This window comes from Thermobia domestica, chromosome 2, assembly GCF_964235325.1.
Source record: "Thermobia domestica chromosome 2, izTheDome1.hap1.1, whole genome shotgun sequence".
In the NCBI taxonomy this organism is placed as follows: domain Eukaryota; kingdom Metazoa; phylum Arthropoda; class Insecta; order Zygentoma; family Lepismatidae; genus Thermobia; species Thermobia domestica.
The window spans coordinates 55,633,476-55,705,564 of record NC_137455.1 but is presented as its reverse complement, the minus strand read 5'-3'; the positions used below and the strand labels follow the sequence as shown (position 1 = coordinate 55,705,564).

At 35.8% G+C, this 72,089-nt stretch overlaps 3 protein-coding genes across 4 annotated transcripts; 1 reads left to right on the top strand and 2 right to left on the bottom strand.

Annotated features, from left to right (window-relative positions):
- Positions 1 to 11,501: 11,501 nt before the first annotated feature.
- RpL35 (Ribosomal protein L35) lies at positions 11,502 to 24,804 on the bottom strand. Of its 2 annotated transcripts, none has more exons than XM_081741577.1 (4): positions 24,658 to 24,804; positions 19,434 to 19,570; positions 16,815 to 16,896; positions 11,502 to 11,703 (listed from the first exon to the last, which is right to left on the bottom strand). In XM_081741577.1, the coding sequence occupies exons 1-4, from the start codon at positions 24,658 to 24,660 to the stop codon at positions 11,554 to 11,556; spliced, it is 372 nt and encodes a 123-aa protein (XP_081597703.1). In that variant the 5' UTR covers positions 24,661 to 24,804; the 3' UTR covers positions 11,502 to 11,553. The 2 variants fall into 2 exon arrangements, with proteins under 2 accessions (XP_081597703.1, XP_081597705.1); XM_081741579.1 differs by lacking the exon at positions 24,658 to 24,804 and adding an exon at positions 24,510 to 24,643.
- Positions 24,805 to 25,791: 987 nt separating this feature from the next.
- On the top strand, positions 25,792 to 40,708 carry Arpc5 (Actin-related protein 2/3 complex, subunit 5). Its single transcript, XM_081741571.1, has 3 exons — positions 25,792 to 26,067; positions 38,076 to 38,148; positions 40,162 to 40,708. The coding sequence occupies exons 1-3, from the start codon at positions 25,925 to 25,927 to the stop codon at positions 40,399 to 40,401; spliced, it is 456 nt and encodes a 151-aa protein (XP_081597697.1). The 5' UTR covers positions 25,792 to 25,924; the 3' UTR covers positions 40,402 to 40,708.
- A 10,877-nt stretch (positions 40,709 to 51,585) lies between these two features.
- LOC145672413 (carnitine O-acetyltransferase-like) lies at positions 51,586 to 69,138 on the bottom strand. The gene is made up of 5 exons (XM_081741569.1): positions 68,984 to 69,138; positions 64,792 to 64,914; positions 62,027 to 62,225; positions 60,458 to 60,595; positions 51,586 to 54,189 (listed from the first exon to the last, which is right to left on the bottom strand). The coding sequence occupies exons 1-5, from the start codon at positions 69,013 to 69,015 to the stop codon at positions 53,974 to 53,976; spliced, it is 708 nt and encodes a 235-aa protein (XP_081597695.1). The 5' UTR covers positions 69,016 to 69,138; the 3' UTR covers positions 51,586 to 53,973.
- Positions 69,139 to 72,089: the final 2,951 nt, after the last annotated feature.

Genomic DNA, 72,089 nt, shown 5'->3' with positions numbered 1-72,089 from the left:
GCTGAAATGAGTCAACGGGACGCAGCAGGAAGTATCACAGGCGTCATCCAAATCAGGTAGCATAATCCCATCAAAAGATTCTGAAACTCCTGGCATGATTCAAAGCCATAGGCAGCGTGGTGGACAGACCCCGTAATGGACGACCACGGAGTGCAACTTCCTGTACCACGAATATTAATGTAGTTGCGAAGGTTCCAATGAAATCTGTCAGTTTAACGTCCTACGATTATACCCTTTAGGCTGAGAGAGACAAATAATTAAGGCAAGTGAATGATGGAAGAATTGGTGGAATGAAAATGTGGGGGGTAAACTGGGGTACCTTGAGAAAACCCACGGACACTATGTTGTCCACCACAAACTTACGTGACCGGGGATCGAACCAGAGATCCCGCGCACCAGAGGTAAGCGCTCTGCCACTGAGTTACTGTGCCCCCTTCCCCCATTCTTGGTTTCCTGTTAATTGATGTTGCATATTGAGACTATTATGTGGGTCAATGTGAAGTAAATTTATTGTTGTACTATACTTCATCCAAGCGTTTAAATGTTCGCAGTTTTTACAAAACCTGCTATCTATTTTAAACTTTCTACTCTGTTTTTTGATACTTTTTTTTTTTTTTTTTTTTTTTTTTTTTGTGATCTATGGTGATTTATCATCAAGGCATTAGTTTTATTTGTTATATACATATTTACAAATTATTACTATGTTATTGTAACAAGTACTCAGGATTACTTTTATAAAAGTTGACAACATATAAAACACTATGCAACACTTTATTGCTATTGTTGATTCCTTAGTCATATTCATTGAACATTTACGAAAATGTGCATAATTCTCATGAAACTTCGCTTTTGTAAGTTTAACATCGATTTGTTTGCAAAAACAAATAACGCTATGAAATGTATTAGACTTTGCATTTAGATTAATTAAAGAAGTTTGGTAGTAAGTTCCTCAACCTCCCTATTATAACATCAAAAGAGTAGGCTGCTTAAATACATAACTTGGATACATAGATATCAGGGGCGCCCGAAGAAATTTTTTTAGGGGGCCATCTCTATGGTTGCTATATTACGTACACATTAACTACCGGGCCCCTCTCTGCCCCCTTCGTGCGACCATGACAGATATCCATGTGCACCTGTGTATACCCCTTCAAATGTGTCCTTTTCCTACATTTTCGTTGATGCGTATAATCATTTTCATGAATTAGCCTCCAGATGTAATTCCTCATCATGTTCGTTATACTGTCCTCGATAACCGCGTTTGAAAGTCATAATGTCTTGGTGAAAGCGCTCACCGTGCTCCTCTATACCCATATTTTCTTTAAAACTGTCCAGATGAGAGGCAAGAACATGTAACTTAAGTGACATCCTACAACCCGTTTCGCCATGGTTTGTCACCATGTTCGTAAGTTCCACATAATTTTCAGCTCTGTAATATCCTAAGAAACACTGAACAACTGCCACACAACTGCTCCATGCTTCTTTTTCAATCTCAGTTAGCAACGTGGAGAACTCAGTAGACTGGATTATTATCATCACTTGTAAACTCCAGCATCCATCTTAACACGAGATAGCTGCGGAAACATGTCTTGTAAAAACTTGAATGTGTCAGAATCTCTATGCAAAGCTCACAGATTGTTTGATAATGCCAAGTTTAAGTGTAGAGATGGTAACAATACAATTTTAGTGTCAATAAGTGGCTCGTATTTTATGTTATGTATCCTAACAGTGTACTCCTCCCGTTGTAGCCAGTATTTCCTCCGGTAGTGGGCCTCGGTGTCAGTACTATCTCACAAACACAGATAACACGAGAATTTGGTGAAACCACCCTGCAAACCCATGAGTGAGGCAAAAATTTTGAAGTTCCCTATTTTTTGCAATCCATATTTTGTATATTCTAAATTGTCTAATAAGGTCTTCCTTCATAGAGACAGAATGAGTCATAGGAATGGAGAGGTGTTTATTCCGATTGTGCAGATGCATAGCCTTGAGACTTCTAGACGAGCTGTCTATAAACAAACGCCACTCTTTCAGAATGCAGGGTATCTGTAAAGCATGAACACTTATAAGCACAATCCAGCCTTCATTTAAAAAAAAAAAAAAAAAAAAAAAAAGTTTGTGCCGTCTCCTTTGAGCTGTTGCGTTTACTGATTTATCAACTATGTTCTACTATTTTACTATTTTTTTTTTTTTTTTTTTTTTTACTCAGACTTCGAATAAGATCATTAAAATATGTTTGGTTAGGATAGTAGGATTGTCAATTAGTAGTTCATATCTGCAATGTTTAATAAGAAAGGAATGCTGTGACACAATTTCAGTATAACATCATATTCCAGGGTTATAAATATATAAGGTGACTCAAAAGTAGATATATAGTACTGTACTGATCAGATCATTGCAGTTTATATCATTTCTTATTGTTATCCATCAGCTAGACTTATTTGTTCTTAATGTTACAACATAAGCTCGGAAGAGTCGAAGCAAATACACCCATAAACTAGAATGTTATACTTGATCAATGCAGGAGGGTATACCTACTTTTGGGCCACCCTGTATATACACATACCGTTAAATTCTTACAAATAGCCTTAAAACACTCTGCCCGATGCATGTTGATTCTATTGCGAATCTCTCAGTGTTGTCAGATTCTTCAATCAAATTTAAATGCAACTTAACGCATCAAACGTTTTAATATGCGCATATAAATTCATTAATATAGGACAAATTCCACATTTTTGATGGAAGAAGCGAAGTTTCATGGAAAAAATACATCTTTTCTAGTTACTTTCAAGGTAACAATACAGGAAATCACTATTATAAAACAAGGACAAAATGAGTATTGCATAGTGTAATCAATACGAAAACTTGCCATAGACATAATATGAATGCTCAGGTCTCTCGTAACCACTGTGAATAATTTTGTTAAAAAAGTTAATAAATCAGGGCAACCACAGTTCCTTCAGCAATAGTATTTATGTTTTTGTGGATGTCCTTCACTCAATTTCACTATCAAGAGTCTTCGACAGTAACATAGGCATTGTTGGTATCTCTGTTCTCGGTACCTCTCAGCACATCTTCATAGAATTTTCTGGCGTTCTCTGAAACATCAAAGTATTGCATCAGCTTTCCCTGGCTTCAGTACTTCAACCTCCCTTATCGGTCCTGAGAATGTTTCCGAAAGTGTCACAGTACCTGTCTTGTTCGCTTTGTTGTAAAATGCATAACTCGAGTGTTCAACAGTTTGAATGGTAGTCTTATTTTGAAACCGAATTCGGTTTCTCCTTCGGATCATATACATTCCAATCCTGTCCTAATATTTTCACAGTTCCATGACTGCTCATCATGTCATAATATTCACATGAAGAAAGAATTTCTTGCTTTTGTTTACATTTTTTCCAAATTACCAAACACTCTTATTTGGAGGCATAAACTATGCCCTCGAATGAGGAAATAGTGCTGCACTTTAGAAAGTACTCTGGATCTTTCCAAATATTTTACTATAGCTGGCACAATATGCTATTTTTATTCAACAAAACATATTTTATGTAGAAAACAAGTTTTGATAAAACTATTGTGTAGTAGAAAGCTAATTTTGAAAATACACTTCGACTTTTGCGAACTACAGAAACGAGAAAAATCAGATTTTGTTCAAACAAACCACATCACCATGTAGCTGTCTTTATTAAGTAAATTCTGTCTTTGAATTTGTTTCCACATACCGAAGTCAACCACCGAGGTCATGCACTTGCACAAGTCATCGTGTAAGTTCATGCATTGACAAACATGATAAAAAGTATATTCCTGTAGGTACACGTACCTACTATTTCACCACGAGTACAGTAAGTGCACGTCCTCAGTATTAGTCGAATAGAACGACTTGGATTCCCTAAGTGATGGCATTGCAACGTTCACTACAGTGAGACAATGACTCCGTATCCACCCTTGATCCGACCTTACGGGCAATCCAAATTAAATCGACCAATTTCCAGCTCAAAGGTTACTGAAAAAATTTAGTTTTTTATTAATTTTTTACCTAAGATTGTACCACATTCAGGGAGTTGAAAACGGGTATTCATTTTCTAACCGCGCAGGTTTGTTTGTGACGGCCATTTTGTATTGACGCCTGAGCGTTTTTTGCAGTTTTCAGAGGATTCCGTTGAACGCTGTAACTTTTTAGGTTTTAAGGATAATGAGTTCAAACCAAAACCATATGAAAAATAATGGAATGGACAACATTCTGTGTCCTGTGCACATTGAGACGTACTTTAGAACGTCGAAAAAAGAAACTCTGAACATTGAGGTTGGAAGCCTAGAAATTGCTATTTTGGAATGTACATTTTGAAACGAAATAAATAAGACACCTTCAATTCTTTGTCTACATATAGACTAGATAGCAAACAACGTCCAAAATAAGATTCAGATCTGAGAAACCGTATCAGATGATAAACACAATTGGATGATGAATTTACTGATTGCAGTACTTCCAGAACATAGCATGTTGTCATTTGCACCTAACGATATCGTAGCCTGTATTTGACAGAAATGGTGGATTGGGGAATTGAAGACATCAGTCAGGAAAATAACGATCTTTTTGATCACTTTTTCCATCCCAATTGCCCAAGAACCTCTTTTAAACTATGTACGAATGACAAAGTGTGGGTGCCAATCACTAAGGTTCGCCAGAAACTCTCACCTACAGAGTTCACAACTCCTACAGGTGTCGAACTCTGTACACAAATTAGTCAACTATTTACCTCACTGATGTCTTAACAGCAGCGCTATAGGCAGGAAAGAAATAAGACGACTTTCGTTTTTTGTACAAGGTATGATTCATAAATTATGCATGCTTTACCTATTTAATATTACTCTCGTGTTATTTTGACTTTTTCTACAAAGTTTATATTCACTCCAATGGCGTCAGACACTACTCGAGTCTCAGTGATGCCATTTTACCTACTTGTTTCTGCACAACTATCGTCTATTTTGTGCAAAATTGGGATTTTTTACTTCTATCCTCCCTGAGATATTTCATGGTGAAAATACATGATTTTCGAAAATTCTCAATGTTTAAAAGTTTCCAGAAAATCAAGAATATAGTTCTCAAATCTAAAATTTGTTTAGGACGTTGTCTATTATCTAGTCCTTATGTGGACAAAGAATTGAAGGTGAGTCTCATTTCTTTCGTTTCAAAATGTACACTCATGTCCAAAATGACTGTCGCATATCTATAACTGTCTTCTTTTAAGAATATAATTTGATAATGATTTTCCAGGGTACTTTTAATACTGATACTATGTGCATAATCGGGAAATGTATATTTGTGGTTAATTTTATAGGAAAAGAATTATAGTGAGTAAAACAAAATGTTGCTAAATGGGCAAGATAGTTTTATTTTCGTTTAATTGTTCTTATTTACTGCTCTTTTGACATGAAATTTGCCACATACATGTCTTTTGCCGATTCTATACACACTAACATTATAAAAAATACCGGGTGAATTCGTTATCAAATTATATTCCTACAACAACATATTTATAGACATGCAACAATAATTTTGGACATGAGTGTACATTTCAAAATTGCAATTTCTAGGTTTGCAACCTCAATGTTCAGAGCTTTTCTTCTCGACGTTCTGAAACACATCTCAATGTGCACAGAACATAGAATATTGTCCATTCCATTATCTTTCATATGGTTTTGGTTTGAACTCGTTATCCTTAAAACCTAAAAAGTTACAGCGTTTAACCCTTAAGAGATCCGGGGTTTTTAGGCTATTTTTAAGACTTTCAGTCAAGCAGCTACTGCATCGTCACTATTTATCCTAGGATCATGGTTCATACCTCATTCTCTTCAGAATGGAGCTGGCTTTCAAATGATACCACTTGCATGCTCATACCATATACCAGGAGCGGGGAAAATGATGTCAAAGGGAAAATTTCGGAGGGAAAATTTTTTTCTCGCACTTTGGGCCCCCCCTGGAGCGACCCTGTGTGAACGTAGCCATCTAAAAAAATCTGATAAATAGTACTTGGTATACTGAATGTGTGTGCCAAATTTCAAGTTTCTATCTTGAATACCAAGGGCGGGAGAAATATTATCAGGAATTCCCACAATGCCCCAAATTACCGTAAAACACCATGATCTCAGGTAAAAAATTTCCTGAGACATCCCTAATTACCCTAGGGTCACGTTTCGCCCATCATTCTCTTCAGATTAGAACTGCCTTTCAGGCGGTATGACTCACGTGTCTCCATCATGTATCTAAGGCGGGAAAATGATGAAAAACGGGATTTTTTGGGTCTAAATATCCTTTTTTCAACTTTTGGTCCCCCTGGACTCCCCCTGTTTTAACGCAGAGATTTGAAAAAATCTGGTAAATACTACTCGGTGGGCTGAATGTTTATGTACAATTCAAATTTTCCAGGTGCAAAAGTAAGCCCACCAAAAAAAAATATACCGACAATGTCCCATATTCCCGTATACAGAGGGAAATTTTTAAACATTCCCTGAGACATCCCTAATTACCCTAGGGTCATGTTTCGCCCATCATTCTCTTCAGAATAGAACTGCCTTTCAGGCGGTACCATTCACTTGTCCCCATTATGTCTCTAAGGCTGGAAAATCCCGTGAAAGGGATTTTCTGGTAAAAATTTCCCTTTTTAAACGTTTAGTCCCTCTGTACCCCCCCTGTTTCAACGCAGAAATCTGAAAAAAAAATCTGGTAAATACTACTCGGTGGACTGAATGTTTGTGCACAATTTCAATCTTCTAGGTGCAAAAATAAGCCAGCACAAAAATAGTACCGAAAATGTCCAAAATTCCCCTATACAGAAGTATATTTTGATAAAAATTCCCTGACACTTCCCTAATTACCCTAGGACCATGTGTCGCACATCATTCTCTTCAGAATAGAACTGCCTTTCAGGCGGTACCATTCGCTTGTCTCCATCATGTATCTAAGGCGGGAAAATGAGGAAAAACGGGATTTTTGGGTAAAAATATCCCTTTTTTCAACTTTTTGACCCTCTGGATCCCCCCCTGTTTTAACGCAGAAATCTGAAGAAAAATCTGGTAAATACTACTTGGTGGACTGCATGTTTGTGCAAAATTTCAATCTTCTACCTGCAAAAATAGCCCGCCAAAAATACTTTACATAAACCCCAACAAATGTCCCAACAAAAAGTATTACACGAAAATTATGACGTCATCACCTCCTATGTCTCGACACAGGAAGGTGTGAAACCATCCGTAATGTTTTCTACAATGCCTCTGGACTTGAAAAACAAAAAAAAATCCGGACGAAAAAGCTCAAATAGGAGAGTTATAACGCAATGTACCATGAAACACCCCGTATGGTACAAATTGTACCATAAGATCCCCAAAGGGTTAACGGAATGCACTAAAAGTGCAAAATGCGCTCAGGCGCCTATACAAAATGACCGCTACGACAAAATCTGTGCGGCCAAAAAATAAATGAATACCCGTTTTCAACTTCCTAAATGTGGCACAAACTTTAGGTAAAAAATTAATAAAAAACTAAATTTTGTCAGCAACCATCATTGGTCGATTTAATTTGGATTGACAATTTAGCAAGTGATAATTACAACACTGAAGTGTATCATCTGCAGGATTTAAATTACATAAACATCTATAAGTCTACAATATAAAAATATGTACTCACTTCATATTTATAAATGCCTCGTCATGATACGGTACTGGGAACAATTCTTATAAACACGAATAACTTGATTTATTATTATTATTATTTCTCCACAGAATGTTCATGAATATTGGTGTAGGAATTATAGATGTCTAGATTTCTAAGAAAAAGTTGGTTATTGCTATGACGATACCTCTCGCAAACATCCTTTGATACATTCATCATAAATAACGCATAGCATAATTGCAGTAGGTGATAAGGAATGAAAAATAAAATGTCCAAAATGATCGAGATTAGTGTCGGATCCATAATTTTCGGGATCAGCAAATGACTGGTGACAGTTGTAATGGTATTTGAGCCCACGTTTAATCAAGAACATGCATGTCAGCTTGGCCTGGGGGTTGACTGGCGCAATGCCGCAGGCGTTACTTATTTATTCTACCGAGTTCTTTCTTTTCAAATGTTATACATAAACATCAGGACACTTCAGAATGTGTCAACGACTGCTTTAGGTGATACAAATCGCTCTCTACGCATTTTATTTTTCATATATGGGGACAAAGAGTCATTAGGTGTTAAAACGAACAACTCATTAATTCGAAATTTTTACTCGACAAAAAAAAGTTTGGCGTGCTGAATGGGAACTGGAGGTGTGATGAAGAAAGTGCCGATTTGTTTTACGCAATTCACTCACTGATGACCTCTGGGAAACAAATTCTCTATCACTCGGCATTTACAATCCTTCGATCTAAAACTATAGTTGCCACATGCTATGAAATGCTTGCTTGCCAGCACTCCTCCAACGGACAACTTTTATTGGTTTCGGCTCACTTTGAAGTACTCAAACAATGGACTGCTGCTTAGTTTCGGGTTCATATGAAAAGATCCAAGTTTTGTCCTCTGTAACGACGTAGTACACCAAATTTGACTTACCTCGGTAGAATTAAAACATTTCTTTACATCACTTGACACGAGCCTATTTTTGAGCTTCGATAAGCTGTGTGGGATTCGTACGTTCAGGTTCTCATGCAAAATCATATATAGACTGAATATAAAATCCGTGTTAAGGGCCAAAAATGGGAAAGTTCAGTTTAATGCAAACATGTGGTCTATGTGCCTAACACTGCTCAGTGAAAAACGGGCTATCTAGTATTCACTGTGGTAGCAGTTCAAATAATCCCCAGATGAATGCGCGTGCGATCCATCAGTTTTGAAGTAACATCTGGGCTGTTTACTCAATATTTTCGTTTTGGCACTTAGCACGGATTTTATATTCAGTCTACATATGTATTGCTTTCAGGTCAGTGTGCAAGGATGTCTGAACCTCAATGTATGTCAAATGTCGATCCTTCCTCAATCATTTCACGCACAGTATCAACATTACTGGCAGCAACAAACGGGGATGAACGACCTTCACGAAATTCATCACTGAGAAATGTGCAACCGAGCTGGAATTCGGAAAAACAATTATACACAGCCCAATTGGATGGTGCTTCATACCCAAAAGCCAAATGTAGTCGCTCGATGCTTTCTTTCGGTATTAAACTCATTTGAAATCATAAAAACAACCACTACCCAAAAGTGTTCACAAGAAATTTCAATCTCACAAATTACTTCTTTAAACTGGGTGAAAAAAAAAATAATAATAATAAAAGAATCGGTGTAAACAAGCAAAGATAGTTTAAATATACTATTCTTCCTAATTTTATACTAGCGGAACACTAGAGCCACTAAAGTAGTAGTTTACAGGAACTTTTCCAGCAGCCTTCGTATATTTAAAAATATAACATCGAAAATCAGAGATTATTACTTTTAATAATACATAAGAACGATTTTTTTTTCATGTATTTTCTTCCGGACGTTTGTCACTACTGCTTGAGCCGGTTTTTAAGCATTTCTAAAGCCCCCCGAAGAAAGAATTTTTGTAGCAGAAAATTTGACATATTATATAGTTTGTTGCTACCGAACAAGCTCAGTCTCTTCACCTCAACGGTGCTGATGAAGAGAATGAATGAAATGGGAGGACACAGGATACCCGATAAATCCACACGCACACGCTGTTTGTCCACCATAAAACTTACTTGGGGCAAGCTGGGATCGAACCAGAGATCCCACACACCAGAGGCAAATGCTCTACCGCTCTACTATTGCGGTCTCTAATACGATTCATTTCATAAATAATGCACACTACGGCAACACTGTGGAGTGGATGATGAAATCAAAGTAAATATTTCGACAGCTGAAGCTGAGGTATTGAAGTCAGCAGGACGTAAGCTTGTGCGCTCTCTAATGAACAGTGTGGCTGTGTCAAGTGTTGGAAATGGAGGCGGCAGTGTCTCGAGTAACGTGTCTATTGAAGATCACAGGTTTAGAATGAAACTTTACGTGACAGAAACCTTAGAAATTCATAGTGCCTTACGTGAAGTTTGTGGTGAGACAACAGTGGACCTTAATGCAATTTTTCAGTGGGCTACTCGTTTCCGCAGTGGACGTGTGAGCAAGATGAAGCAAGACCAGGATGGCCGAAATCATCAACCCATAAAAGAAGTGGGCAACTTGTGGCATTGCCGTGTAACATGCCAGACATCACAGAGATTCCACTTGTGTCAGTATACCGAATTCTGACAACTGATTTACAAGATAAAAATTTCTAACAGAAGGGTCTTCCACTTCTTGACTGCTGATCAGAAGCACACACGTCTGGACAATGCAAATGTTATTTCATGCTCCCTACAGTCCGGACATGAGTCCACCTGTTTCCAAAGTTGAAACAACGTATGCGTGGACGTCAGTTTCCATGTCTGCAGTCGTTGCCCGAACTGTTCGACAGCTTCACAACGATGGCATCCTTGATTGAATAGAAAAGTTATCCCGACGTTGGAATCCCGTCATTACCAAGCAGGGAGATTATACTGAAGGTTTGTAAAGATATCCTCTTCAAGCAATATAAGCAAAAAAGTGCATTATTATGGAATGACCCTCTACTTAAAGAAAAAACAAAATGATTGTCTATGCACATTAAGAGTTTTTGCTCAAAATTCTGGCGATATCTATGTGTACACTCATGTCCAAAATGATTGTCGCATATCTATAACTGTCTTCTTGTAAGAATATAATTTGATCATTTTGCAGGGTACTTTTTAATACTGATACTATGTGTATAATCAGGAAATGTACATTTGTGGTAAACTTCATAGGAACAGAATTATAAATACGAAAATTAGAATGAGTAAAACAAAATGTTGCTAATTGGACAAGGAAGTTTTATTTTCGTTCTTTACTGCTCTTTTGACTGAAAACTTGCCACATACATGTCTTTGCCGATTATACACATACTAACATAAGAAATACCGGGCGAATTCATCATCAAATTATATTCCTACAACATATTTATAGATATGTGACAATTTTGGACATGAGTGTACATGAGTTTTCGTGCTAAACATTCTATCAATTATTTAATCATGATACCTTCTCATTTAGTTTCTTTCTCTCCGAACTATCATGAGATGTTACAATAAGTCGAGTATTTTCGTAATTTTAACGAAATATATATCATGATATTTTGATTGCTATGTGAACCTACGTAACATAATTATTAATTTCCAAAAGAGCAAACAGTCAATCTATCTTGGGAAATATGTAATACTTCACCCATCCACGAAAGATTTATTTCATCTTTTGGTTCAAAGTTTCACTAGTAGCAGCAGTAATAGCAATGAGAAGGGGAGTTCTACAATTAAACTGAATATCCTTATTCCTATAATTAATATTGAATATACGTAACCTTAGATAAATGATTCGCTACACTACGTATCTTGATTTGAAATGAAAAGAACTATTTCTGAAGTTATTGAACTTTTTTATTTTTACACCTATACAAAACCATTTTCTCATGCTCTCACAGCATATGTCCTTGGAGGGAATGCTCGCAACTTCCTGATCTCTTTCTTAGTTTTCAAACGCTTCTCGTGCTTTGTCAGTGCACGTCGGAGAGAACGGGTCTTCTTTGGTCTCAAATCCAGAGGCTTATACTTCTTATTCTGAAACAAAAACATACATTGGAGTTTTAATTACAATACACCAAATACAGTATCAATACACTACATATATTAATTATTATCTTGTTGTTTGAGGTTTATAGAGAGGCAGTATGACATGAATAAGTTACGAATCTGAACCCTGAATTTTAAGCCAAGAGAAAACAAATACATACACTCCAATCGAACATTATTTGATTACTTTGTTCTACATATTTAAAAGTTCATCTTTTATACAGTTCGGTTTTCTACAATATCAAGTGCCAAAAGACTATGATAAGAAAAACTAGTTAATCACAATGTTGATTGTATTTTTAAGATTATCGTCAAATCATAAAGGAAAAAAAAAAAACTACTCGCATTATTTTAAATAGTTTATTTTCTTAAGTACTATTTGTTTAATAAGAGTGTAGATATCTTAGTTACAACTCAGGAATACCTTATAAGAGGTTAAGAAAAGAAACAATATCGAAAATGATGGAAATAGATTACATAAAAACTTACTTTTTGTCAGTGTACCTGACTTTGAACACCTCTGTTCACATAAACCTACACTGCCTTCCAGAGACGAAGTCCAAAAAAAAGTTACTCTAGATTCTTACAAATTCCCTTAGATCGGACTCATTTTTCCTGAATTTTTGTCAGAGAAAGGGGTGGAAATTGAACGATAATACTTCTGTATGCATATTGTAATTTCGTTGTAGATTAAAACGTGGCTGTCACTCGGGGAAATTTTAAATCGTAAAATTGGATACATAATTTATATTTTTAATCTAGAGGATTTAAAAAAATGGAAGTAGGAACACATCATTAACTACAAATATTGTATACTACCATGATTAAAAATTTGGTTTACGCGATTTGTTAATTGATTCACTATGAATTCAAGTGTCTCCAAAACATGCCCTTGTCCAGTTACCCTCCATGGAGCCAAAATCGAGAACTACCGAAAAAAGCAGGGCAAAAACAAAGTCACAATTTTCGTTGATGTATAACACTAAACCGACTGCCATTCATCAACAACTGTGTGGATTTAACAGTAAAACTGCGATAAGTGAAAATAAAGTGAGGCATTGGCGCCTCATGTTTAAAGATGGCCGCTCAGACATTCATGATGAAGATCGAAGTGGGCGGGCAACAGAACATTAACAGATGTTTGAACTCAGAATCTGGGAAGCCGGCTTGGCAGGTGACAATCACAATTCTGTCCTATCATTGGCAATTCTGTTTAATGGATGGATGATCTATTGCCATTACGGTAAAGAAAATAAAACACACAAGGTAAGACACTTACTACAACTAAAGAGGAAAACGAATAGACACAAGTTATGATGTGGGCATGTGAAGAATGAACGAAAAGGGATGAATTAGTGATATGTCTATTTTGTCTCTATTTTAGTTTATGTAATAAAACTGGCAATCCTCCCATAAAAGGAGAAATTTCGCTATTAAAAAAAAATGTTAGTGATAAGTTATTCTCACTTATTTTCCAGTTCACAACTTAATCATTGTATAATACGGTGTTCCGCATGCACCTGTTGCCAGGAACAACCATTAATCTGTTTATGATGGTTAGAGGCGCCCCTTGAGGTTAGTGGTGTCACCTTTAGTAACTGATTATTGTCTACTTTTTATCCTTAAAACTAAATCATTTTAAGATAATGAAAACAAGATATCCTCGTGATGGGCTTTTAAAAAGATGGTTCTGCACTGAGAAGAACTGCCAAGTAGAGCAGATTTCGTTCTTTTACATATACGAACATTAAATTACTATTGCAACAGAGACTTATCATGGAACGGAGGAATAGTAATCATACTATAAAAATTGTTACGTGGACAAGTTTCATACTATCGTTAACCCTAGAACTGTTGGGCTGGGTCTGTGAGACACATCTACTTATATTTTAAATAAAATTTTCAACTTAAAGTTAGCTGTTTGAGTTGTAACCTCCTATACCTTCCTAAAACGACCGATAAAACACGCTAATGTTGCAAACCAGTTTGATTTATTGTTAGTTTCCTTTTAATAGAGCTCTGAACCTCGCGTGGGTCTGTCAGACCCAACCCAACCGTTTACGTAACTATTTTTTCTTTCTTTTGCAAATGTCAAGAATCTTGTACGAAGTTCACTTTTTATTGTGACTACCTATTCGACATTTTGTGTGTGTGTATATACGAACAACATTTCAGTTAGTATTTTGAGCAACTTTAGAACATAATCGAGCGTGAAATAGTTTCCGTGAGTGAAATTCATAGAATTGCATATGACATTCAGTACATTTCAACATAGGTGGTGCCTTAGGTTATGTTAAATAAACTTATAAGCTTCCTTTACAATATTACTTATCTGTAACAACCATACAGGTAAGCAAGTATTATTTTTCTATAATTTTCTAGAAAAGCCCATATAATTTAACAAAAATATGTAAACAATTACAATAGGTTTTTGAAAATAAGCGAAATCACCAGTTTTGAGCTGCAATACATTTTCCTGTTTTAGAAATACTTGTAATTACATAAAAGTATGTTTCTATTTAAAACATATCGGTTGCAAATTAATTATGCAGTTTTATTTTGTCAATACCAAATAGTATCGTAACTTTTTCTGCAGTATGTGGAGTTAAATTTCTGGATCTTAAATTTAATTTTTTGAAAAAGAAACACTGGAATATAATACTTGATGCGCCGAGTACAGTAAACTGATAGTTAAGAGAACAGTGTATTACACATTCCTCCCGAAAGAGAAGCAATTTTTAGATATACTCAATGACCTCTTACATTCCTTGATTGGTAATTTTAATACTGAGATTTGCTTCCTTTTCTTTTGGTAAGGCACCCCTATCTTTGTTTAGACAGCAAAAAAAAAAAAAAAAAAAAAAAAAAAAAAAAAAAAAAAAAAACTCACATCTGAAATAAAGATATGGACACCCCACTACAAGAGGAAACAGTTCTATACGAGCGCAGAAAGTGACAGAGTTCATCGAATATGCACCAGAGGACAGTAATATATTCTCTTAATTGCACTAAAATGTTACATTACAACATAATTTACAACAGCAGTTATTGGTTAAATTTAATAAGCTGTACTTCCAATCAATGCGCAGCCAACGTTAAGAGGAAAGCAGTTACGGGAAAAATTACGAATATTGAACAGTATAATAAAATCAGAACTAGATTTGAAATCTGCGAGAAGTCTTACAACACAACATTTGATATTAGCTGAGTTTCTCATTTGCAAGGAGCTATCAACATTGTTGTTACTAAACACATTTAGCTTCATCCTCTACTGACGAACTCGATTTTATATATATAGTTCATCGGAATTATCCAAGTGTAAATGCAGTAATTTATTTTAAAGAATCGTATCGCTATAAAATCATACATTTTTCTTTGCCTCACAGAAAGTTAAACGAATTGGCAATAACTCTCCACTTTGCAGTAAAAAGAAAAAATCGCACAATTATTGGATGTATTCAATCGTAGAAATTTACTGGCGAACTGAAACTAGCAGCAGAAAGAAAGCGAAAATATTTTTAAGCTACAGAAACATAAGGGAAAAAATCGGGTAAATTCGATGCAAAAACAGCAACAGATTCTGAGTATGTCGATGTTAGGAAAGGAGGTTCAGAAGTTAAATATATAAAGAAGGTAAAATATACAGTGTATCATTTGTTGAAACTTTTAAATAAACAAAAATTGCTTAATTTTTGTACCATGCAAATATCGACACAGGGGGATATTGTTTGGGATTCTCCGTGATACCACAAGGTTAATAGCAATGAATGCTCAAGTTTTTTTTTATGGCATAGTGTTTTCGTTGTTGATGTACTGGAATATATAGATTCTTACCATTTATCGTCACTGAAGTGCTATACACGAGTATGTAAACAGCCAAACAATTTCACAACAAAACTCAAAAATCATCCTGAAGAAAGGTAATTGGAATGTGGTTAAAAATAAGATGAGAAATTAAAAGAAAAACTTGATTATCATTACGGGAACACATCCAGATCAGTATTATTTTAAATGAGTGTATCTTGGAACAACTGCCCAAATTATGAGCTTACTCTATGGAATTTTCTTACTTATTAATGGATTCGGATTAGCCCGAAAGAATGTAACTTACGCAGTACGAACAGTAAGTACAATTGCACAGTAAGTTTCAATTACTTACAAGAATTGCAAAAGTGAATGGCTGAACCGGGACTCGAACCCAGTTACAATTACGCAGAAACATGAATGCTAGATTATCCTAGGAATCTCAAGGGGGAGGGGAATCCTCGATATCACAAGGTACTTTGTTTTTAAAAAGCAATCCAACAAAATGTTATTCGTCTCTTACTTTCTTTTAGTATTTGTTAGTTACAGTTACTTAAACAATTTTCTATTCTATTGTAGTGTTAAAAAAAAAAAAAAAAAATCATAAGTAGCTTAGAAAATACATAAATGGTCCACCCCATTTCGGACTACCTGGACCTATTTCATTTGAATATCATAAATTTAATCTACGTACAAAATTATTATCTGGACAGAATATCAAAGGTAATAAAATTACCTTTGATATTCTGGCCAGATAATTTTGTACCAGATAATAATTTTATCTCCCATGTTTCTGAACTAAATGAAGTATGTGTTTGTTTTCATGCACTTTGTCAGCTCGGTATCAATGTAGAATATAGCAGTTTCCTGTAGAGGAAACGAAATAAGTCTCATGTGTTTTATGCAGCTACGAGGGTACATGGATGCTTACACGCTAACAAAATATACGGTAACTCTACCTTTAATTATAAACTAGCTGAACCTGCGCTGTCTACACAACATTACACACATGAGCATGAATCTCCTTGTCATTCCTCAACATTTGCATGTTCCTTTACAGATACAAGTGAAAGACGTCTTGATAAAAATCGGCAAGGGGTACTATAAAGGGGAAATTTTTTCGATTTTTTCCATTATCTCGCAGTTTGCAAGATTTGAGCCTACTTCCGGTTGGAGTTTCTAATTCATATTTGATTAGTGTTTTCTTTCTTCTTGCATGCAGTATGTAATAAGCAAATACATTACATAGAGTAAATATTCTAAACAAAACAAGTCAACAAAGAAATAGCACATACCTTGTAAAATTTCCTAAGGTTCTCTTTTTGCTTCTGATGCATCACAATATATACTCTGGCTATAGCTTTCCGAACAACTCGACTAAAAATAAAAGAAAAAAATATCTTTTAATCCCAAAAATCGTAAGCATATCAAATATATATGAAACAAATTATACCAATTGATATATCGTATTCAAGTTCATAAATATTACACTTTGTTTGAAACGCATATCCTAAGGGAGAAAGGAGTTTAAAGTTTTCGCAAAGAATAACGGCTGGACTATTTGAAATGAAGTGTTTTAAAAACATAACCAGCACTTCAGTCGAGCTGACTTTTCATAATTTCAATTCAAGTACACATCCTACGAGGAAGAAGGGATTCAAATATACATTGCAAACATTTTAAATTGATCTACTCTTCCAGTGTGATAACCGGTCATTTCAGCTACTATTATAAAAAAGAAATCTTTTGAGTTTTACGTCCCACGGTTATGCCGAATAGACTAAAGGAGATGATGATGATGAGAAATGAATGAAATGGTGGAATGAAGTGTGTGAGGAAACGGGAGAACCCCGAGGAAACCCATGCACCAGCGGCGAACGCTCTACCACTGAGCCACCGCAGTCCCCAGCTACTATTATAATAGGAACGAAATATTACTTTTTGTACAATCATGTTTAAAAAACTTGGTGCACCCACCCTTTTATCCATACCAATGGCATGGCAAATATTGTGTAACTTGCAAGCTGCTTCAGAACGTGCCACTAACCCTATGTGTGAAGAGCCCTCAAGAACAATGTTAAATTTTCATTATTCTGTCCATACTTCGTTACATATTTGTCCCAAATTCGTTTCGATATAATAAAGAATTACTTACAGTAAACATAATTAACTATTCAAAATGATATATAACAGCATACGATATATTCGAACTTATGTATTTTCGGAAAATTCTTTAACATTTACCTCTTCAATAGTGTGAACGAGGTAAACCTCACTCAGGATGGCTGAACTGAAAAAGCATTTACACTTTTTCGACCGTGTTGCCACCGACCGGGAATCGAACCCGGGACCGCTCGCACGACTACGCTACGTGGGGCCACTTACTACTGTTTAGTATTCAGGTGTATCTGTAATAAGAAATTGGTAGAGACGGAAATGTAGGTTCACCGCTGAGTATCCTATTGTTATGTATATGGCATCCTAGTATTATGTGCAATATTATGCATAGGAATTTCTGGCACTTCCCATTGTGCTAACTTTGTTGTGGCCTTTAAACGTATTATTTTTCTCATTACCATGGCAGCGAGAGTTCGTCAGTTATCAACGATTTTGTGATACGTTGAAGACTCATCGTTGATTAACTGATGAGAATGCAGATTCGTCTATTATTATGATGCATAGGAATTTCTGGCGCTTTCTATTGTTGGTAACTTTGATTGTGTTGGAGCCTTTAATGTACTGCTTCTATCGTTATTAGGCTAACGAGAATTGGTCAGTTATCAACGATTGTGTTAATGATATAAAATTCAATAGACAATTCCCTCCTTCGATAGCAGTAGTTCTGCTCTCAGGACTTACGATACTTGGTATCTAAGAGACTCATTTATAGATTATCTTTAAAAAAGACGACTCAGGTTAAAATGTTAATCTTCTCTGATGCAATCTCCCCTAAGTATTTGCTGATTATTACGTAATGACACGCAAGGCTACAAGATAGTGGTTGTATTTCTTAAGTATTGTTACGGGAAAGTATCTTCGAAACCTCTAGTTAGTTTTATACTATTTATATGCAGATTAACGGAAAGTGTATGTAATCTCCTCAACCACGAGAATGCTTAAAACAAAAGTACCTTGAGTTTAGACAGTGTTTACCACTTTGTGTTAACGATTCATTCTTTATCATGTTACAAACTGAAAATGTTTATTAACGGTATTGAATACCTGCGCCATTTTCTATATTTTAGCCCACTGGTTTTTATGGGAAATTGTTCTTACGTTTTCTTCTTGAATTGACTGATTTTTCGAATTTAGCGTCCCGTTCAGCAGCGAGGCTATGAGACGTGGACCTACAGATTAACGTGGGATACGAACCACATGAGCCCCCGCCGGCAATTTTCTCTTTTAAACCTACTTAAATGTCCATTACTTTCTGAACATCAACTTCTGTTCTATATAATTTTAATAATCACATTTAGGTATAAAGCAAATTCATACTGAACAAGCCAAGAACGTTTAACTACACTTGAAGAAATCAGCAAAATCACGCCATTCAATGCAGAAATATTACACCATTATAATTTCAATTCATTTCAAAGCAAAAAATCAATGGCCTAAAAAGAAAAAATGGCGTAGGTACTAAATACCGTTACCGTATGTTCACCAGAGAACCAGAGTCGCAGAAAAGAAAGAAAGAAAAAAACGTGGTAGGGCACAGGTTTAACAATTCAATCCCATATGCCTACCATGTTGTACGAAGTCTTTCATACAGAAGTCCTCCAAATTAGTCTTCCCGGTACTTAATGAATGATCGGGATTATTTATTAAGTATCGTTATTCCAATTTTCCTGTTATTAGCTTACGCAGAGCAGTAGAAATTACAAACTAAATAAATAAATAAACAAGTGACAACTTACATCTTAGATAATTTAGAAGCTGCTCCTCCAGTGACTTTGGCCACTCGAAGAGTGGTAAGCTCTGTTTTGAGTTCATCGAGCTGCTTCAGCAACTCTTTTTTGTCCTTCGTACGGAGTTCTGAACACTTTACCTTCCCCTGAAAATAAATTAAAAAAAAAAAATCAGAACTACGAAGCACAAATCACTTAATATGATTTTCGAAATCCACATCTGATGCACAAATTTGACAAGATCTGTAGGAAGATTATGTGGAAATAGGAAAGATATAAAATGCTCCACTCAAGTAACGAAAAAGGTGTTACTGATTGTAGAAACTGTTACCGTGCTGAAAGAGGTATGAAGGTATGCCACTCCCACTTACACAATTGTGCAGACCACTAATGAAGGAACAACATAAGAAAACTTTATTGATCGCTGCAGCAAAATTGTAATGAGGTACCATTAACGGTGTTAGGGAGAGATTTAATACACTACAAGAGTTCCCACCGGGAATATAACTGGAGGCCTACATGCTAAAGTAGCGAATAGCTACTATCAATTTCTCACTATAGAAAAGCCGGTTCAAATTAACAATACGATGGAAACTTTACAGACAAAATCTTGTAATTTAACAAGTGAAGGCACTTATTTATGTAGATATAGAATTTTAAGCAATCTATGAACACAGAAACAGTATTAAAATAAGCGGTTTACTACTATGTAATTGTAATGCAAAGCTAGCTTGTAGTGGAAAAGAGTAATCCCTGGTGGATTTTTCTGGACAATTACAGGGAGCATTCTTTACCTGTAAACATAAAATTACGCTATCTGTCGCACGTCACTTCGAAAATCATATTATTTTTGTGTCTGCGTACAAATACCAATTAGGAGAGAAACATTATACAACGTTCTTACAGAACTTGGAATACCGAGAAAGCTAATTAGATTAATTAAGATATGTTTAAGTGAATCCCAAAGTAAAGTCCGGGTAGGAAAATTTTTGTCCACGAGCTTCCACGTCGAAAATGGCCTGAAACAAGGAGATGCGTTGTCGCCATTATTATTTAACTTTGTGCTGGAATACGCCATAAGGAAAATCAAAGATAGCAACCAGGGCCTAGAGTTGAACGGCATTCACCAGGTTATGGCATATGCTGATGATGTAAATTTAATAGGGGATGATAGGAGAACAGTAGAAATAAATGCAGAGATCTTATTAAACGCTTGCAGGGACATGGGTTTAGAAGTAAATGCAGAGAAAACTAAATACATGGAAGTGCGTCGGGACCGTAATACGGCAAATTGTGGAGGCGTTAAAATATTAAATAATGCTTTTGATAAAGTAGATACTTTCAAATATTTAGGATCAATATTAACAGACGAAAATCATATTCACGAAGAAATTAAATGTCGACTAAAAGCAGGGAATTCGTGTTACTATTCGGTTCAAAATCTCTTGTCGTCGCGAATTCTGTCGAGGAATTTGAAGCTTAAAATATATAAAACGATAATCATGCCTGTTGTTCTGTATGGTTGTGAAACATGGTCGCTTACTCTGAGGGAAGAACATAGACTGAAAGTATTTGAGAACAGGATCCTGAGAAGAATATTCGGACCCAAGAGGAACGAGAATGGGGAATGGCGGAAGCTTCATAACGAGGAACTACATAGTTTATACTGTTTACCCAACATTGTTAGGGTCGTCAAGTCTAGGAGGCTTAGGTGGGCAGGTCATGTAGCTAGAATGGAAGGAAGTAGAAACGCTTTCAAAGTCTTGACTGGTAGACCCATAGGAAAACGACCATTAGGAAGCCTAGGCGCAGATGGGAGGACAATATTAAGATGGATCTCGCAGAGATAGGAATACAAAGTAGAAACTGGATGCAATTAGCTAAGGATAGAAGTCAGTGGAGAGCTTTTGTGAACGCGGCACTGAACCTCCGGGTTCCATAGGCCATAGAGTGAGTGAGTGAGTGAGTACAAATACCAATTGGAGCTTGTACGTAATGAAGTTAACCCCCTCCCTTCCAAAAAAGTTTCTAAATGTATATTGGCAGCATTGATACACGTTATTTTCACTCCTTTGTTTCAGGACTGCTGTTACAGACATTTGGAAGTGCATTATTGAAATAGGACAAAGAATTTATTGACTAATTGTTTGTACTTTAAGTGTGAGAAGTGATTGTGAACACTGCCACAGTGTTTCACATCACAATTGATACAAATATTGTCAAAGGGAGGGAAACATACCCCTCCCTTTCACAATAAGTTCCACATGTTTGTAACAACAATCCTGAAACAAAGGAATAAAAGTAACATGTATCAATGTTGCCAATATAAATTTAGAAACATCCATACTGATTAACAAGAATAATGACCTGTACTGAATACTGATCGGAAACGTAATATCTGTCTAATAACTCGAAACATGGATAACTGTGTAAATTCAAATGAATGCATCAAGAAACAAATGAAGCTGAATATAAATTCCTTTGATGCTGCAGGTAAATAGCTACAGGCAAATGGATATCGATCTGTACCCAGATATTCACATGGTCAGTATCTTGCAATGTTTGGTTTATGTTGAATTTAAAATCGGATTCCACTGAGTGCCCAAAATGGAATTTGTACCGGTAGTGTTTTAGCACATATCTGGACAGTTTTGAACAAATTCACAGAGACATTTCTGTGCGAAATTCAAAATTCAAATTTTACTTTGAATTTTTGAAGTATTATTTTATATTGTACACGTTTTTTTTTTTCAACATACTACAACTTATAGAGCAATCTTTAAGTTTTTCAATACCCAGTGATTATCAAATATTGTCATAAAATGGTTAATATGTGCACTAGAGACATGAAACAAACAGGGTAATAGTATACATGAGAACCCTCTGATCTGCGTTCCCTCTGTGTTCTATTACCACTTCTACATGAAGTACCATAAATTTTCTACGTAGTGCAATAGTAAAAAGTATACATGTGCACAAGACATGCGATATGCGTTAAATTCCCCCTCCCCCCACACATATACTAAACGCAATGTTAACTTGAGAGCCGCATCACAAGCGCATTAATACATGTCAGCGCGCGAACCTTTTCACAGGGAAGCCTTTGTATGTGTGTGTGTGTGTTTTGGTTTGGCTCTTAATCGCCAGGGTTTCAACTGGCGCTGTTCTGAGTTTCAGCTGATATGCGCGGAGCGATGATTTCTCGTCCTTTTCCTGCCGCTTACGAAAAATATGTTTCTTGGTCTATTTGTTTTAATAATTCATGAAGACACGACAATAGTAATAAATGTATTGGAAATTCGCACGTCATGTATTTGCAATCCTCACAATTAAAACCCGAGAGCACGAAAACTATTTTGCTTATTCATTTCAATTGATTAAGGTAAGAAAGGATAAGAAATGAAGTTATTTTCATATATCTACCTGGAAAAGGTCAATCATAAACAGAAACATACGAGCAGCCACCCTCCCACACAATAAATTAAAAATACGATTTTTTTTTTTTTCTAAAAGCACAGCAACTCTACATTGGCACTGAGTAAACCACAGCGAACCGGCAACAATCATATTAACAATTTCTTCAATAGTTTTGTCTGCATATTTTTCTCTTAGTCGAGCGTACAAATTGTTGACAATTTACTTTGCTTGATTTTAAAGAGGTTTTCCTTCCTTGTGTTTGCGATAATACTGAGATGATGATAATTCGGATTCATTCATATTTTCAACTTCGCGCTTAACACTCTTCATGGTTTCAGTTTCAGCACACCCACGTACCCACTCTAACGCACGCGCGAAGACGATATTTGGCAGAGCAGTGTTACTCTCTGCACAAAAATTGTAGAAGTTACATGTGAGTTCCGTTATTTCTTTTGTTTCATTTATCAGCAGGCAATGAAGTTTCTTACGGGGTAGTTACTCTATTTAATTTATATATCATATAAAAATATTAAGCCATTTCCTATCCATTGTGGACGGTTTCTAACATTGACCAATTAAGTAATTTTACTGGTCCTCTGCTTTTGTTATAAGATTTTTCAAGTTTATAATCTTGCAACACTTGCAAGAAACTCGCATCTTAGCTGCCGGCTTTTCACTCCTTTCTTTCCTTCTCTCTTTCCGATTCTGAGTCGTGACGTCATTTTCATAACCCTTTACTAATAAATGTAGTATCATTTATTTTAAGTATTGTTTCTGTATTGACATTTTTATATACTGAACTCAACTAGCTCTTTGAATTGATCTCCTAAGTAATGTTTTACTCGTGTAACGGGAGGAACTATGTAATTTGCGCGGAGTCGCCTGAATTGAAGCTGCGTATCTCGGCTATCAGGATAAGGCCGCGGCAAGTATAGTCATAGATAAAGTACAAGGGCACTACACATGCAGATATAAAGTATAGGTACGTTCTTTATTTTCGTATCAGTCGATAAGTAAATAAAAGTTGCTTTGTAACCCCCTTTGTGTTCGTACATACTCAATGAATAATCCCTAAAAGTATGAGCGTCCTGCTCCTTCGGGAACTGATGCAGCTTCATGTATACTATATCCAATCACTGTACTGGAAAAAATGCCCTTTTGTGAAATCTTGTAGCACACTGTATGGGGACACTTTCAGGAGGAGAGAGGTATTTTTTTTTTTTTTCATCTACCACAGTAATAGAGCTGTGTAACAATTTTTACAAAAATCTAAGATGGCCAGGTCTGATTTTGTCATTTTATTGGTTGACTTCATATTGTATGCTCAATTGTTTTACTTATCAAACCTTCATTTTGTATACTATATTATGGCTAATTCTTCTTGCACTGTACTGTACCATTTTGCTTTACTCATTCAATACAGAGAGAGATTAGTTTGCAACTATCGGTTATGCACGCGCAAATGTCATTATTTTGTCTAAATTATCTTACCGTTTTCATGCAATCTTTCGTTACAAAGTGAAACCTTTGAAAAGTACACGTATATTGAACAGAAACACTACTGGCTTAAATGTTGTTACTTTCATTAGCAATCACACGTTAGTTATCCTATATGGAACTATTCAAAACATGGACATGCATACTATTTAAACGAGTATCTCCACTTACCATCGAAGTTCACCTTGCATAAATACTGCCCTAACTCAATCAGATATTAAACAATGTGCATTTGTTCTAAATTTAGATTATATTCTAGAGCTGTACGAAATACTCTTGGATTCTAAGTTACAACCAAATTTTTACTTTTCACACTTACCATCTTCGTTCCACGCACTGTCCTCAAAGGAAACCACTGTTGCCAACTCGCCAATGTGAAATGTCGCTAGTTCAGTACTCTAAAGTCGCTAGAAGTCGCTAAACGCCTCCTGCCAAGTCGCTAAAAAAGTCGCTATATAATTTTACAAAGGAATTAAAATAATTTAAATAACTTGTAAAATATTTTTCGTGTACAATGGAAGACTCGAGTATTTTTTCTTTTAAAAAAATGACCATCTTGACAAAACCACTGCACTATGCGCTTTGAAGAACACAAGACTAATAAATATAGCATTAAAAGTTTGCAAATACATAAAATTTTGGATCACTTTTTTCCATTCCCTCTTATAGAGTATGATTATCTTTTATTATCTTTTTTGGGGGGGGGAGGAGATTCATGTTGTTTTCGTATTGGAACACTTCGCTGAACTCACCCCACGAAATTTCTGTATAATTTATGTTAAGAACAACAGCAGCTAAATTAATATATAAATCACACGCACTACACTGAACCAGAAAAGCACAATGTTCTCTGACGTCACTGTCATTGTACGCACTGTGCAATGCAAGAGGTTACCAGCTATTACGCAACAAGTTAGATACGGAAAATTCCCGGATTTCCGAACCGCAGTGAAGAAAGGCATAATCCTCATAGCAGCGATGAATCCAACGAAGTAAGTCGCTCATAGCAGTAGTGCAACCGAGTATGTGAAAGTAATTATCAATATCACAAACTGCAAAATTTTGGAAACTTTTAATATAGAACCAAATATGTGAGTTTCTAAATGTCGCTAGATTTGTCGCTAGGCGCTAAATAAAAATTTTTGTCGTTAGAGACTTCCAAAAGTCGTTAGTTCTAGCGACAAAGTCGCTAAATTGGCAACACTGAAGGAAACGGAAGAAAGTGTTGCCAGAGAAATTTAACTATTACATAAATTAACACAATGATAAAACTAATTGAATTCAATCTGCTACTATGGGAAAATTAGATTTATGATAAAATAAGAAATTTTAAAATTATTCTAAATATATCATAAGCGTTTATTCATATGAAATAAGTATAGTAAATTATTACATAAAATTCAGAATGTTTTATTTTCTTAATATTAAATGGCATTTATTGGAAAGAAGTAATAACTTGCAGAACTTGACTGTCATTTGTCAATTCAGGGAGGAGTTGTCGGCCAAAGGAGTACTGCCTTGCGAAAATAAGTTTGAATGCTTTAGTTGTTTTATATATAATCAACAAACCAGTGAAACATAAAGTGATGGCAAAAAACACATCTAGTTCGGCTTTTAGAAAAATTGATGTTGATCAATACAATGAGGATAATTACAGAGAAGATGAAGCGGATCTCCAGTCACCACCTATTGGACCAGATGAGGCAGAAGTGAATGCACTTTTAAATCAGTATCCTTTAAGATAAAAAGTAATATGATAATACACAATTTATATTTTATTTTGCACATAATTCTTGTGTATAGTGTATTTCTGTATTGATAAATGAATAATTCTGGGTGCATCATTATTTAAGTAACGGGTTTCGTTGATGACTCATGCATATCACAAAATGTTTCATGTACGAAAACTATTATGTCTATCAAAATAACGGAGTACAGATTGACAATTTAAGGGCCACGATTTGGAAAGTTTACAGGTGGAATTATACGCGAACAAAGAGTAGGAATGTAGCTTATTGATGTAAACACAATACCTGTGAGTAAGCATCGGTGAAAAAAGCATTTTTGTATCACACTTGTTGCTTTAAATGATTCCATAATACGTTGTGAACTCATTATTTTGGCGCATAAGTAAGTCTTTACTTTGAGCAAGGAGGTGATATCATATCACTGTTAGTATTATTCACAGGTTGTCACTATTTTAATAGCTCCATCAATTTTTGCTAGGTTATAGTTAAGGAGCCGTACTTCCCATTTAGGGAAGGACGAGAAACGCCATGCTTTCAGGAATTATTCATTGACTATCTAGGATGTTAAAAAGTAGGTAATAGACTGAGTTCTTGCCCTTGTACAGTCCACAGCAAAAAACCTGCAACATGAACATGTAAGTTTATTGTGGAACTATGCCTAACAGCCGCAAGCGAATCAAAACAACTTCTAAGTGCCACGAACCACGCCAGCAGAAACTTCTCGTCCTCCCCAGCACACTTATTTGGAGCAAAAGACTTCGTCGTTTGACAATAAACTTGCATGCTCATGTTGCAGGTTTTTTGATGCGGACTGTACATAGGGTGTTTAGGTAGTGCAACAGTGCGATGTATCCTCGTGCACGGGAAATGAGAAGTAGCTGTTCTTAACTATTACCCCTTGCTATTCCTAATTCACACGGATGTATTTTTGTATTTTCTCACCAGATGTTGCTGTTGTTCCTGATTCACATAGTATTGCCGAGCGAGCATTAGCGAGTGAAGGCGGGTTAGAGCTCCGCAGGTCACATTATTTTCTGTCTTTCGTTCTTGGAAACTGGAACTGCAAGAACCGGTTCAGATGAATCGATTCCTGCCACCGCCTTGCCTAAAGTAAAGACTTGACGGCGCATGCCCCAATAATTGGCAAAAATTTATTATAGCCATTCCAGTTCTATTATGAACGAAATTTGTGTACTACTATGTAATCACAATTTAAATTGCTTCGTACTATTCTGTTTAATAAGTCATACAGGGAGAAATCTCAGACCAAAGGGTTTTGGAATGGAGTTGTCTATATGGCGTATGTTTGTATATTAATGCTACGTAAAGTGTGTATCCAAAACTATTTCACATTTTTTTCCGTTATAGGCTACTATGAAGGTTAGGTTAGATTACGTATGCTTATAAACCAGAGATGTTCACCCTCGCGAGGGTGGCCCTTTAAGAGCATCCTCACCTTCAAATTTCCTCGTTCACAATGACGCGAGGGCGGAGGTGCGCGCTGGCAAGGACAAGCTTCGACAGCGAGGGCGAGAAGCAATTCCGAACACGAGGTCGAGGACGATGGACAACACCCTTCGTGAGGCCGTGGGCAAAATGTCACTGCGTGGGCGAGGAGAAATTACCAACACGAGGGCGATGTACAACTCCCTTCGCGGGGGCGAGGAATAATTTTCTTCGCGGGAACGAGGGCACGCGAGAAAGAAGGACAAGCTTGCTTAAGGGGACAGACTTCTGTATATTTTTCAAAAGCTAACAATTTTTCTTTTGCCAGTTTTTCGTAAGTGAAAAGAGACAGTGAGAGGTAACTTACCTCAGTAAGAGGTAATGTTATTCTACACACGAAAATACGAATCGGAAGAATGTTTGTATTTTAATTCTACTGATAATTAAAAATGATTTATTTTGTACTCTTTAGTACAAAATAGACACAAATATAATTTAAAAAGTAGTTAACAAAGAACGTAGACAGTATGATATGTCACCAATTGCGGTTGAGTTCATTTTTCTAGTCGCTGCCATGACCTAAAATTTGACGCCCCCGCGTCACGTCTAGTCGCTGCCACGACCTAGAATTTGACGCCCCCGATCCATTCGCTGCCATCAAATTCTGGTCACACTGTAATTTCTACGGATGGCAACACTAAAAATTCTTCCGATTCGTATTTTCGGGTATAGTTTATCATTATCTATTACTGAGGTAAGTTACATTTCATTATCTCTCTTTACTTACGAAAAACTGACAAAAGATTAAATTGTTAGCTTTTGAAAAATATTTAGTAGTCTGCCCCCATAACAACAACTATTTTGAATTGGCTGTTTGACCATTTTTGGAAGAATGTAATATTTAACTTCTGCCTTGTCCTCTAGATGAAAAGTTGTCATAGCAAGATTATAGATTGGTCGTATTCTTCCTTTCATTTAATTGCAGTAGACAATTTCTCTTGTGTACTTCTACATAATTATTAAAAATAATAATGCAAATGAATATAATATTTGCATGTCTCTCATGAAAGTTCCCGGATAGAAATAGCGCTACGTTTAGAAGCGACTGTGCCTCATTGTTGCCCTGTCTTTGCTAGAGACGTCTTAGATAAACAGTGTCTACATTGTCATGTTTAAAAAGTACTGGTAGACAGACAGTCACTCACGTCATTCAGCACTGACATAATCTTAAGAGCGCTGATGTCTGAACAAACACAGTCAGTGAGAGAACAAACAGAATGCAGTAGATCAGGCTTGATGGAATGACTTTCGTTCATAGATTATCATTTTGCACTGGGCTTGCTCGGGCTCGCGCTCACTTCTTTCAACTGGGTTCGCGTTCACTCGAGCTCATTTCTTTCAACTGGGCTCGCGCTTAATTATTAAATGAATAGTTTATTAAGTTTCTGAAAACAAGCAAGGTCATTGAGCAGTAGTTTATTTCTTTACGTTTCCAACTTCTATTGTAAACATAGATATTAAGTGTTATGATACGTCCATGAACATCCGGTTGATATAGCTTCAGTGCGTTTTTTTTCTTCTTCTTCTCGCACCCAAAACCAAATTTTACAGATATGCTTAAAGACACACACACACCAACAAAAGTAACGGTACAAAATGGGTCAGTGATTTTTGAACATAAGAAACATATACCACATTTTACAAAATATATTATTGATGGAATTGTAAACGAAATTCACCAAATTAATTTCGTGCAAATAACTAACTCAATCCTTTACGTAAATCTTATATATCTCCTTATATGTTAATAATTATAAGAAACAATATGTTGAAAACAACACTTTTAAAACCTCATCACTCTTATAATTTGCACTAAGAGACAAGACGAGAATTTTTTCGAATCTCGTGAGCAACACTAGTTCATCCAAGTCTTAGGTCTCAAACACTATTTTAGTGCTAAATCATCCGTACGTAAAACCTATAAATTGATGAAAGTGATTGTACGATCACAGTAAAGAGCATTTATGAACGTTTAGAGATACTCAAATCACAATACGTATATTCCAATAATAAATATGGTTCAAATGCTGTTAGATTACACCCTTCTTACGCCTCTTGTTGCGCAGGATTCTGAGAACTTCTAGATAAGGGAATACATTTTGTGCGTAAATTTACAGAACGGGACGAGAAGTGAGTCGTCGAGAATCGAGACAATAAAGAAATTTCCGAGAATTCGAGAATTGAGTTGATAAACCTTATTTATCTTCTCATCTCATCTCATGGGCAACACTACCGGTAGTAGTTTGCACCGAAAGATGTAAAGCAAACTCTATTCAAATTTTATCTGAACATATTCATGGTAACATTAAGAGTGGAGTAGTCAATGATTTGTTCCATTTTAGGTGGTGCGGAGTAAGTTATACGATGGTATGTTTAATTTTCTTTGTTTAGGACGTATGTTATGGAAATAATTCAGCAAATAGGTTGGAAAATTGAGGATCTGATCCTCGCGAGAGCTTCCTTACCCTCAAATAACCTCGCCGTCACTGGCGAGGATGATGGACAACTCTCTTCGCGAGGGCGAGGACCAACTTTCACTGCGAGGGCGATAGACAGTTCCCTTCGTGAGGGCGAGGGCTAATTGTTACTGCGATGGCGATGGACAATTTTCTTCGCGAGGGCGAGTGAGGTTAGAGTAAAATGAACATTATGTTATAAACTATGCACACTTACTTTATTATTCCGGTTAGGTTAGGTTATATACTCAAAAGCAATATTCTATACGAGACGAGTAAATTATTCTTTCCTGCCCGGTAAGTTCCAAAATTTTTATAGAGGGTCGTCCTAGAGTTGCTCCAAATAATTGCATACAAATTGATACTGTGCGTGCAAACTAATGTGCTTCCTCGTACGCGCATACATACACATTTCGATGTACGTCATAAAAACGATTGTGCAAAAAACACAAATTAACTTGTGCTAGATAGCCATTAAAAGCGAGAACGCTATGTAGCCAAATCAGGGCAGGAGTGCATCAAGGGAATGCTTCAGAAGACGAAAGGCGCGTCAGTGACGGATGGACGCTTATAAACATGGATCATGCAGAAATACTTAATATCCCTTAAAATAACATAGGCTAGAACATGAGTAATGGTTTCATACTAGCAACTTTATGTGTTTACACACACGATAGGTTTCCTACATCGTGCAGAAATACTCTACCGAGGGAAAATAGTATGTTACACAGTCATCCTTCATATTCATTCACTTATTTTAACCCTAATATAGCCCTGGTAATGGTTTTACGCTACTCTCTGTCCCACCCTAGGAAGATTATAAAACGGAAATGACGTTCAACTAGCGCGATGTTGCCACTTATTATGAGTAGGAGGAAGCCGATTTGAGAAAATAAAAAAGAACACAAACCAAACTGCGCAGCGGTAAGCGACTCAATAATAATAATAATAATAATAATAATAATAATAATAATAACAACAACAACAACAATAGAAGAGGAATTGTAATTACTTACCTCACTTAATCTATTCCTGGAGGCAAGAAGCACCCAAATCTTTACTCCACACAAGTTCAGTGGGAGGGAGTTCGCAATGATAAGGGGGAGACGAAGAACTTAATGCCTTCTATTCTGTAGGAGACTTCTGTGTTAGAAGCAACTTTATTTAACATTTGTATTACTTCAAATTTGTTGCAGCTTGAATCACATTCAACACTTTTCTTTTTAACCACTCTACAATTTCTTTTTTGGAACATGATTTCGTAAGGATTTTTTCGTCTTTTATTGAGTATGTGCGGTCATTATCTATAACAATCACGGAAATTGGTGGTACATTCGGAAAGAGTATTTCTTGGAAATATTCATATTCTGCTGCTCAAATTCTTTGTGATAATCAGCTGTTTTTGTGCCGCGAAAAACGAGGTCAGCTCCAGGAATTTACTCAGTCTCAGTCATGGTATGAATCACACTATTACTCCCCCCCTTTTTTTTTCAGAGATGCCTTGACGCCTAAGGACAAACCCTCTGTCCAGCTTCACTGCCTGGTTTCGAAAATATGAATAAACGTTTAATAACATGATTTTTTCACCAGTAGAAAGAGGTTTCCCATCTTTCTTTGCTTCTTATAACAATGTGGGAATTTTTAGCCACTGTCTCCAAAAATACCACTATAGCAGTTAAACACAAAATTAACTACTAACAGCACTAATAATAACACAGATAACACGGAATAACTATAACAAGAAAATAACAAAATAAAACAAAACAGAAGAAATTTGCACAACAAAATTCACTGAACTATCACAGAACACAATGAATCAAAACTGTCATCCCGCTTCCGCCGACGTGGCAACAACTGAGCTCATGTTGCCAAACTTACCTTATCGTAAGAAGTTTAACTGATAAAGAATGAGTTTGCATACCTCTATTATTATTCTAACAGTCAGTCTTACTTTCTTCGTGTATCTACTGCAAAAGTAGCTCCATTTTTAAAAAGTTTTTCGATACACTAATATTTGAGTGAGAGTAAATCTGACAATCTTACTTGTGTCATGCTTCTGCTGTTGTTGTCGGCTACCGTTAGGGTTGCAAGCACTTATATTAATATGCTAGATGAACTTACCAGCTACGCTGGACACACGAACAATTATAAACTGCCGCGCAAGTCAACTCTGAAGTTTAATTTGTTTTTACCACAATCTTCAAAAACATTTTAAGTTCTGTCACTAACCGAATTCACCAAAACTGTTTTTGGTCTTAAACCGGATCGTTTTTCTACTAAAAAACGGTTCGGTTTTCTATTAAAATCGGCATCAGTTACAAACGCAACAATTTTTAAATTCGAAAGAATTTTCTCTGAAAATCGGAATTTTCATAATCTTCCCAGTTTTTGAAAAAATCTGTCGGTTCTTTTAAAAACCGTTATTTCTTTACGCACCAGTAGTATGGAATACCACACAGGATAGTGGGTGGTCCGGAACCCTCCCCCGCAAAAGTTGTTTTAGGCTTCATTTTTTTACAAATTTATATTCCCCCACCGCTTCAATGACTTGTTCAAGCGAATTTAGTTTTGCTTAAATACTTTCAATAGAGAAAGGGCAAGCGCATTTAAACAGGTTCTACATCGTAAATAACAATAAAATACATAAAAAATACAGTGCACTGAAAATAAGAATAGCATAGGCTATTAACTTTGACAGTTTTAAAATTGGCTACCTATAACTTTGACAAAAATAATAATGCAGGAATAAAAAAAAAACTTTTAGGGGTGTATAGCCCCGGATCGTCCTCCCTGGCCACACTACTGCTACAAAAGTTAACATAGTTTAAATTTTTGTTACCTTTCGTAAACCTTTCGTGATGAGGAGGGAATCTCATAATTTGTGGATGAAATTAAGAAAACTCAGGGCATAAATAAATTTACAAAACAATCCGAATAAATTTTGAGATAAGACGAGAACTAATCCTTCGACAATTGACACGAGAAGTAAGTCTTCCATGACCGAGACGAGACGAGAAAACCTAATTTCTCGTCTCGTGAGCAACACTATTTGCACAAATTGGAGATTGTCACTATTCATCTAGCGACCACGAAAAATATGAGTTCTATACTAATCTTAATGAGTTTGGACATTTTAATTTTCATCCCCACCATGTGGATGGGGCTAAGCTTAGACTTGAACAGCTTCGGGAGAGTTACTATTTATCTCAGTGACCCCTAAACTATGAATTCGACACTAATATCAATCGTTTCCGATTATTTTTACATATCAACCCACTACCAACTCGTAATATACTAAAAGCGCGACCTCCCACTAAAAAGGGAGTCAATACGTACGCCAGGAACTTTTTCTTACAGGGATGTTCAAAATCAAAGGGGGTGTATTCACAAAGCAATATATTCTGTAACTCAACTATTAGTGATAACTGGTTTAATGGTTTCTTCCCTTTCAACCTTCATTTATACGTATCAATTTTCATTTTAAAAAAAAAAAAAAAAAAAAAAAAAAAAAAAAAAGCTTAATTATTTCTCGGAAGGAACTGCGGCGCCCAAAAGAGAAGGATTAAGCATGTCTATTTTGTTGATTGTCTTGATCGAAACTCCGAAACAATGAAATCATGTGCTTTACAAAACCAGACATGAGCATGTGTTTACTTCATATTTTGAAAGGAAAGAAATTAGCAAACCATTTTTTTTAATTGATGCAATAAACATACAACACTGATTGATGGAATTGGATTTGAATAAAGAATTGGATTCCTTTTCTATCCAGGGGGGTGTGTAAAAAAATGAATGTTAGAAGGGTTTAGAATCTGAAGGGAATTCTCAAAAACGCTAAAATTCCTGGGCTGTCTGCTTATTTTTAAAAAATGTCAAATTTCAGCTTTCTAAGTTGAGCGGCTCGTGAGATACTTTTTTTTTTTTTTTTTTTGCAAAAATTCGGACTCCTCCCCACTCCTCCTTGGTATGCTATTATAATTAATGTGATATGATAACATCTTAATTGGGATTGGGGTCTAATATAAACCGAAAATCTTTTCATTCTGCTTTGCCGTTTGGCCATACATAAAATTGGATTACACACGCTATTAAGTTATTTTAAGTAAAGATATAAATAACTACATAAAGTGACTTGTGTTGTTCACTTCCCACTTGTTCTACGAATAGAGGCAACCGTAAGGTCTGTAACCTTGTTGTATGAGACTATATGCACATGTATAAAGGGACAATAGTCTTTCATCCTTTCTGACAGAAAAGTGCACTTTTTGCTACTGGCTACACTGGTTTGACGCGTTTGACGTATTTCCGTTTTATATTCTTCCTAGGGTGAAACAAAGATTAGTATCATTACACTTAGAGATGAAGTACTGGTTTTCTACATTGTGTAGAAATAGACCTATTCCGACTGAAAATTAATATCCTGGGCTGTCCTCTTTCATATACATGTAACATCCAAGTTAGGTGTTTCAATCTAGATTTTGGAGCATTTTAAATATTTTAATATTTCTAATACAGGAAACTGGAAGTGGCGAAAGAACAAGTAATGTCATATACGGCGCATGAGGATATCCCCATGTAGAAGTATATCCAAAGTAAAAATAAATTCATTAAAATACTAAGGTTGTAAAGTTATTAATTATTTAGTTTGGTATTTCTTTATATTATTTTCTATTTATAATTTCAATTTCTTTTTCATATAGAGAAAAGATAGTGTAAGATTTGTTGTAGTTTATTATTTCGTGTAATTTTGTAGTAAGGAAATTTGTAAAATTTTAATTTGGTTTTCACATTTCTTTTAGGATCTTCGAAATTATTAAGAACGAGATAGAAAATAGGTTAAAACGAGTCATAATCGAAATTAATTTAATCCTCAAAATTTCTTATTCGGTCATATGTAATATTTTACGTTCTTCAGTTTCTTTGCCGTTCACGGGCATTTTACATCACTAGACGCGATTGTAAAACTGTCAAATTTAGAGATATACAAATCCGAGATATACAATAACTAATTAGTCTTTAGAGGAATGAAAAATAGGTGTCTAGATTTAATTGAGTTTTTAGTTACGTCAATACAATTCTTTAATCAATTTGTTTTCAATTACCCATGGTCCTGTAGAAAGACTCTTCTTCACGCTTGTATGGTGAGGTATCGCATTGAAGGAGAGACACGTATTAAATAGTTCCTGAGCCTTAAAAGTAAATCAAGTAATTCCAGCGGTTGGCGGAGACGTTTATATTTCTAAAGTCAACGGATACGTCAGTAAAATGTATGGACAGTTTATTTATCATCTGCTTTCGATGTGGTGGCCGATGCAGTTGCCCCTATAATGTTCAAAAAGTATTTGCCATGCTCTGTAATTTCATTGTATAATATTCATAAGTGCATAACATTCATAAGTGATGTTTGTTTCTTGTTTTATTCTTGAAGAGTTTTTTGACAATAGAGAGAATACCAGACACCAATGTATAAATATTTTTCATCTGTTTTAGCTGTAGATAGCGTAATTGGAGTTGTATTACTTTGCATCAACGAAGGAACCAGGAAGCTGTATTACTCCAGGATAATGGCATTTGAGTACCTAGTCATTCCAGCTAGGACCATAAATAAGACCCAATTAAATTAAGTCGTGTCGTGGTAAATCGAGGATTATTTTCAATATTTGGAAATCCCAGGGATTAGTGAAAGTGATTAATTTTGGATTTTATCCTATTCAAAAGTAACGAATTGATTTTTTTCTAGTCTTTGTGTATGCGAGTATAATCATGACAATGATATGGTAATAAGCTAAAGTGCTCTCGGATACCTTTTATAATATATTCCACATATATAGTTCGAAAATATAACTTTTCTGGAGACGGAGACATTTTGTGTTGTAGCCTGCTAAATTTATATCCATTCTTTCGAATTTATAATTATCGTTAAAACGAATAATTGGCGAATATTGACATTATTTTTGTAACATGCTATTCTGATGTACGACAATTAGAAATCATGACCTTTTACAACAATGCAACTGTGTACTAGAAATTGTGAGTTTCGATTTTCACTTGTTTATTTATTTCTGCCTTAAGTATAACAAAGTTTTGCTGTGTCGCAGTAATGTGTTTATGTTGACAACTTTCGTCTTTTAAGATTATTAAAAGAGTGAGTTTTTCTTGCAATGATTAATAAATTATTCGAAATGTTGACTTAAACTGATTGTGGGAATTCAAGATTTATTAACAGTTTCTATCAATTGAAGCGCAAGTAAATAAGTAAGCGAAATAAATCTCTCTTTGCCGTTGATGTCCTAACCTGTTCTACTCGCTTGCCATTGCTTCTCCAATGAATACTGCAACACATTCTCCATGTATGTTTCCCAGAGTACTAAAATGCATTAATGTCGCTTTAAATTATGTAAACCTGAAAGCCGTAGCACAATTAAATATAAGTATTAAGTACAGAAGTATGAGCGGTAGTAATCGGGTAAACTGAAAAATGCAACCGTTATTAAACCTAGAAGTAGGTATAGACCATTTAAACATAATGACGTATATTCCGTTTTAATAATAATCGATTGAATTCACCTTGACAAGCTTATTGCAACATTAGTATTGTCGATTGTTTAAGTTATCCTTCGCGTCTTTTCAAGTTCTATTCGTTCTGGGTCATCTAATTCAATTTAATCACATTGAAAGTATAAACCTTCATTTTTATTCGTGTATTATCAACACTCCATTTTCAGGTAAAATCGAAAGGCTATTTTACACTGAAAAATTGACAGACCCTTCAATCCGAAGACTGATATATATGTATATATATATATATATATATATATATATATATATATATATATATATATATATATATATATATATATATATATATATATAATATTTGTATGTTCCTTTGTATCTGTGTCGCGAAATATCGCCGGAGAGAAAAAAAAACGGAGTTGGGATACAGGTAAATAATATGGTTATAAATAATTAATTATATGAAAAAAAAAAAAAAACGTCGAATTGAAGACCACTTACGATTGTGAGGAGCAGACACTAAGGATAGGAACGGTCAACTGATTGCCAGGTTTCGCGATTTACTACCTCAAATACACGGAGTCATTTTCTCTCATCATTTCTGTTTAAGGAAAATCTTTACTATTTTTCGCGTTCAAGTAAAATTCTATGAATTTCTCTCTCTCCTTGTGTGCTCTTCAGGATTTCCAGTGGGGGGAGGGGGGTACGGTGGCGCAGTGATAGAGCGCTTATCTCTAGTACATGGAAACCCTGTTTCAATCACCGGCCAAGTAAGTTTGTGATGGACATCGTGTTCATGGGTTTCCTCGGGTTATTCGAGTTTCCTCTTACATTGTCATTCCACCGATTCTTCCATCATTATGGACTTGCTTTAATCATTTCTTTCCCTTGGCATAATCGTGAAACGTTAAACTAAAAGGTATCATTTAATTTCAGAATTTCCAGTGGTCTTCGACCCGAGAGAAATGTACTTTTATATGGGTAATATTGTAGAAATATTTTACATGTTTCCTTTTTTAACTTTTACATGAGATCAAAAAAGAAGTCATTATTTCAAGAAAATCGTTAGTTCCTGTATATGCGAAAACTGTATTCAAAAGTATTGGACTAGATGTACTTAAGTGTATTTGAAATAATGTCAAAATTGTGTAGAGTTCTATGGGAAGGAGATATTAGTAGTCTGAAAAGATGGAGCACGTGGATCTAAGGAAGTAGAGAAATAATACATGGATCAGTATGGGGCTTTGTATGGTGTCGATCAGTATCCACTAGTGGGGCTTTGTTTCGTGTGGATGAATAATAAAGTTTCTTAAGATTTATTATTATTTACATATTAGAAATATGCTGAAGACTGTAATGGCTCAGCTTGCTTACTATTTTTTGAATGAAGATTATACTTCTGATGTATATGCTTTCGTTTTATAGTTACCAATTTCGCATATATAACATTTATCAGTGTAAATTTTGAATTACAAGAAGTGTGGTAGATTGGTTTCCTTAACAGTTTACAGAGGACGTGCCATTGATGCATTAAAAACTGTTCTGAGAAATGCCCCTCTAGGATCGAAACCACAACAGGTCAAGGTAGGTATTATTTATATCTATATTTTACATGTTTTTAGGCGTGAAGAAACATAATGAGAAAGTTATAATAGTATGTTTTTTCGACGAGAAGGTATCTAATAAAGGAGTACAATCACGTGGTGCAAACTCAGTTCATTTCAAACGCTCATCGTTTTTGATCACTGCCTAATGGTGTATTGGATAGAAAATCATCACACCATAATAAATTGTCACCTCGTATGTCACTGTATTCCGCATCTACCAATTCTCCTAAGGACCGCTATTATCAGTATAGAATTATATGAGGTCTTTCGGAAGGTGTATAGCCACAATATGAAACAAGATACCTTCACTTCGGAATCTTTTTAAGTACTTATCAGCTGGTCACTGTGTTGCCGTCAGTCACATCTTGATTTGAAACCTAACTTTTCAGAAGAATATCATAGTTGTATGAAAAGCTGAAAGTCGCGGAGTGACTAAGTTGAGTTGTAATGAATCTAACTCCCTCTCTCCCGTGGGTTATTTGCTATTTTGTATTATTATTATTGAAAAAAACAGTGAATGAACTATTAAATAACGTAATGAAGCTATAAATGATCAGTTGTTCACAGATGCAGCTGTTTTCTTTGTATTGCAACTCAACTGGTCAAGAATATCCAGGAGATCCTTATAAATTTTTGAACTGGAGGAGCGTAATCGTGAGAGTTACTACTGGTCTTCACGCTACAGCGATTCTCGACCATCTGTGAAGCGGTTGTACCACATTTACATGTGCGGTGCACTCACTGTGTTGATCTCAAAAAGTTCTTTAATGGTCCAAATAATTTTAACGGACAGGTGTTCTAGCTTGGTAAGATTAACTGTACTATTTCCTCAGACACTACAAATGTGCTAGTTACACAGTAGACATAACTCAATTCATGGCGTCTAGCGACTGAGTAGTCCAATGAGCTTGTGTGTGTTTGTATATGTGTGTCTCTCCACGGCTACCAGGTTACATTGGGGACTTGCCAAGTGTTCTCATTATTCTAACCATGACTTGGTTGTTGTTTGTTTTTCTGGTCGTGTCATGTATATTTATTTATTAGTTGAAATAGATAATAATTGTTTCTACAGTATTCGATTGGCATACTTACAAATTGCTAATAAATAAGTAAATTTTAGTGTGTAATTTTTTCAAATGCAGATATAGCGGTATATTGAAAAATCAGCTATCACAAGACATTCGAGATTTCAAATAAAAAGGAGCCATGCTACATATTAAGTAACACGGGCGTGAGCTCAGGAATCCAAGTGTATAATTGTTTATTTTCATATCCTGTAGGTTTGCACGTTATGAACAATGACGAAAAGTCTCATTGTTACTGACAGAATCTCTTATTTTTGCGGGTGATCTAAGATGCCTCTGACAGAGTAGAAAATAGAGATCATCCTATATCCGAGAACGCAGTTCCAGATACATTGCAGAGGAATACAACAGAAGGCGCCCAGATAGGCATCCAGTATTTCAAAGTTTCGAAATAAAGGGTGTCCAAAGCCTTTTAACTCACGCAATACAGCGAATAATGCACGGTTTTCGGTTTTCTGAACACAACTTATATGTCCAAATGTATTTCAGTTCTCTTTCCGAAACACACCCAATTAAAATGTTTGTTTAGGCTCCGGAACCTGAATTTAAAATATTTTCGGTTTCGTTACCATTAATAATTTTATAATGCAATGTTTTGTTATTACAGTGCTCCGAAACTGGAAATATAAGCTAATCGAAAAAAAAATGGTATGAAAATATGTTCATTCGTATGCAAATCATTTATGTATTACACGTCTGCCGACAAAAGAGCAAGCGTCGGAAATATCTTCAAGGGTGCGAAAGTTATTTTAAAGGGAGAAAATAGTGATGTTTATTTAATCCACACTGATACTGTAAAAAGAGTAGAGCTTCCGAAATAGCGGAAGAAGTATATGAAGTTTGTACTTTTGTCGGCAGATATATGAAGTAAAAAGTCAGTTAGTAACATACTGTGTTTATTACAGGACAATGCACTTAATATTACATTGAAAGTCCTTATGTCTATAAAGTCGTCTCAAATTGAGGAAGCGGTGAACAGTCTGGATAAGGACCAAGTAGACGTTCTAATGAAATACGTGTACCGTGGTTTTGAGTTTCCCTCAGAAGGAAGCAGCGGACATCTTCTAGTGTGGCATGAAAAAGCATTTGCAGTCGGTGGGCTTGGAAGCATAGTTCGAGTGCTGACGGACAGGAAGACTGTTTGAGAATGGAAAGTACAAATTAATGTGAATGAAAAAGATGTATATTTATAATATATTGTAAAACTTGTGAAGAGAGCAAAAGGATACAAATCAATACCAATATATCTACTTATATGTTTTGATTCAACTGTGTAAAGACATAGAAATATAGATTTCTGTTATTTTTACTATCTTGGTGTTACCAGTGTAGTATTTTTGTTCACTCTTTTCTTATTAATGTTGAAGATCGTAATTTACTGTAAATAATCACCTTTTATCTAGATATCTTCCATGATGTATATATTTATATACATGATTTCTGTTGTTTTTTTCTAAAAACTTGACTACCGTTAATTTGTTTTAATACCGATACAATTTGGCACAGTTTGTTAAGGCTAACATTCACCTATTTCCAAGGCAAATAAAGAGTGAGTGTTAGTTACTATTAATTTAATTCAAAGTGGATTCGAGTAGTGTTGACTCAAATCAAATCGCCCTCATCATTAAAAAGTTTTTACATATCCTCATTGCTGAAACGGGACGTTTGACTCCAAACGAAAAAGCTTTAGCCTAATTGAATCAGTTAATGCAAAAAGGGCTTAAGAAAAGCATTGCAGTTTTGAAACTATAAAATCAAGATGAACCATTTTTTTTATCCCTTGTAAGTAAAAATTACATTAATCGAATGCTATATATAAAAAAAAAACATTTTTATGATTTTTTTAACGCTGTGGACAAAATTTCTTGCACGTAAATTATGGACGAAGCCCTGTATGCATGTAATTTTCTATTATTATTATTTTATTATTTTATTATTATTATTATTATTATTATTATTATTATTATTATTATTATAACACAAAACCGTGTTAAGACGTTATTTGGCAGGTTCCAGACGTTGCAAGTCTACGAACCGAATGGGACGAAATCAATGGCTATTGCCACTAACATATAAAACAAATATCATTCTCCATGCAGAAAGGGCTTCAGTCACTGACTCAAGCCCATGCTCCCGTCTTCTTTAGCCTAGCCGGCATAAGTGTGGGACGTAAAACTCAAAGATTTTTTCCTAAGCCCATGTTACATAGAATAATCGAAGTAGATATATGTTTATAAAATGTTAGACCAATCAAACTGAAGCCCTTTATGCATAGAAATATAGGTGTACCCAATAGAAACAAAAATCCTCTGTTAACTCAATTTCGCCATTTGAGTGACTGAAGCCCTTTTTGCATAAACTAATTCAGTCAATGATAGAAGGCAGTGCATCCGATATTTATTTTGTTGGCAAGGGAGGTCAAATAAAATATATCAATACCAGCAACTCTGAAAAATCATATAAGGACCTCTTTGACACCCTCTGTTTCATTTTCCGACAACTTGGGTTTCCTCTTTGCTTGTTATTACTAGTATCACCTTAGTAAGCCTTAAAAGATTTTAATGTTACTGCGTCCATCCGTTACTCCACGTTGAACGAAAGTGTTTTCTTTCTTTCTAATAGACAGAGGGATTATCTCGGCCAGGTTTGTTAATCGAATCAATCCGTTAAAATCTTCACGGATAACGGTGGTTTTGTATAGTATGTGGCAAAACAAACAGTACTGAAATTCGCGTACGCATGGTGCGTAGGTCAATGTGCTATGAACTGTGAGCGTAACGTGTGTGCTTAGTTGTATCTGGACTAACGTAGTGAGAAACTGACACGAAGATAATATTACTCACAATAGAAGAAAAGGTGTTTATTGTCGAGCACTATTTCCGCTCATACAGTGTGGGCAGCGTCTCACTGCAGAAGATGAGAGCGCACATTTACTTTATTGCTCTGGAGTGTTAGCTATGGCATATGAAGGTGATTTCATCAGCAATATGTGGTTTAGTGATGAAAGCCGTGTGTACGTAGAAAGCTAAATATTCGTTAGAACAACAATGGATGCATGTTGAGTAAAATTTAGTTGACATCCATTTTACAACATTTCTTGTGTTTCATTATATTATACAACAAAATAAATAAATGTCAACGATGTGATTTCAGTATTGTTTGTTTTGCCGCATACTGTATATCCCATATTTGAATTTTTTTTTTCCTTTGTTAAACAAACTATTTTTAAGTTAAACGGTTTTTGTTTTCAAGAAATATTGGTGAAGTTAAAACCTCACATACTTGAGGTGTAAGAGGGTATATAAAGCTAGAGGAGTATTGTTGTTATTTAAAGCTACGCCAAACAGATGTGCTTCCGAGCTTGAAAGATTTTTTATTTATTTATTTATTTATTTATTAGAGTTCAATAAATATTGGTAAGTTAAAGCGTTACATATTGGGGTATGAGAGGTTAATTAAAACCTAGAGTATTACTGTTGTTGTTTGATATCAATTTAATCTCTTAACATAATGGCGAGGTTAGAAATCTCATATACTTCGGGTATGAGGATACTATCTTTACCAGAGTCTATTATCCATAAACTTCTGCGTTGCTACGCTTGACAATTCAAGTGATACTATAGGTGGGAAAATGTTGGGTATGTTCATTAAAGCTGAAGATATGTACGGGGAAATGATCCGATGTTCCTCCTTACTATTAATTATAAATTAAGGTTGGGATCGATTGCCTAGTCTATTAAAAGAAAAAGAAAAAAAAACTTTTTAAAAAAGAATAGACTGGGATGAAAGGTAAATAAGGGAGAAAAAGATGAACAGAGGTATCTTAAGCACAGCACTTTGTAATACATGTGGTCTTCGTGGATCGAATGTTCACAGGTGAGCTCTGATTGATTGCAAGGCTCATTTAGGTAGTCTGATGGTAACGTTTTACAATAAGTTTTTCGTATGTCGAAACTCTCTACTGACTTTTCCCAGGCGAGAACTCGGAATTGGATCCTCTGGTGGTCGTTTCCCAATCTCTGTTCTTTTTTACAGTATCGTAGCTAGTCTTGGTTATTAGATGACTGTGCTGGAGGGAAAAACAAACTGGCACGTGCTAGTGTTAGGCAAAAGGATTTGTTTATTGACATAAATTACATAAGTGTTCGGTGAATTTTGTACAATTGTATGGATTCTTTTACGTTTGGGCAACTGACGGCTACACAATATACGAGACATTATGGTGTCAAATATGCTATATTTTAAAATACAATGTTAAGAAAATAATAATGAAATCCGTCATGTGGATTTTGAACAACAAATAAAAAAAGGAATTAAGGTAAGATAAGTTTGGATTGTTTCAACAGGTCGCGTATTGTTTTCTAACAGTTCGATCTGCAAATTTCAACTTTGTAACATTTTTATCGCAAGAGATTAAAACTTCAAAGTAGTATTTGATTTAGCGTGATTCCTTTTCTTCTCTTTCTTTCTTCCTGACTAGGCCCCTTTCTTTCAGTATTTTGAATCATAACTTTGGCGAGAATGAATTGATAATCCTGGTGGTAGTTGTTCAATAAGATTGACTATCAATTCTTTGTGTAATAAGTCTGGCTTTTTTAAAGCACCCAGCGGTTATGCGCCGATGCTAAGGAACACGGTAAAAATAAGATGGATAAATATGATGGATCGAGGAAAGTAAGAGAAAACGAGAGAACTCCGAGAAAGCCCACGTATACGGTGTTTAGTAATTTTGGAATCCTGATTTTCGAACACGATGTACAATCTCAAGGTCGTTATTGGGCAGCCGTATTGTGCTTTGAATATGTTTAAGCAATGATCGATTACTGGATTTAATCAATACATTTAGAAGTTTAGTGTGCCACCGTCGTTTATGAAATTAAATTTTTCAGTGAAACGTCCTACGCTTATTGTCCTTTAGGCTAAGAGAGACGGATGAACGTGGAGGCAAGTGAACGATGATGGAAGAATTGGTGAAATGTGATTGTGGGAGAAAACGGGAGTACCCCGAGAAACCCCATGGATACGATGTTGTCTACCACAAACCTAGTTGGACGGGATCGAACCAGAGGTAAGTGCTCTCCCACTAAGTCATTGTCGTTTAGTGGCATATGTGGAGCTGCAAAGTGAAGAAAAGTCCTGATTAAGGAACCTTACCAAAATATCCAGGTTCTTAAGTAATTGTTCTAGATATGCTTTGGGGGGGGGGCACGGTTGTTCAATGATAGAGCGCTTACCTCTGGTGCGTGAGGTGCCTGGTTCGATCCTCGCCGAAGTAAGTTTGTGATGGACAATATCGTGTTGGGTTTTCTCGGGGTACTCCCGTTTCCTCCCACATTCATTCCACCAGTTCTTCCATCATTCAGTTGCCTTAATCATCGTCTACCTTAGCCTAAAGGGCATAAACGTAGGACGTTAAATAAACTGAAAGATTTCATTTTTAGATATGCTTGTTCGATACAACTTAACTAGGATCTTACTATGCATATTCCTAAAATGTTGTTACGTCAAGTTATTTCGTATTATGTTCTAATTAAGCAAAGCGAGTAATTTTGTCATTGATGATTCTGGAACAACTCTTTTTACCTTTTATCCTCCTGCTGGATTTTCAATGTAAGTTTAATTCCTTGTGGTTATTTCTCTCTCTCTCGTACAGCTTTTGAAAATTTGAAGTCGATCAACGAAGTACGAAAGTGGAAAATTGTCCTGTAAAGATCCTGAGAGGAACATGTGAGGGTGACGGGATAGGATTAAAGAGAGTCTTTGCGAAGTTAGAATTTATCGTACTCCGACGTCATTATATATAAATTTGTGGCAGAAGAATATTCTACTGGGTGAGACATGACAACATAAGTGCGTACTTTGAAAGAAGCATCATAATATCTAATATGCTTGAAAAGTACAATAACCTTTGTCAGTAATACACACGAGGGTAACTCCCAAAAGCTGTTCAAGAATAAATTATGAGAGAATTGAGAAAAATTGCCTTTACCAGCAATGCATTATGTAGTCTCATTTTGCACAAATCAAAAGCCCGGGTCACTTGTCCATGTGAATACTTTTGAAAAAATCGATTATTTTAAGTCCGTCTTGTAGGGGAACCGCGATCTCAAATAGTATATTATGTAACCAAATTGTTTTGACATGATCAGCTTGTGGAAATTTTACCATTTTCTGTATGGTGTGAGAAGTGATATTGTAAGATTATCACATTTTTCCAATGAATCCGGGGATGAGATAGAAGGTTTGCCTTTATATCAAAGGTGTCATTTTAGGGGGGCAGGAGGAGGTGATTGCCCCTCTCGCCCGAGTTTGAGACATATGTATGTTTTAATCAATTGTATACTACGTGAGAAATACGTGAAATTCTTATATGAGAAGAGAATCGTCCCCTTTCTAGCAAAATCTGAAATGACTACTGTTTTATATACTAAAATAATACATTAAAACAATTTGTAAATCCTGGGAGTAACTCCGAAAAACGGAAACATGATAATCTTAAATTATTGAGAATGAGTAAATGTCCAATTTTTAGGAATACCAGAGCTCTTAGTAAGCATACCGTTATGTGCTAGCTAGCCCTACCTGTCTTGTTAAGTAAGTCACCTGCATTTGAACCAGGGTTAGGGAAGAACAAAGCGCACAAGACCTTCCCCCTCTTTTTTTTTTTTCATAGTAGTTGTGTTGGGTCATTTCATGAATCATGATGAGTTAGGTAATCACATGTAGAGCTCTCACCGTTAATCGTCATCGAAATAATCTTGTGAGATCCTTGGTTCAGCACGTGTAAAGTTTCACGATTAATTCACTCTCCCTTGCTATTGGAAATCTCACAATGGGTTTCCCATCGCGAAACCATCACCTTCAATTTTTAGTGAATGTAAAATTTTGTGCACTTATCCAATCCAATGGCACTTAGGATTCAATGCCTAAGGGGGCTCTATCATTGCAGTTACACATCTCATCAAGATCTTAGTTCATAATTCAAGGTATCCGCAGTGTTTAACGTCCTATGGCTACACACCGATGCTAATGGAGACAGTGGTGATAATGAGTGAAATTTTCGAATGAGGAAAGTTGAGAGGAAACGGGAGTACCCCGAGAAGACTATGTACATGGTGTTTGTCCACCACAAATCCCGCTTGGCGCAGACTGGGACCGTACCAGAGACCACATAAGCGCTCTACTGCTGACCCACTGCGGCCCCTAGCCGAAATGTATTTCGATCAACATTTCGTACAGGTAACTCGCACTTGGTATCACAGAAGAGCAGTGTTCCTAAGCACCATTAGTCTAGCCCCTACGATGGGATAAGTATCATAGAAATTAAATGCTGAAGTAAGGGCTATTGGGATTATATACAGCGCAAATGGACATTATGTGCATCTTTCTGCAGCTCAGGAAAGACTGCTACTGAAGTGCAGCGGAGCAATTTTATCATCTTTAAATATAGTTATTAAACACTGATTTCATAAAAGTCTGAGTAAAGCAAATTTGAATGATCTTAAAAAGTATGGTAATCATGTCTCATTTGAAAAAATAAATAAAAATATAAGGGGTGCTCAAATGAAATACTTTTAGTAAGCACAACGCCACCATTGATGTGATTTTCCCTACTATGTACTAAGAAGAGTGCATGATGGCACTCACTATCCGAAATCACTCCGAACAGGATCAATGTGCGGTCATCCGAGTTCTCAGTGCGGAAGACTCGAGGTGTTATGCGAACAAAGACTGTATACAGTGAAGTTGCTTAATCAACTGTCATGGATTGCTCCAGAATGTTTAGTGAGGAAACAACAGACAAGCTCCGTTCAGGTGAATGAAGTAGTTCGCGCCGTAAACGAGTAAGCAATCGCTTCCTTTTGGAGCAACTCATATGAAGAGTAGTACTGCCCATACGATAACGAAGCAACTTTGTTATCTCAAGGTATGCCCTCAGTGGATTTCAAGAACAACAACAAAATTTGCAGTGTACGGTAAGTTTCCTTGAGAACTTACCATTTGTAGGTGGATAAGTTTCTCACTCGTATTGTGACTGCACATGAATTGTGGTGTCACCGTTCTGAACCAAGTTCAAAAGCGTCGATTATGCAGTGCACTTTTCGTCTCCAGGGCCAAAGAAGTTCAAATCTCAAGCATCCGCAGGCAAAATCACGGACCACCACTACTGGACTTTAAGGAACTAAATGAATCCATCACTGTCGAACGTTATTTCGGAGCGCTATCAAAAACAACCGTCGTGGTATGCTGATGTTAAAACTCATTGTTACACGGCATGGCGTGTCCGCGTGTTACTCGAAGGCATAAGACTTGCTCCAAGGATTCAAGTGGGAATGTTGAGCCACCCCCCTTATAGTCTTGATGTATCACGCTTTCGGTCCACTGAAAGGTTGCTGGGTTTCACATAAATGATGAGATCAAGACCGCTATACAACAGTGGTTTAAAGACACACTTCGAATTCTGTATGGAAGGAATTCGACGGTTGGTCTCTCAATGGAACAAATTATGAATGCTTATGGTAACTTCTTGTGAAATACAGTTGTCATACATGCATTTATCTACTGTATGAAATTCATGCAAATATATTTATTATTGTTCCACATAGTATCATCGAACGCCTACTATAGGATTCCATGAATTAACGAAGCGTAGTTTTCTAATATGCTTAACATATTTTATGCTGCAATTATTATGGGGACAGGAAAAAACTATTTAAAATATGATATAGGATTATATGGGAATTTCCACTAAAATACTGGTTTAAGATTTAAATTATTTTTTTTATGAAAAAAAAATAATTCCCTTTAAAATATTTATTCAAACACTTCGCAATATTTGTACATATCAGAACGAGAAGTATCGTCAGAATTTTCCGCGAACATACACACACATTATATATATATATATATATATATATATATATATATATATATATATATATATATATATATATATATATGGAACGAAATTCTCTAAATGAAATACAGGTAATTGGGAAGCTGAAATAAAGGAGAAAAGATGTAAGTCATTCATTTGATTGTAATAAATAAAATTATGCATATTAATAGAGATCATACTGATATTCCACTTCAAAATTACGTTTCTTCGTGGATGTCTTCTACACTTTTCTTGTCACATTCCCATTAATTGCGTACTAATGTGCCTGCAAACTTACATGCCTTAAAATTTTGTTTTTATAAGTGTTAGCGACAGAATATGCACGTAAAGGAAAACAAATGCGAAAGACTAGCATCAGCCTGGGCTAGATAGTCATTACAAACCTGGTTTGCATTACAAGCGCATCGTAATTAATGTTCTGTGTTCACAGATAACGTACATGTTTAGAGCCTCATAAAGATGTAAAGGTAACCAAGAAAGTTCTATCGCTTTTTCCCACCACCTTCGAACATCGATATGTCGCCTAAGACGTACCTGTAAGATCAAAAATAGTCCCCATCAGCATCGACGATCTTCTGCCAACGTTCTGGAAGATCATGGATTCCATCGCTCTAGAACTTGGTGGGCCGTGAAGCGAAGAAGGTATCAAGTACATTTTGCACCTCTACTAGGGATTTGGACTGGTGTCCTCTAAGCTGATTGTCCAAGAGATGGAACAGGTGATAATCGGACGATGCAATGTCCGGGGAGTATGGCGGATGCAATAGTGTTTCTCATTCAAGGTGTAGAATGGTGTCCCGGGTCATTCCAGCCACGTGGGGCTTAGCGTTGTCCTGTAACAGGAGGACTCCTTTGCGATTCAGAAGTGCTGGCTCCAGAGTTTTGAGCTTTTCTTGAACACGTCTCAACTGTTGACAGTACACAGTTGCATTGATGCTCCGACCAGCTGGTAGCAGTTTCCGGTGCACGATGCCGCAAGCAATCCACCAAACACACAGGAAGACGACCTTCTGGTGCAGTTCTGTTTTGGAACCGGTTCAGCGATGCTAACCAATGATGGCGGCACCAAGGAGCTTCATACAGGACTCACTTCTTATCACATATCAACATCCTGTCCAGAAGTGGCTCTTCATCAGAGGAGACAGCAAAACACAGATGCCTGCTCGCATTACCTTCTGGCCCGGAGGCAAATCATGTAGGACCCATCGACCCAACTTATAGTGCTTCCCAAGTTGATGGAGGTACTGCCGAAATCCACTCACACTGAATTTAAGTCACAGTTCCTCACATGTCTAGACATTGTTCGCCTCAATTACTGCCTGAAGATCTTCATTTTGTACATGTGTTGGTCTTCCGGCATGTGGTGCGTCCTTAAACTTGTTAAACTACCGCTGCACTATCCGCGTAGTCACGATACCTTTACTAAAGGCCTGGCATATCTTCCGCCCCGCTGCAGCGTTGTTTGACTCCAGTTTGATCTCGTACAGCATACACGCCCTTATGACTCTGTGGAGGTTCCATGTTCACTCTATCCTTACGCAAGTTCACGGTGTAACTGAACTGCCAAAACCAGATAGTATGTTGGATATTCCCACACCAACAACTGACCTTCGCCTTATCTCCATTCACATTCAACTCCTCCACAAAAAGCGACAGAACTTTCTTGGTTACCTTTATATGTTTGTTTCCGTTGTGAATTAACCTGTAAGTTAAAAAAAAAAAAAAAAAAAACGTCGTATTCTGAATCTAATCGTTAATGTTTCTTCGAACGTGCATTCATACTTCCATTAAAAGTCTTCACATACAAATAATATTGATTTGCAGCTAAATCATCTTGTGCGCGCTGCTTAAATCCACAATTTTTCTCGTCTTGCATTTGCTAAGAACTTTTATTTTTTTCATGGCTGTAGCAATAGTGCTACAGTGAATCATCTATATCTATGTTCTCGTCGCATGATTTCTGATTCTTCATTGTCTACATGGACATACTTCTTTATACCTTTTTCTTTTACTGCACAATATCCTCACAACTTCGAATAATTTCTTTTTTCATATCATTTCCGAAGAAATATGGCGCTTGAATGTTTTCAGTGGGCATGACAAAGTATTTTTTCGAAGTTCATTAACTTCGTTAATATTGCGTACAAAAGAGATGGCTCCACTAACAGCTAATATTCAGTGCAAGGTTTGGCAATTGCAGGTATACCTGCGTCAATTCCGGTGGGGATATATCCTGATTGTTTTGTTATACTCTATCCTTCAACATTTTCCGTAAGTAAAAGTCCTATATCTACCAGATTGGTGACCGAGGCGGCCATAAGTCTCTACTCACTGTTCGTTCAGCAGTAAACAGTTCATGAACACGAGCAAGTGACCTCTCAGATATGTGACAGGTTGCCCCATCCTGCTGGAAAAAACAGTACTTACGTTCTTGTCAGATGTGAAGCAAAGACATTCGAAATGGTCTGATAGACATCTGTATTGACTGATGTCGAAAACTTTTGGACCAATAACAGGCATGGTAAGCATAGTACACCATTTATAGTATATATATATATATATATATATATATATATATATATATATATATATTATTTTTTTCTGGTCATGTAAGAGAACCTTGTGAATCTGATGCCCAATACCTCCTGTTTTGGGGCATTTACGTATCCTGATAATTGCAACCAAGCCTCGTCTGTCGTGATAAACGGATCCAATCAACCACTAGCGACAAAAAGTCTCACGATTTCCTTTGTCCGGTTCATTCAATTATTGCACGCCTGTAATGCGGAACGGTTTCAACTCCAAGCTCATCAAAACACGTCTGCAGGCCATTCTACTCACCCCGACCCGTTGCGATAATTTTCTGGTAGACTTTTGAGAACTACGAAGCACCACTTCGCAAACGCATGAACAGTTTAAGACTGCGGTCAGATGGTGCCCTTTTCTTCGTTATATTTACAACATATCATGTTTGGCGTCTTTCCTTCACCGATTGCTGCGTTTAACTGGTACAAGACATTAGGAAACGCTGTACATAATAACTCCTGTTTCTTTTAAAGAATTGGTTCGTATGTACGCCCTACAATATTCACTCACTCTGGTATCGAATTCACCTTCCTTTTCGATCTCAGCAGACACCTGGCAGTCGGAGTAGGGAAGGGAGATGCAATCACGTGACTCATGGTAGGGGACTTCTTACGTAGGAATGTACGTCCCCTCATTTTCTATTTCCCATACCATTGTCCTGTGCGTATGTTAATCTAATCAATATTCCATATTCTGGCGGGGCTACCTTTTCGTAACCCATCCTGTATATGTATATATATATTTATTTATTTACACCAAATGCTGTTCCTTTAAATCAACAATAATATTAGTGAAAATTCCCGTTACATAAAAAAATCCGATGGAGCACAAAGGTAATCACAACTCAGTACCTGAAAAACCTTTACTTACACCAGTATTTTACAATGTTTAGAGATGAAATTCAGAATATAATTTGCACATACATCTAACAGTTTATGTTTATTTACAATAAAATATGTTTTGAATAGCAAACTAAATAAATTTTCAATTTATATAACAATGTGTGGGATAATTAACAAGAAAACATATATTTGGAGTACAAAAAGCATCAGTTATTTACAAGAAGTACCGTATAATTCTTAGATAAATCAATATAATATACAATTATTGATTTTAAAACATTAAAAAGTGACTTAATTTTGTGTCATGTAATGCATTACTTTAGAGAGGTTGATATGAAAAGGAGCAATATGAATGACTGAGAAAAAGCAGCAATGAAAGGTTGCAGAAAAAACAAATCGAATTTTGAACCACAAAGTATATGGATTCAGCTAAGATTCCTTAACCTTTAGTAACTTCTCACTATATGGATAGTTTTATCTTCACGACTTATCACATCCAAATTGCAACTGAATGATATAAACCTGTTTTTTGTGTGTATCCTGTAACTTTCATATGGTGCTAAAACGATCTCATGTGCAACTGACAATAACAATTAATAATTTTCTTATCAAGATATACTAATAAATGCACAAAACCACTCTCAATAAGAATTTGCTCAGTATAAATACTGAAAAAAATTAGAATATGAATGAATAAATAAATAAATAAATGCGTTTATTTTACAGCATTTAGCAAAGTTGTTTATGTTTATTCAAACAGAAACAACGATACCAATGAGTTAAGGTGATATTTGGATAATTAACGTTTAATGTCGTTGTTTTAATTCCTGAAATACTTATGGAAAAAATGCATGTCTAGCGTTCAACGTTTTCGGTTTGGTATCCGAATGTGAAACGAAGCTTGTACCATTTCAGTGGTTTGTTACTGTATACCAAGGATGTTATAAAACAGAGGATCTGCCTATACAACAAAATCGTGAAGCCATACGTCTGTTTCGCCACACCCACTCTGGCCGCTCCACCCAATAAGATCGCAATATTTTGAGCCAACATTTATGGCGGAATCGAGAGTAGCCAATCAGACATGCCGATGCTCGGTTGTTTTTTGGCTTCATCGAGTTAATAGGATGAAGACACATAGAGGCAGATCGTCTATTTTATAACGTCCTTGCTGCATACATAGTTTTTACATTTCATTGAATATTATTAACTTCTTAATCTATTGGTTACATTCCATAGTGCAATTACGCTTTCTACGAAAAACATTTTTTTTTTAAATCATTTAAAACGTAAATGCATTGGGTAGGATTACTTTAAAATCTCATCCCTTTGAGTAAAGGCTAATGATATTTATGAGGAAAAAACGCATACACACAATCCTTATTCATCAGAAAAACAAGATAGTGGAACCAGAGTTCTTTCACGAAACCTATTCTCCAAAAAATCTACCACACACCAACAAAGAATCTTGGCAGGGTACTATCCACGGATTATATTTCAAATTTTCAGAAGAAAACATTAGTATAATTGTACAGTAAATATAATCCTCAAACTCTACACTTCTTTTTAATTAACATGTTTCCATTTTTTTTTCTTTTTTTTTAAGATACATTACAAAATATTCTCCGTAGACTCATGTATCCAAAATATATAGGACAAAAATACATTACTTTTAAAATATAACTTGCAGTCACTTACTGATTTGTAACAGAATCGACATTCATTACCTTTGATCAGATGAATTAATTTTATTACAGAATGATATTATACATTTTGCATTTTAAGTTCATGTACAGTGATAGTTTACAAAAAAAAAAAAAATATATATATATGTATAAAAAATAAGGTATACATTTTCATGACAACCATAGTCATTAGTTTACATTCCTCGAAATATATATTGTTTTAACAAATCCAACATAAACATGATTCAATTTTATCTGTGTTACTTCTCATATAAAAACACTTTGTACTGGAAAAGGCACTGATCATCATAGAACCTGGAATATAAGTCTACTCGCATTTCCTCTCCCCACACATGCTCGTATTAAAACTTTACATATAAGAGAGAAGTTCAAATACGTTGATTCCAGAACTGAAAGCCTCGAATCATGTCGATGTATTTCACGCCACACATTCAATTACAATTTATATACTTCATGTCTTGAGCAAAACTATTCATACATTTTCTAGTTACCATATCTTGAGATTGGTTCCGAAATGCCACTGGACGTTTTAGTAGAGAGGTATACAGCCCAAAAGTAAAGCAAGCTCATGTCATATTTGGTTCAACATTAATTTATAATTTTATCGAGAAACACAATATGAATTCCTTTCTTTGTTATCATTAATACCCCCAATTCACTGAGAAATTAATAATTTAACGTTACCTAAAGTTTGCTCTTTTGCGATTTCCTTAACATATCATTCATTTCATCTAAAGTACATTCCAGTGCTTCTTTGAACTTCACTGTATCTGTATCTTTACACGATCTCAGCGAACCGATACCAAAATTCATGTCATTCTCACGGGGATTGTAACAGCATCCATAGCCATCAACAACTACGGGTCCATAACACATAAAAGCATCACATCGACCAGGCACCTAAGAAAAATATTTTAAAAAACGATCAGAAACCAAATTTTCGTGTATACACTTTTTTTATGTCACTATATTTGTGATCTTTTTATTTCATACTACATATAAAAAGAGAATATATGGTACACTGCTTCTAGATGGTTATAGGATACCTATTACCACGCTTTGTCTCCATTGAACTGATCAATATCGTGGAAGGAAGAATTCATCGCACATTGGTTCTCAACACAACAGTACGAAATGTAGTATGTGAGAGCTCTGTGTTTTACCGAGTGCGAATACATTGTTAAATATGATACAATATACATATAACGATTGCTAAGGCAAGAAGCTTGATATATGATGGATTTTGATACACAGTAAGATAACATCACAATCATGTAAACGTTAATTTTGAACAATTAATTCCAAAGGCATGTGCCGGGCATGGTACAAGAGAGAGAAAGTGATGTTTTATGGGCCACTGAACATAAAGGTACAAAATTAGTATACGTATAAAATATATAACTTTTTGTTTTGTTTCAGGATGCAAATAAGGATATGAAAGTTAAGTCTTTTTTTTTTTAAAAAAACCGCCGATATATAATGATCTTTTCATAAAATGGGAAAGCCATTCATAGAAAAGAAGAAAAAAATATTTTTCCTGTAAAATTATATTTGGTCTAGGAATTAATTCGTGCGGTTGGTACGCACACATTGAAGCTGTAGTACAAACACAAAATACATAAATACCTTAAGAAAAATATTGTCCATCGCTAGCCACCACTTTCGCCCATCTGTCAGGCAATGTACGGATTCCGTGGCGAAAGAAGTCCTCATCCTTGGAAGCGATCCAGTCAGAGACCCATGTTTCGATATCTTCTGAAGAAGTAAACCGCTGTCCAATCAAATCGTTGTTCATACAATCGAACAAGTAGTAGTCCGAAGGAGCAACGTCTGGTGAATACGGCGGGTGGGGTAAAACTTCCCATCCGACATTTTCTAAATAGGTTTTGACCGGTTTTGCGACATGTGGGCGAGCGTTATCATGTTGAACAATAAGTTTATCATGTCTGTTCTCCCATTCTGGTCGTGTTCTGGCCAGAGCTTGCTTCAAACGCATTAATTGTCGTCGATAACGTTCTCCATTCATAGTTTCACCCGGTTGCAGCAGCTCATAGTACACCACACCTTTCATATCCCACCATATGCACAGCATAACCTTTGCACAGTGAATATCTCGTTTTGGTTGTGATGGACCTGGTTCACCTGGTTTCACCCAGGCCTTTTTTCGTTTAGGGTTCTCGTAATGGATCCACTTCTCATCACCCGTAATAATTCGATGCAGAAACCCCTTGCTGCGCTCTGTCGTTGAAGCAGCAATTCGCAAATGGTTTTTCGTCTTTCAACGTCTCTGTCTTTCAATTCATGTGGAACCCAATGTGACATCTTTTGAATCATTCCCATGGCTTTCAAGCGTTTGGAGACTGTTGTTTGATCAACGCCTAATGCTGCTGCATGTTGTTCCTGCGTTTGACACGAATCCTGCTCGAGCAATGCTGTCAATTCTTCGTCTTGAAATTTTTTTGGCTGTCCAGCTCGCTCTTGGTCTGCCAAGCCGAAATCACCACTTCTAAACCGTGCAAACCACTTCTGACACGTTCGCTCAGCTAGAGCATGGTCACCATACACTTCCACCAAAATACGATGACTTTCAGTCGCACTTTTCTGCATGTTAAAGTAATGCAGCAGGACACCCCGCAAAAACACTTTATCAGGCACAAATTGCGCCATGTTCACTTAACTACAAACTGGTGTTGTTGACGCTTTAATCCACTGCCCTATACTACGAACGATACGCGATGACAGGGGTTTGCAACACATGTGTGGATACACGGAACTGTGGGACGCTCCGTTCGTTGCGCCATCTCTTGTCCACCCGCACGAATTAATTCCTAGACCAAATATATATTTCATGCTCAGGAAATGACTTTTATGATAATACACCGGGAGCACATAGAAATTACACAAAACAAGTGGAACTTAGTGTCAGGTTCTGTACATACTTACTTTAGAATTTCTCACAAAAGAAGGAAATGACTTGTAAACAAGTGAATTGCGTTTAGTGTGAAACTACAGTAGACTTCCAAATTATGTGAATTCAATACTCAAACTTGTAGTAGTACATCTACGACTACTGGTTACAATCGAATAATAAGATCAAAGATAGAACCTGGAGGCATCATGTTCAATGGTAGAGCGCTTTCCCCGACCAAATAAGCTTGTGATGGAAACACTGTCATGCGTACAAACATCTGTGAAGAAAAAATCCTCCTCAAGAATGTATTTTTCGATAATTCGAACAAAGAAAGTCAGGAGGATAGTGTGAATGATGTGGAAGGACTTAGAACTCCAGACATCAATAACACATAATTCATGAGATCAGAAATGCATATATGTTCTACAGAGGCAGTTCTATATGTCACAAACTCACATGCTTCCCCAATTAATTCGCATATATATACATATATATACGAGTATAAGAGGGCAGGTCAAGAATTATCTACACTTTTTATTCTACAGTTTATTTACATGAAATTAGGATTATACTATGCACATAATTTTTCTATGTAATCTCCCTCCTTATCAATGCACTTGGCCTAACGGTCAAAGAGCTTACGTATTCCTTCCAAATAAAGGGTTTCCGGTTGGTCGTGAAGCCACTTTTGCACCGCATTTTGCACGTCTAAATCTGAGGCAAATCGGCGACCACGCAAAGCATCCTTAAGTGGCCCAAACAAGTGAAAGTCAGATGGAGCTAGGTCTGGTCTGTAGCGAGGGTGTTCCAATAACTCAAATTTCAGCTTGATGATGGTTTCAATAGTGTGATGACCCGTGTGTGGCCGTGCATTGTCATGCAACAACAAAACTTTCTTCGACAACCTCGGCGTTTGTTGCGAATTGCCGGCTTCAGGTTCTTTTCCAACATTTCACTATAACTCGCACACTGTTGATCGTCTTTCCCTTTTCCATGAACTCTGCCATTATGAGCCCCTGTGAGTCTCAAAACACAGTTAACATAACCTTTCCTGCGAATGGCTCAGTCTTGAATTGTTTCTTCGTCGGAGATCCAGGGTGTTTCCACTGCATACTCTAGCGCTTTGATTCTGGCTCATAGTGATGAACCCATGTTTTATCGCCGGTGACTATTCTGCTTTAAAATGCATCACCTTCGTTATTGAAGCGAGTGAGTAACCGTTGACAGACCCTAACACGAGTGAGCTTGTGTTCTGCAGTAACTTTTCTTGGTACCCACCGTGCACAGACTTTATGAAAACCGAGCTCGTGGTGGATGATTTGATGGGCAGAGCCATGACTGATGTTCAAAGCAGCTGTTACCTCATCGATAGTGATTCGCCTATTCGCCAGAACCATCTCTCAAGCTTACTGGATGTTGTCATCTGTAGTGAAGGTTGATGGCTGTCCTGCTCCCTCTTCATGCGTTACAATTGTTAGACCACTTTTGAACTTCTCGAGCCACAAAAACACAGTTTTATTTTTGTGTTCAAGAATTGTTATTTTTGAACCACATACTATGGAATGTATTAGTATGAAAAAATGATGTAATTGGTTAATGTACTTTTGAACTTTGGAATTTAATAACACCTGATGTATATGTACGTTTTTTGCCCCAAACATTTAAAGAAATAATGTTCTTGAAGTACTTTTTAAACTGATTTTGTCTGAAATATCACTGGGAAAACGTGTATACGAAGTCACAGACAAATAAAGAGAAGTGCAAAAAGTAGGTATACAGTTTATTTTTCAGATAATCATGGCTGGTAATTTAACCATCGACCAACGGAAGTGGACAATCAAACAATGCTAAAACGGTTCGACGGAAATAGGCTGCAGAATTTGGTACACCTCAACCAAGTAGACTAACAATTTACAGGTTACGCAATAAATTTAATGAAATTGCCTCCATCTGTAATGCGCCAAAGAGTGGTAAGATCGGTCAGACAAAATTGTTAGTTGCACAGCGATTTATCTAAAGCAAAAAACGTAAATCTATGGCCGTCTGATAAAACGTTTAGGTTTGAAAATGTATCGGTCAAGATTACTTTATGGATTATTATAGGATGATCCAGACCGCCGATTACAATTCTGCGACATATGATGAATGCAGAAAAACATGATGATGGCATTATTCGAAAAATATATTGGTCAGACGAAACAAAATTTACTTTCAGGCGCTGTTAATATGCTATTGACGAGATTACTAATTTCATAAGGGAAGTAGGCCAAGGAATTAATAACAACAAAAATCTCCGTGCCAAAGTGTGCTTTGAGTGTAGAATCTAGAGTACAGGAATATGTAAATGCTAAAGGCCACCACTTTGAGAACCTCTGAGATTGTACTTAATTGTAATTCCTATATCATCCTGATTGTGACTTCATAAAGTTATTGTTTTTTTTTACAACCAAGAACTCGTTATATAATATATAACTACTAATAAAGAAAACAAGGACTCTTATAACTGTATGCCTACTCGCAATTCAAATAACCAAATATATAGTATCAATAAGCAGAGAATAGCAAAATTTCAAACTTTACAAAGCAACAGGCTACGTAAACATGAATTCTATTGTTTTAACTATCCTGAAGGTCACAATTATCGTGGATATCGTGGATTTAGGTCAGTTGTATGTATGTTTAAGACAGGTACTCAAGGTAGTTTAGAATACATTCAGTCCCCGGTAAACTCACGGAATTGCATGCATGTTTTGGCGTCCCTTGTAGATACCCTTTATATGGTTAACAAACGCGTCTTTCGTATGGAATTCCAGGATTCAATTCCCGGTAAGAGCATGTGTGATTCAGATTCTACATTAAACGGTAGGACTACGTTTTGGTGCTGAAAACGTATGGTCAAATGAATTATTAATTTCTTTTATAAATTATTAAAATCGAGTACATACTTGAATTTCAATGCATCATGCAAGCATTATCATGTCCCTTATTTTGCAAATTAATAAATGTACGAGAAATGAAGCTAGTTAACTTTTTACCATTACTTACAAGTACGTACTTAGGTTTTGTACCAATTTTAAATTATAATCTTCGTATGTTAATGGATACGTAACAAAGTTATTTTTACAGAGTCGATTAAGAAATTCAAATTGAAGACATAGGTTGAGGTATGTGGCAACATGAGTAAGGTATTTAAAATTAAGTTCATAATTCTGTAATCTTTATGTAAGACATATATTGGATATATGATTGTGCAGTTCGTTATTATTTTTCCTGCACTAGTGTCTTCCATCAGAATTAAAAGAATGTCTTCAAGTGAAAAATTACTACAGGCTCCAAAGCCAGGGGCTTGCGGGGAGAGGGAAAGCCGATTTTACTGCCATTACCGATGTCCCCTCTTATAGAATTCTTAAGCTGCCACTGGTGTACTATGTTATTATATGAAGAATATATAGTACGTAAGGAAGAAAACATGCAAAGAGGACGTAACGTACAACAAAAAGACTGGATGTAGGTGAAAGAAATGGTTATTAAAATTAAAAAAGATTTAGCAAGAAATAAAAAGTAAGTTCTTTTACAGGGACGCCCACAGGAATTTTTCCTAGGGGGGCGGAGAATAAAAGACACACCCAAGCGCAGTCGCGAATACAAACATACCTTTATGCATGCGTCAGTTCCGGATTTACGTATAAGATAAACAGGCTATAGCTTAGGACCCCACTGTCTTGGGGAGCCCAAAAAAAATTAAAGAAGAAAACTGAATGTAGATTTCCAATATATATATATATATAAACAATAAATAAAACAAAATTTTCATATAGCAGCAGTGCTTCGTGTTGTGTAGGCTTCTATGATGGAAGTAATGGAGCCCTTTCTGCTAGCCTCCTTCCTAAAACATCACTAGTATCTTCATTTCTGTATACCAGGTATAGGGTGCCTACGTTTATCTGGACACATAAAGACCCCATAATCTTCAATAGCTTAAGGCTCCACCAACCCTAAATCTGGCTCTGGCATGTGTGCACATAATACTTCATGTGACACAATTGTTTACGTACATTTCATAACTTTATACGTCTATAATACTACAGTAAATATACTACAGTGATATAAGTCTATTAAATACTATAGTGTATGAGTAAGCAAATCTAATGAGTTGTGAGATGTATTTCGAGAAACTAAACCCCTAGCAGTTCTATAACAAACCGGAAATTTCAAAGTTCTTTATAAGTGGTCACGCTGCTCATCGAAAGAACATACCTGACTCGTTGATAACTTGAAATGTGTGCTGCGCACATAACCTGGATCTGAGAAGAATGGTGGCAGTTTTATATCATTTTCAGCTGCAATCATCTTCAAGCCCATGAAATGGCGATCAACTCCACGTGCATTGAGAGCCTACAACAGGTATTTAAGAGAACAGTCATCTCAAAATATCAACATGAAGTCTATTAGAATAAACATTGTAATATGTCTATACATATAAAATTATCCTTGTACAGTAATACCTTAGAGTTATGCTATAGATGAGTCCGACAAAAGTCGCTTATGTCGGAGTATAATTCTACATATAAATATATATACAAATTTCGTTTAATTGGGACCAAGAACTAACGAAAACACTAGAAAAAATAATACGTACAGTATTTAATAAAGCTGCAGTTCTTTATACGTACATATTAATACAGAATATTTTTTTTTTAAAATAAATTAGTTACGTATAAGTTATTTCGATGTCGATGACTTCATAAAATCTAATAAATACGTCTAATGACACGATGACAAAAATACAGAAGGTTGTTCGGTTTATATCGGACTAATTTTAAAGAGTACTCACCTTACAAGAAACTCGCCGCCACTACTGATGATGTTCTATTGCACTCCAATACTGGGGACTATCACCAGAAATCGAAGTTTCCATTTGAGCAAATCCGGCGAAGCATGCGCAAGGGAATTCAGTTCTACGTTTCCTTACAACCTTTTCAAAGACCGAAGCCGTTTACGAATGGCTCTGTTTACAGTTGAATGTGTCAAATTGAATTACTGGCTAACCGCAAGTTAGGTCAGTGGGCTTTCCTGGCATGCTAATCGGTGGATCCCCTGCTACACTGTGGATGTTACTTTGTTTCGAGCTCTTTTTGTGAGCGATTGTTTTGCCACGGACTCCTGATTTGTGGAACGTGCCACAATGACTTTGGCAGTAATAAGTGAGACTTCATTCTCCCGATAATGTTTCACCATGCACATGTAAGAAAAACGAAAGGATTATGTTATACTCTTCCTATTAACAGTTTAATTACGCGTCATTTGAAGACACTCACGCACGATATTCACCCACCTACAACTTCAGACACACTATTGCACTACAGCAGACGCGTCATTCTCAGATAGCACTGGCTCTAATTTGGTCCGATATAAATCGAACAACCTTTTGTTATATGTATCAAGATCATATTTATAAATCCAAGTTGAATAAATTTACGATACAAGAGGACTTGTTACTTCGCTTATTGAACCACCTTCGCACATTCTTTCGTTTTCTAGCTTTACCAAATGTTGGTCGTCATTTCTCACACTTTAGCTCTTAAATGTACTATTAGTCGACCTTACTTAATGTAACTCTTCTGTTTCATTTTATGTAAAGAATGAGCATTCTAAGTCTGTCCTTGCATTTTATACCCTTGCAGCGTATAATAAATTGTTCAGAAGAAAATAAAGAAGAATGGTCTTTCAATCTGCTATCCTTAGTATGAGTTCAACACCCATATGTAGTATCACACTTCAGCTTTATCACTATCAAAATTTATATTAATAATAGGGAAAACTTACATCCATGGTATAATTCTTGTGGCTCTCAATTGCCTTTCTCAACGCATCTGCTTTAGTTGAGGGTGGACAGTCAGGATCAATCAAAGCTTTCGCAAACTCTACAGATTCAATGGAACAAGAACGGATAGCTTCTGTTCTTCCGCCATAAAATTTTCTTAATGAACAAGATTCATAATGAGCAGCTGGTTCACCATGTAATCTATAACAAATCAGTTGGGAAAAGTGGAATTAACAAATATTATCATTACAAATACTACTTACTAATCAAATGTAGAATAATCCTTGCACTTACCAGTCTTCTCTCTGGAAAGTACGCTTCAAACATATACGGGAGATTCATCATCACGTGTTTGACGAAATAAAGGAGAAAAAACGGAACTAAGAAGAAAAAACCTGAACGAATCGTCCCACGTATAGGTAATTTCAAAAAGTAAATTCACACGAATACTTTGTCTTCCTATTTTCTTTATGATTTTATTAGAATATTACCTAGCTTCTGGGTTGACACCATGTTTCTCCCAAAAACATATTCAAATTCTGGTCTAGACCTAATCCAGCTGACGATTGTTCAAATTTAATCCCAGTTTTTCAATCAAAATTGATTTAAAACTAACTTATTGATTGTTATTGGATTTTTTCATTCATTTCATGTAAGTTACTGCGTTTTTAATGCCGCAATAGTCCAGGAAATTATATGTTTCTTTCTTGTATTCCTTATATATGTTTCATTCTAAGTAATTTTTTTCCTTATATATGTTTCTTCAAAGGAACAAGGAACTTCAAAAAAAAAAAAAACTCCGCAAAATTATAAGCGTTACTAAAATAACTTTTACATTCTGTTAAGTATTTCTTTCAAATATTGGCCTGCTTTTATAGCCGCATTTAAACTAAATTTATTTTTCATTTATTTATTTATTTATTTATTACGAGTCAAAAACACTGTAAACCGATCCCTTTTTCATTTTATCTTGTTCCTTATAGTCTCCCCTAACCACTTCTTAAGTAACTATATAAATTAATTGTTTTCTTTCCCAATTTCAAAGATAGATTCATGCGTGTTTTTCTTTTTTCATTTTTAGTGCCATTTTCTCCTTCATTCTTTCAGAAACCTGATAATGAATCTTGTGTAGGCTTGAAACACAGTAGTACACAAACACAAGTAATAACTGCAAGAATATCTGTACGTTTGGTTTGGAAACACCATTCATGCGTTCTTCATTCATTTATGTACCATCCACTTCGACTACTTACTACTTCCCGCTTTGCCTGCAATGATTTTGATTCCATAAAATTACGAACTTGACTCAGTCTTACCTGAACTGTTATCTCGAATCAGTAATACCAACTTATATTTGTTACAGTTCATTTGAGTTGAGTTGATTTTAGTTTAGCGTCCCTTTCAGCAGCGAGGCTATATGAGACGTGGACCTACTGATTAACGTGGAATCCGAACCACATGAGCTCCCGCCGGGAATCGAACCCGGGTCTCCCACGCCAAAGGCGCATACGCTAACCGCTTAGCCACGAGGGAGCTCTACAGTTCATTTGAAGAATTCACCAAGATTAACTCCATCATCTCAATTTATAATCTGCTACACAACAATAAGCGTTAGTATTAATTTTTAACAGACACGGAAATACCAATTGAATTTTTTTTTTTTTTTTTTTTTTAGTTTAACGTCCCAGGGTTATGCCCTTAAGGCTATGGGAGACGGATGATTAATGAGAGTGAATGATTGTGAAATTAAAGTTTTGTTCTCCCGCGGGAATCGAAGCCGGGACTAGTGCACTAAGGGCGCATGTACTAGATACTAGACCTTCACGAAGAGTTGTTAGTCTTTTGAATTTTGAAATTCAGATATTTTAAATTTCTTATCTCTGCTGTTAACTTTCATTTTTCAAGTTAACGCATACGCAGACTGAAAAAAGTCATTGGTTGGTTATGACCTCAATCTCTTTCAGAACGTACAAAACGGAAGTGACGTTCAACGTGACGTTGTGCAGCGCAACATTCCCATTAATAGCTGTTACACTGATACAAATAATATGGTTCAAGAAAGCGGAAAGAAAACGGAAAATCAAACAAACAAAACAGTACTGATGATGGTGATTTTTAGTTTACGTCCCATTCATCAGCGAGGCTATATGAGCGTGGAATCAGTAGGTGGAATGAGCGTTCCACCTACTGATTAACGTGGAATCCAAACCACATGAGCCCCTGCCGGGAATCGAACCAGGGTCTCCCACGCCAAAGGCGCGTACGCTAACCGCTTAGGTACAAGAGAGTTCACGAACTAAACAGTATTAAATGACTTGATAATAATTACGTTAATGTAACTGATTCGTTTCGAGCATAATATTACATTATTTTAAGGACTGCTTTGTTTTTCTTCTTCTCTTTCCTGTCAATCACAAAATTCACTGAATTCCATACCCAGGTTACAGGTCAATGAATAGTACTTGCAATTCCACCGAACAGCAGTGGCAACATCTGCTTTTAGTCAACGTAGTCAAACTCCACAAGTAACTCCACTGAGAAAGGATAAGCTTCCCATTTTCTTATTGTTATTCTAATAGTCATTCAAGTTATTCTAACAGTAATGGCTATGCTGCTATGACTATTTTACGTACTTCCGTTTTAGTATATTCTACATAGCATTATTTTTTCTCTTTTTTTTTATATAAAAAAAAGTTTTTCAGTAGTATTAGGTAACAAATTTAACATAATAACAATTTAATTTAAAGCATTTAATAAATCAAAGTACCTATAATAAGCAGACTGAATTGCCATTTGTATGTAGCTATCGGGACTCATCTTTTGAGTTTTAATGAATTCCTTTCCATATCCTTTGTAATGAAATCCATACATCTGAATATCTTCCACCAAACTAGGAAAAAAAAAAAAGATTAAAGGTTCCACATTAATTACAAAATATAACTTAACTTTCTGTTTGAAGTGAATCTACATGATACACTGAATTTACTTTAATCACGGCATATCAACTAATGAAATTGCATATATTATGCACACTTGTAATTAACCGTTAAAAAAAGGTTGGAATTAATTAGTTAACAATAAAAAAGAAATAAAATCTTTCAGTTTATGCCCTTTAGGCTAAAGGAGACGATGATTAAAGAAAGTTAATGATGACGGAAGAATTGGTGGAATGAGAAAGAGGGAGGAAACGGGATTACACCGAAAAAACCCACGGACACGATGTTGTCCACCACAAACTTACTTGGCTGAGGCTCGAACCAGGAACCCACGCACCAAAGGTAAGTGCTCTACCACTGAGCCACAGTGGCCGCCTCAGTTAAAAATGTGCTACTTTTACAGTTAAAAATGGTAGTTTTTTTTTTTTATCGTAATGATTTATTTATTATTTCGAAAACCATACGAAATTAATACTCTACTACAGACCTATTTGCGGCTTCTACTAAAAGCCTCATGGGCCGTTTGATATCAGTAATTCATAGTTAGTTTATTGCAGACCTGTGCCTTCAGTCAGGGTCAACGTCAGTTTTTTTTTTTTTTTTTTTAAATGATAGAAAAAGGGAGGGTAAATCCTGAGTGAATTACTGAAATAAAAACATTTACATAGACGTTTTGGTAGTTTTTCATTGAGACACAAAGACACTTTAAAGAAATATGGATGATCATAGTCTCTTTCTCCCTCGTACTCAAAGTGTCGTTGCGGACCATGGTGGCTCAATAGTAAAGCGTTCACATCTGGTGCATGGGGTCCTCAGTTCGATCCCAGCTCGTGCCAAATCAGCTTTGTGGTGGACAAACACCGTGTGCATGGGTTATCACGGGGTTCTCCCGTTTCCTCCCCCTTTCTTCATTCCACCATTTCATTCATTTCTCATCGTCACCGTCTCCTTTAGCCTAGCCGGCATGAACGTGAGACGTAAAACTTAAAGATTTCATTTCATTTCTTAAAGTGTGGTTGAACAGCTATTTAATTTAAACAAGGGTGTTTGAGATTTCTACCCTTTTAGTTTATGTTTTCTTACTTTGCAGTCAATGGCCAATTCTTTTTTAAATATATTATTTACAACCTCAATTCACTACCTTTGGTTAAGCGTGACAATAGAGTATCCAGTTCAACTAGAGTAAATATGAACTGGCCTTTTAAAGAACGATAAGGAAAGAGCAAACGTATTCGAAACGTATTGAGTTCATTGATTTTGAGGGTCGCCCTTCTAGAAATGAGATTATCCCTGTGCCCATTCAAATTTTCTATCTCCTGCAGTTTCTAGTCTGGAACGAAAATTAATAGGAAAGTAATTTAATTTACACTATTAAAGACTTTACCTAAAATATTAAAAATTTCATACTTCGTGATATTCTTCAATTATCAGATATTAAATTAATAGAAGCAAATTCACGAAATAAAAACTTTCTCTGCTTACGTTGTATTCTTTATAAGTTCATTACTGCGGAGGCAATACAAAGTATTTTAGTAATTTTGGTTATCTTTTTTATCATTTCGGAAATAGGCCTACTGAGTAGTTAGTGGATGCAGTGTGTGACTTTCTGTGCGGTAGTCCTGAGTTGATTTATCCAATAAAGAGAACACAGAAGAGACATTTCAAATTGCAATAACGAAGACATTTAAGAATACTAGAAATTTAGGAAGTACTGTTAGTCTACTACGAGGGTCATTCCAAAAGTAATGCGCCACAATTTGTTTATATAAATTTTATTTTTACCGCTCTTCAGTTTGTTACTCTTATAGTTGATTTGATTTGATTTGAGTTTTGCGTTCCTTTTAGCAGCCAGCCTACATGAGACGTGGATCTACAACTTAACGTGGCATCCGAATCACATCAACGTTGCCGGGAATCGAAACCGGGTTTCCTGCTCCAAAGGCGTATATGCTATTCATGTAGCCACGAGAAAAAGCTTTACTCTTATAGTATATTGAGAGCTTTACATGCGTCAGTTTTCAATGTAATCTCCATTCCTTTCCACAACTTTGCAACACCTTGGAACTAGGGTCTGTGTGCCTGCATCGTAAATTCTGGATCGACGCGTCTAAGCCACTGTTTAACAACCACCAGAAAAGCCATTATCTGCAAACTTGGTCCCACAAAGTGAGCACTTGAGAGTTCTAAATTGTGTCACCATACTTAATCTCCTGTCACGATTCTTGAAAGAAATTTCTTTCAATCTTCTCGTACCGTGCCAGACATATGTTCTTCTCCATCCTTGAGTTTAGACATCATCTTTCTTGTAACTCATCTTGCAAATATTTTTCAACCCGAACTGATTAAGTATTCTGAATACACTTGCTTCTTGAATGCCCATGTGAAGTGACATGTTCTTCACAGTTACGTACCTTCAGCCATAACCAAGTCATTCATTCGATCTTAAAATGTTACTGGTTTCATGGAACATAGCGCATCTTCTAATTGAGACTTAGGATTTACCACTATTGTTTGGACTGAGATTAGGCAGAGGGATAACTTCATTCCTATCTTTAAAAATGAATGACAACTTTCCTACAAATTATTAGATTAAAAAAAAAAAAGAAAAGAAAAGAAAAGAAAGAAAAAAGTTTTCTTTAACGTTTCCCAATAGGACTTATTACTTGGAGTTAAAATTATTCAGTGAGTACGGAGCTGATTTACCCCAATTGTTCTGAATTAGCCAAGTAGTAGATTTTTCCTTTCTATGTATTTGTTGGGAGTTCGTATTACTTGTGCTCAAGGAATGTTAAGCATATAGTATATGATCTGCTTTTTGGGAGATGCGACATTAATCTGTGTAAACACTTTTGATGTAAGTTACGTAAAATGATGATTGCTATAATTTCTGTACATACTACGCGACTTTGAAGACAGACACATTCGCTAAAAGTATATATATTAGCTGCGGGTTATCAGTAAACCCTAAGATATGCAGTGTAAATATACAAAAGTTTCTTGGTAATAAAATGAAATCTTGTAAGTTTTATGTCCCACGGTTATGCCGGCTAGGCTAAAGGAGACGGTGATGAGGAGAAATGAATGAAATACTGGAATGAAGAAAATGGGAGGAAACGGGAGAACCTCGAGAAAACCCACGCACATGGGGTTTCTCCAGCATTTCTTGATAATACACGTTTAATTCACACCAGTGGTCACTTGTGCTAGTGCATAAGTTCCTACCAAGATACATGTACAGTATACCAAAGAAGTCTCATTCAGAGAGTAAAACATTAACAATTATAGCAAAACAACAGTATTCTTTAATCATCATCATTCTAAATCTAAAGAACGAAATAAATTTCTCCACGATGTTCGCTATTTTGAGACAGCAAGTACATTTAGCACGGTGAAATACAGAATTCAAAGATAGAATCCTAAAGTTATACAACTTGTGTTAGATGAAGCACTTGTTTACACATCTTCCATTGTCTTATTATTGTATATGCTAACGCAATAAAAATAAAAAACAAAAAAATTAAAATAATACACTTTACAAAACTTACGGATTGAATTTTTAATGCCAACAAACTATGAAATGAAAATGAAATGAAATGAAATTTTTTAAGTTTTACTTCCCACGGATATGCCGGCTAGGCTAAAGGAAATGGTAATGATGAGAAATGAATGAAATGGTAGAATGAAGAAACTGGGAGGAAACAGAAGAAAACCCATGCACATACTGTTTGTCGAACACAATGCTCGGTGCGAGCTGGGATCAAACCAAGGACCCTATATACCAGAGGTAAACGGCTCTACCACTGAACCACCGCGGCCCCAATAAACAACTATAAAAAAATACATTAATATGATATACAACGCTTGGACACAGCAAATATCGCATTGAGAGACTAAATCTCCAATATCTCCAATAATTTTACTTTTTCATTTTTATTGTTATTTTGCAACACTACACAAAATGGGACTTATATACACACATTTTAAGAATAAATATTTAAAACGAAAGTTGGAAAATGTACTTACTCATCAAGAGCACATTTTGAAGTCTCAATCATGTCTTCTATCTCAGGGCAAAGATTCCACTGAAGATGGTCAGGTTTACAACTTACAGGACACGGAGCACATTGTTTTGACGATGACGCGTCTCTAACGATTAAAAGACATATATCTACATTAAACATGCACTTTCAACTGTTACCAAGCTTCCTCCATACACAAAAAAAGAGAAAAAAAAACTAATGCTCTACAATGAATCAAAAACTGACAGATTTAGAATTCATGGCATTTCTATTACAGTACATTATATGCTCATGATTTTAATTAGTAAATAAATGTATGTCCAATCCAATATCACTGAACAATAAGCATTAAATGAAGTTTATGTACCTTTCCGTAATTTTATTTTTAGAAGCTTTATAACTTCGATACCTAATATAGTCCTCTGATATCTTCTTTAGAGCAAACGTCATCTTTGAGCAATAAATCAAGTGGATAAATTAGATGTTAGTCCTTTAATATCTTCATCAAAAATATTAAACTCAATAACTTCTTCAAGACACTGCAAAAATTTCCAAATTTAGTTTATTCATACACATAAGCGTTTTTGTTAGATTTTACTTTTTTGCGTAGCATAGATTTAAATTTGCATCGCAAAGTTTTGTATCACATTTTCGGTAGCGAAGAAAAACATTATAATTATTCGATTTATATTTTTACGCAGAGATGAAATAATCATATATTGTGTATCACAAACCAATATGATAATGAAAAGGAAAATAGGAAAAAAGAAATAATAATTATATTTTTAAAATCTAGTTTTGACACTACGATTTGTGTAAGCTAATAGCTGGCTGCGAACTTTCCCATATGAAGCTTTTTATTAAGTTTTGAATCCGTAATGACTCTCATGTTTTAGCTAGTAATCTAGTTCCCGAAAAGCTCGGGAATTATCACATAAGCTCGGGTCTTGGATTTCGAGAGCCCGTTGAGGCACTTCCTTCACAGACAAAATAGTGTCGAAGCGGATACAGGATCTGTCGTTGTCAGTTCCGCACACAATTTTCACTAATTTGGTATCAGTAGAGTATATTCTTGAGAACATAGGACACCTAAAGGGAAACGTCGGGCTTTCAAGAAGATTCACCACTGAGCTTTAACTGTATGTAAGAACTTTAGTAATTATGAACACAGATCCATTGTATTTTGTGATTTTTTTTTTTTTTTTTTTTTTTGTATTGCATTTATTTTGTATTGCATTTAATATATATTAGTAATTTTCCATACAAGAAATGTATTAATATAGTGATTTGCAACTGCTGAGTTCCTCGGAATTTTTGCAGTGCCTTGCACCCTTAACTTACGATGCCCGAATGCCCAGTATGCTTCACGGTACGGCTGGATATTTAAATGATTTTTAATAGTCTGTAGTATATGAAACAAAAGCATATAACATCACTTCCATTGTGCAGAGAGACATGAAGTAAAAAAATATTTTGTTGGCCAGGTCTCTACTATAACTTTTGGTGGCATTTATGATACTTTGTGCAAAGTCAGTGGGGTCAGGGGGGCAGACAAAGAAACGCGAGTATGAAGGACCTATGTGCCGGAAGTCATATCACGTCAACCGTACCGTGCGATTTTCTTTTTTGCGTGATATGACGTCTCCCGGTTTCTAAGGGTTAAAGAAGTTGTTGAGTTGAATATTTCTGATGAAGATATTAAAGGACTATTAGGTAATATATCCACTCAATTTACTACTAAAAAATAACGTTCACTCTGCGGAAGATATCAGAGGATTATATTAAGTATGAAAATTATAAGGCTTCTAAAAATAAAAATACGGAAAGTTATGTCAGCATTATTTAAGTTTTATTACACATAATTGCGTATTACACAAACTATGAAAACTTTTCCTTTTTTCTGCACCATAATCATTGTTTTAATATTCTTTCACAGTATACATCAACTTTATTTTTATACAACGATCTTAAAATTATAATACCTAAACTTTAACCATGTACTCAGGTTTCTGAGACTTTTCCAAAATCAGAAAGTGTACGGGGTCCACACCAAAGATGTCCAAATTCGCTAGCCCAGCTCTCTCACTCAATCAGCCTTGACTCCAATGACTGAGCACGAGTGCTATAATTTAATCAATAGTAAGCTAGCGCCTGACTCCAAGCCCTAATGAGATTAGCAAATCTGAGCACCAGCGAGTGTGAGCCCCACTGGGGATAAGAGAGCAGGAGCGTAATGAAATAAGTGCGGGTGGGATCAAGCCAGCGCCTCATTGAAGATTGCCGCCCCGAACCTCACTGAGCCTTATTGAAATTAGTGAGTCCTAGCCCCTTTAAGCATAGCGAGTCCGACTGCAAAATGGACATCTCTGGTGCGGACACGTACAAAAGTATTTCCAATCATCTCATTTACTTGAAATTTTAATCTATGCACTTTCAAGCTTTTTAGCTCGTCAGAAGGGTAAAAATAAAAGTAAAACAAATAAAAATGTTAAAAACTTAACGCGAAAAAGCATTGCAGAAACAACTAGTACCTTAGATTGTTGTAGTTTATTCATCAGGTAATGCTGGAGCTCTCTATGAACTGGTGAGGTGAAACTGTGTGTTCTCTTGTTTGGAAAGTAAAGACTGCAAACTCATGTTAGTGTTTCTATTCTATGAGCAATCGATATATATATTTTTAAGCACGAGCTTTCATTTATTACTAAACCAATATTTATCAATGTTAAGTCTTGGCTACCTTAAAACGACACAAATTTTCCAAAAACAAACTTTAGACAATTCTGGCTTCAAATAAAATACTTTGGGTCTATATAAATATTATAGTTATTTAACAGACATAACGAACGTTTATTTAATTTTTTCAAATCCACGTTTCCTGACGACAGTTAAAGTGCGTAAGCCTGCAACCAAGTTTCAGAAACTATCCAGTCTTTCTTCTTTCGGTAGTAAAAATTGCTACTTTTTTCCCACGAGTTCCTATTGTTTGCATATTTTATCTTTGAAATTCCTTAGATATGAATATCTTGTCAAAAGGCCGACGCATTAATTACCAAGTTTTGGTTAATTGATGACTTATCCGCAAAAAGTCTCAAGGCTGATGCTCCAATCTA

What these genes read in the sequence shown, in the direction of transcription:
- RpL35 (XM_081741577.1), bottom strand. An exon ending in GCTTCTAAATTATCTAAGAT is followed by an intron (nt 16,897 to 19,433) that starts GTAAGTTGTCAC and finishes TTTTATTTTTAG; the next exon opens with TCGAGTTGTTCGGAAAGCTA. An exon ending in ACCTTAGGAAATTTTACAAG is followed by an intron (nt 11,704 to 16,814) that starts GTATGTGCTATT and finishes TTTTTGTTTCAG; the next exon opens with AATAAGAAGTATAAGCCTCT.
- Arpc5 (XM_081741571.1), top strand. Translation starts at nt 25,925, where the DNA reads ATGGCAAAAAACACATCTAGTTCGGCTTTTAGAAAAATTGATGTTGAT. An exon ending in GTGAATGCACTTTTAAATCA is followed by an intron (nt 26,068 to 38,075) that starts GTATCCTTTAAG and finishes AACAGTTTACAG; the next exon opens with AGGACGTGCCATTGATGCAT. An exon ending in CGAAACCACAACAGGTCAAG is followed by an intron (nt 38,149 to 40,161) that starts GTAGGTATTATT and finishes TGTTTATTACAG; the next exon opens with GACAATGCACTTAATATTAC.
- LOC145672413 (XM_081741569.1), bottom strand. Translation starts at nt 69,015, where the DNA reads ATGATTGAGACTTCAAAATGTGCTCTTGATGA. An exon ending in ATTCAGTCTGCTTATTATAG is followed by an intron (nt 62,226 to 64,791) that starts GTACTTTGATTT and finishes GATTTGTTATAG; the next exon opens with ATTACATGGTGAACCAGCTG. An exon ending in TCAAGTTATCAACGAGTCAG is followed by an intron (nt 54,190 to 60,457) that starts GTATGTTCTTTC and finishes TATTTTTCTTAG; the next exon opens with GTGCCTGGTCGATGTGATGC.